The sequence below is a fragment of the Medicago truncatula genome, chromosome 4 (genome assembly GCF_003473485.1).
Source record: "Medicago truncatula cultivar Jemalong A17 chromosome 4, MtrunA17r5.0-ANR, whole genome shotgun sequence".
NCBI lineage: Eukaryota > Viridiplantae > Streptophyta > Magnoliopsida > Fabales > Fabaceae > Medicago > Medicago truncatula.
The window spans coordinates 45818124-45890212 of record NC_053045.1 but is presented as its reverse complement, the minus strand read 5'-3'; the positions used below and the strand labels follow the sequence as shown (position 1 = coordinate 45890212).

The 72089-nt window shown below is 32.7% G+C and overlaps 6 protein-coding genes across 12 annotated transcripts; 1 reads left to right on the top strand and 5 right to left on the bottom strand.

Moving 5' to 3' along the window:
* Positions 1-3051: 3051 nt before the first annotated feature.
* On the top strand, positions 3052-8710 carry LOC25493338 (cell division control protein 2 homolog 2). Its single transcript, XM_013601820.3, has 9 exons — positions 3052-3209; positions 3298-3341; positions 3439-3623; positions 4566-4686; positions 5304-5477; positions 6423-6586; positions 7288-7375; positions 7456-7509; positions 8226-8710. Exons 2-9 carry the CDS (start codon positions 3333-3335, stop codon positions 8313-8315), a joined length of 885 nt encoding a protein of 294 aa, XP_013457274.1. The 5' UTR covers positions 3052-3209; positions 3298-3332; the 3' UTR covers positions 8316-8710.
* Positions 8711-12043: 3333 nt separating this feature from the next.
* LOC25493337 (protein LIGHT-DEPENDENT SHORT HYPOCOTYLS 4) lies at positions 12044-13596 on the bottom strand. The gene has a single exon (XM_013601819.3). The coding sequence runs from the start codon at positions 13092-13094 to the stop codon at positions 12390-12392; it is 705 nt and encodes a 234-aa protein (XP_013457273.1). The 5' UTR covers positions 13095-13596; the 3' UTR covers positions 12044-12389.
* A 7926-nt stretch (positions 13597-21522) lies between these two features.
* Positions 21523-26347, bottom strand: LOC25493335 (uncharacterized). The gene is made up of 3 exons (XM_013601817.3): positions 26142-26347; positions 25505-25560; positions 21523-23060 (listed from the first exon to the last, which is right to left on the bottom strand). Exon 3 carries the CDS (start codon positions 23037-23039, stop codon positions 21912-21914), a length of 1128 nt encoding a protein of 375 aa, XP_013457271.1. The 5' UTR covers positions 23040-23060; positions 25505-25560; positions 26142-26347; the 3' UTR covers positions 21523-21911.
* Positions 26348-32596: 6249 nt separating this feature from the next.
* Positions 32597-35380, bottom strand: LOC25493334 (berberine bridge enzyme-like 18). Of its 2 annotated transcripts, XM_024781123.2 has the most exons (2): positions 34506-35380; positions 32597-34264 (listed from the first exon to the last, which is right to left on the bottom strand). In XM_024781123.2, exon 2 carries the CDS (start codon positions 34026-34028, stop codon positions 32625-32627), a length of 1404 nt encoding a protein of 467 aa, XP_024636891.1. In that variant the 5' UTR covers positions 34029-34264; positions 34506-35380; the 3' UTR covers positions 32597-32624. The 2 variants fall into 2 exon arrangements, with proteins under 2 accessions (XP_024636891.1, XP_039689197.1); XM_039833263.1 differs by having other exon boundaries at positions 32597-35380.
* A 169-nt stretch (positions 35381-35549) lies between these two features.
* Positions 35550-40824, bottom strand: LOC25493333 (mitogen-activated protein kinase kinase kinase 1). Its single transcript, XM_024781124.2, has 8 exons — positions 40091-40824; positions 38985-39072; positions 38817-38879; positions 38149-38306; positions 37498-37570; positions 37331-37390; positions 37126-37236; positions 35550-36899 (listed from the first exon to the last, which is right to left on the bottom strand). The coding sequence occupies exons 1-8, from the start codon at positions 40636-40638 to the stop codon at positions 36696-36698; spliced, it is 1305 nt and encodes a 434-aa protein (XP_024636892.1). The 5' UTR covers positions 40639-40824; the 3' UTR covers positions 35550-36695.
* A 4402-nt stretch (positions 40825-45226) lies between these two features.
* LOC25493332 (probable WRKY transcription factor 9) lies at positions 45227-50113 on the bottom strand. Of its 6 annotated transcripts, XR_003011577.2 has the most exons (7): positions 49853-50113; positions 49340-49483; positions 48843-49211; positions 48627-48740; positions 47755-48412; positions 45706-45784; positions 45227-45593 (listed from the first exon to the last, which is right to left on the bottom strand). XR_003011577.2 is itself a non-coding variant. In XM_039833951.1 (6 exons), exons 1-5 carry the CDS (start codon positions 50060-50062, stop codon positions 47786-47788), a joined length of 1464 nt encoding a protein of 487 aa, XP_039689885.1. In that variant the 5' UTR covers positions 50063-50113; the 3' UTR covers positions 46890-47395; positions 47755-47785. The 6 variants fall into 6 exon arrangements, 3 of the variants coding, with proteins under 3 accessions (XP_039689885.1, XP_039689886.1, XP_013457266.2); XR_003011574.2 differs by lacking the exons at positions 45227-45593; positions 45706-45784 and adding an exon at positions 46890-47219 and having other exon boundaries at positions 47301-48412; XR_003011575.2 differs by lacking the exons at positions 45227-45593; positions 45706-45784 and adding an exon at positions 46890-47086 and having other exon boundaries at positions 47301-48412.
* Positions 50114-72089: the final 21976 nt, after the last annotated feature.

Below are 72089 nucleotides of genomic sequence, written 5' to 3'. Positions count from 1 at the left end.
AGATGAGAGATGGGAAAAAATGGGGTTTACATTCGCTATGGTAACATGTAACTTTGTTAGCCGGTAAGACTTGTTAGTTTCACAAGTTTGTAAGACTTATTAATTTGTTAATATAATTGATTTTTTTTTTATTTTTCTTTAAATATTGTGTGGTGCATAAAAAAATATTGCCAAAATTTTGTTATTAAAAAATTATTTAATTTAGGTAAAAGTATTATTTGTAAAATGGAAGAAAAAAAAAAGTACACTATAATATTGGTAAAACAACATTTAATTTAATGTTGCATTGAACTTTAAAAATGACGGTTAAATAGGAACAAAATTTTTCTTCAAAAATAACACTTAGAAAGAAACGGAGGGAATATTTGTAACTGGCGGTTGCTATAGCTCTGAAATTTTGTCCACGGCCTAAAATTACCGTTGGTATAAGCTATTGGGACAGTAATTTTCCGTTGGTATACAAAATTTCAATAGAAAGGAAACGAAGTTGGACAGTGTGGGGATGAGGATAATAGCTTGCGTTACTTAATAGAAAGGAAACGAGGGAAGTAACTTTTTATTGTCAAACATTTGATGGTTATAGTCAACTGACACGCTATTATGGTATAACGTTCAGTGGCGGATCTTCTAAGGGGCAGGCAGGTGCCATGGCATCCCCCAGATTTCCCTTATATATTAGATTAGATGTATAATCTCATTAACAATTTAGTTGTTGCAGTGGTAAGGGGTGCCATGAATTGGGAAAGGTTGCAGGTTCAATACTGTCTAGTCTTCTTTTTACATCTTTTACTTTTAAAAATTGTATTTAAAAAACAATTCTGATGGGATTCAAACCCACAATCTCTTGATGCTTTCAAAGGATTTATGCCGCTAGATTAGTTATCATTTATTGTTAGTTTTTAAAACTGTTTAATATATATTCCATGGAAGTTTGGCACCCCCAAAAAATTTACTCAAGATCCGTCACTGACAATGTTAATGCCATTCTGAACATTATTAATGGAGATGTGGGGATGTAGATATGCTTGTTGGATTCAATAGAACCACAAAAAGTATTACTAAACAACATGTTAATACTTCTTAAACAACCAATATGCCAATAAATACTTTGAACTTTGTATTAAGGCTATATTTTATTATTTTTTGGAACTATTTTATTACCATTATTATGCATGTGTGCATATGTATATAGGCCAGAGCTAGTTTAATTACATGGCACATGTAAGATTTTTCAAGTCTATTTAAACAAATAGATTGTTTATAGAGTATGAACATAACCTTTTTACGAAATGAGTTAGATCGAACTAAATTTTAAGTAAGTCAGATCATAGGTTCTATCAGACTCTATGAATCAATCTTGAGATTGAAAGTGAGAAAAATACAAGAAGGAGAGGGGTTGAATTGTGTTAGTTTTTTCTTCGTTTTCTCCTAAACTGAAAACACTGATCATAAGCAAATAGAGTTCTTATTCTGAAGTAATTTCCAGAACTAAATAGCAGTGGATAAAACAGAGAGAGAAATAAGAAAGACACAAAACAATTATACAGGTTCCTTCCACAAACCGGAAGTAGTCCTGTCCCCCTTGCACTTTATAAGGAGAGTTCACTAAAATGTAATATCCGATTACAATTGATCACTGCTAAAACTAGCAAGAGACTTCAAATGCTCAAGCACAACTGCAAGAGATTTCGTATGCTCCTGAACACAATAAAGAGACTTCTAATGCTCAAGTACAACTGCAAGAGACTTCTAAATTCAAACAGAATTGCATAGAAAATTGTTTGAGGTTGAACACTTGATATACAATCAGTGGTGTTCACAATACAAATCAGATACAGACTCTTAAGACTCTAGAATTTCTAAGATATGAACTTTGATAAGAAATTCTAAGTGAACATTTGATGCAGAACAATTTCAATAGAGTTTTGGCGCTTGTAAATTGTTGTAGAGTCTTGCCATTCTCTAAGTTTTCACTCCTTTATATAGAGGTGTGAAAGAGACGTTGTGAATTGCCAGCACATCAAAATAGAGTCGTTTGAAGCTTTGATCAATCACCAATGATCTTTTGCCTGATATAGTTATTGTCCTATGAAGGATCAATTTCAAATCCATTCCCAGTATGTAGGAACATTGTTGCAGGCAGAGTTGTTATCCTTGTCCTGTAGCAGAGACACAAACTGAGTAGTGGAGATAGTGGTTGTACACTTCGTACAATTGTACTATGTCAACGCTCTTCAAAGAACAAGCATCCAATGCCTTCAAATCCTTTCAAAATAGTTGTTGCTTCACTTTTTCAGTCTTCTGCGATGCTTAGATGAGATTAAATCCATTGAACAACCTTTGAAGCTTTAAGTCTTGCATCTCATGATGAATTCACTACACTTCTCGTACATTTGAACAAATATTAACATATCCAATTGATAATTTTAATACCTTGTTATCATCAAAACTCTCAAAGGGTAATGTTAAACACATTTTGTTCCAACAAAGATTATTTTATTCAAACTAATAATTGTTACCAGAAGGAGATGAGATTATGAGAATACATTTGATGCACCAAATGGGTGGTGGCCGAACAAACAATTGGTACGTGAAACACACTTATCTTATTTAGTAATACTTAAATTTATATTTACGATGTTTATTTCATGATAATAAGTTTGAACTTGACTTATTATATGTCAAATGTTTTATTTTAAGTCCGATATGATCTAATCTTTTTAAAAGTTTGACATAATCGATTAACTTGTTTAAAAGCTTATTTCGTGTTAAGATCTTCAGAAAAACATCCAACCTACTTCTTAACCGACTAACATGTCAATTAATACTCTAAATTTTGCTGTAAGACTTTATTATTTATATATACATAATATTATGTCCTAACAAATCTAATAAATTTTCTGGAAGCCTAAGTGTGGAGTATTTAAACACATTTTTTTCTTCTTTCAAAAGAGCATGATTTTAGCTATTCTATTAAACGAGCTGGGCCGAACAAAACTTTAAGTAAGTCAGATCATAGACATGAATTATGCGGATCAATAGAGGGAGTTTTACTCAAGATAATTTAAAAAATGGATTAAAAATAAAAAAAACAAAATTATTTATCAATAAATAGAGGGTGAGAAATGAAATGAGAAAGACTTGACACAGAAAAGAGGCGGAGACTGTATGAGACCACACGGCGCGCTGTCTGTGTAACCGTTTCTCTGGTAACTGCTCAGATCTTCTTCTTCAATTTTCCTGAATTCTCTCTAATTTCACTCCCTGATTTTCTTATCTCTCTTTGTTGTTACTTAGAATTTCAACATCGCTTTGAACTTTAAGCGCTTCGGATGGAACAGGTCAGTGAAAACTTAAAAGCACTTCTAGTTTTAAGTTACAAAATTATTATATCATCCGATTATTGATTTATTTAATTGGTTTTGTGAATATTTACAGTACGAGAAAGTTGAGAAGATAGGTGAAGGTACATACGGTGTGGTTTACAAGGCTCGTGACCGTGCTACCAATGAGACGATCGCTTTGAAGAAGATTCGTCTTGAGCAGGAAGATGAGGGAGTTCCGAGTACCGCGATTCGAGAGATTTCTCTCTTGAAAGAAATGCAGCACAGGAACATTGTTAGGTATTGTGATTAGTAATGAAATTGATGCACTAAGCAATAGTATTATGCTTGAAATTTGGAAGATTAATGTTTAATGCATGGTTTAGCGTGTGACATGGTGTTTATCTTGTGATATTTTTTGCACATTGATGTTATGGTTATAGATCTGCATAAAACACCAATTTTTGGCATTTAAATTATGACAAGTTGGTTTGATTACTCTCATATGTTTCTGTGTGATTATTTGTCACTGCAATGCTACTTATATTATCGTGTGATCTGTGTTCTTTATGATTCTGTCGCTGTCTTGTGGCAAATGTGATACTCTAAAGCTATTTATGCTGTTGAGATTAGGATTGGTTGGAACAGGAAAACCTGTTGACTTAAGCCCCGATGGATATGTTGTTTTTAATTAGTTCATAGTTCATGCATTGTTGTTCTAATGTTATTCTGCCTAGTGTTGAAACACAGAGTTTATCTTGTGTTATTTTTGGTGCATTGATGTTATAGGTATAGATCTGCATATAAACCAATTTTTGGCATTTGAATCATGACAGCATATGACAAAAAGATTGTTCGGTTACTCTCATATGTCTATGCGTGATTATTTTGAGATGGCTAAACTAGTGTATGATGATGTTTCTGATAGTTTATGGCTTTGCGAATTGAAAATATATTTGTATTATTCTGGTTGTGTCAATGCTGCATATGTGGCACTGCAATGCTACCTACATAATTGTCTGATCCGTGTTCTTTACGATTCTACATCTGTCTTGTGGAAAATGTGATACTCTAGTTCCATTTATACCGTTAAAATTAGGATTGGGTGGAACAGGAAAACCTGTTGCTTAATTCCCGTTTGATATGCTGTTTCGATTAGTTCATACGTTGTTGTCCACATTTTATTCTGGTTCTTTAACTATTTGCTTATTGAGTTAAGTTTGGTGGTTATGTGGATGACAGGTTGCAGGATGTGGTGCACAGTGAGAAGCGATTGTATCTGGTTTTTGAGTACCTTGACTTAGATCTAAAGAAGTTTATGGATTCATCTCCAGAATTTGCAAAAGATCAACGGCAAATAAAGGTCTGTGATTATTTATGAAGTCGAGTGATGGGTTGGTTAAGTTTGTTCTTTAGTGTGTTGATTGGGGCTGTTAAGTGCTTAAAGCTGTGCTTGCTGAAACTGAAGTAGGATTACCTGTTCTTGACAAAAAAATAAACCGGCCTTTAGTATACTGAAACTGAATGTGCTTGCTGCTTAAAAGGAGTTCTCTATTTCTGAGAAAAAAATAAACTAATCATATCATATTTATTTTCAATTTGGCAGCATATTCCAATATTAGGTACAATAGTTACTAGTTGATCAGAAGGAACTCTTCTTTTCTGCTGCAGAGCATTACATGACAATAAAAATGTCGTATTAATTTGCATCCTTTTTATTTTATTAGATTTTGGTTCCCCTTTTTATTGCCTGCCTCAACGTTCAAGTATCTGAGCTTGAGCATATTTGTATTACTTTCCTGTTAACTTTCCCTTCCCGTTTTATTGTGCATTTTTTTTTATCATGACTGAATATTTCTACCTTATCACGCATCATTAACATGAATGTATTTTATCACGGTTTGAAAAGGTGATGATCTAATAATGGCAAAGTGGAACAATTAATTTGGAATTTGAATTGCTTAATGATGCTTTCTGCAGATGTTCCTTTATCAAATTCTCTGTGGCATTGCTTACTGTCATTCTCATAGAGTTCTTCATAGAGACTTGAAACCACAGAATCTGTTGATTGATCGCAGCTCTAATGCGCTAAAGCTTGCAGATTTTGGATTGGCCAGGGCATTTGGAATTCCTGTTAGGACATTTACACATGAGGTTTGTGTACCATATATTGGCTTTTGGAATTTGGACATCTACGGAGATTATAAAAATTTGAAATGAATGGGCATATGTTCAAGAATTAATTAAGTACTCATGCCTAACTTTAATGTTTGAATAATTTTGAACTTCAAACTTTAGTCGAAAACCTTACTGGTTTATAATGCTAAAGCGATGCAATTGATCTTGAAAACAAGATTTGTCAGTTTATCATTTCTTCTCCCTGACTATAATTTGTTGGATCCTCCTAGTAGGCCACTGACTAGTGAGAAATTCAATCAAATTATGGAGGATAGTTTGATTAAAAGTGGTAAAGAGAAACCTAAGAAGGCTTTAGTAGAAGAGACCGGTATTATGACCTTTCTCTAGATGATTTTGCTGAAATGGTTACTGACACAGCCCTATGCCATTTATTTGCTCATTTTGTCAACTCACTTACTGGGTGAAGGCTCGATGGTTTCTGTTGTTCATTATTTGTCTTTCCCCCTAATGGATTGCTGCTAATTTTAACATTCATTTACATAGGATAAACTGAATTTAACTCCCAAATTAACTTAAGGGAATTGCCTCATGGGAACTCTGAAATCTTATGGCCTGTTTTGTTATCCATCTAACTAATTTTGAGACTGTTGCCATTCTTATAAATTTGAAAATTTAATTAAATACATGAATACAAGTTAGTGAGTTCTACAAGTAAACATAGGAAGCAAAAATCCTTCGTCCATTGTTCTTTTTGGCTTTGTTATGATTTTGTGTCAGGTATTTTGTAGTCTTTATTTCTTTCAAGTACAAATGATTGAAATTATTAAATTAAAAGATTTATAGTAGATTCTGTAAGAACATAGAGATATTGTGAATAAGTATAATGGTAGAGGGGCTTTTAAAGTATAATATTTGTTCCTATTTCTTCATTGTGGTTTTACTTTTGGTGATTGTTTTTAGGTGGTGACACTCTGGTACAGAGCTCCAGAAATATTGCTTGGGTCTCGTCATTATTCTACCCCGGTTGATGTCTGGTCAGTGGGATGCATATTTGCAGAGATGATAAACCAACGGCCACTTTTCCCAGGGGACTCTGAGATTGATGAATTGTTTAAAATATTCAGGTACATAGCTTTTTTGCCATAAGTTTTACAGTTCATTAGAAATCATAGTAAAATTTTTCTGATAAGAATTTGGCACAGAATGCCTCCTAAACTCATTAAAAGTCTCTGCACTTCAATTGTAATTATGGCTCAGATGTGTACTGGGATTTTCTATCTGTTGATTAATCTTAATGATTAGGAGGTTACCAATTTTTTCAGTTTTTAATAGTTCAAATAGTCTTGATAGAGATTCTGATGGAAGATTCTGAGTACTGTATGCAGTACTTTGATAGAAGGATGCAAATAATATGTAGGTTATATGAACTCTCTGATGCCTGTATTTTACATCAAAATTTCTCAGAGCTTTGAGACCATTTGGATTTGGTTGGTAGTTATGAGGATAAAGCTGGATTTCGGGCAATGTTTTGTAATCTAGTTTAGGGCTTTGTGACAAAAAGTGGAGGAACTGAAGAGATCCATTTAGAGATTTATAACATATTTTACCAGGGTTTTTCGTCATTTCAAAATATAGGCCAGGGACCATTATACTCCTGGTATTGCGATCTATATAATGCAAACAAAATCAATATATTTTGCTTCCAAACAGGCATGTAACAAACAAATAAACAGTATATTATGCATGCTTATAATTCCTTGCATGCTTATAATTCCTCTAAAAAAAATGTATGCTTATAATTTTTCACATTGTTCATTGTATGAAGAATCACGGGTACACCGAATGAGGAAACATGGCCTGGAGTGACTTCATTGCCTGATTTTAAATCAGCCTTTCCCAAGTGGCCAGCTAAGGTAATTAAACGAATCTTTAACTTACATTAATTAATGTTAGGATTCTATTGCCCATTTTAACCTTACTTTGTATTTTGTAGGACCTGGCAACTCAAGTCCCAAATCTGGAGCCAGCTGGTCTTGATCTTCTATCTGTAAGTTACAACATCAAATATGATATTTTTCAAATAATGTAGGAAATAAATATTTCTCTATTATGGCGATAAATAGAAATGAAACACTATATGTATTTTGTTATCAATGAAGAGGAAGTAATATCTGTTACTTTAGAACTGTGATCAAACTAAAGATCTACATTAATTCACTTGGGTTGGCCTGGTGATGTTGGCTTGGGACCTTGGAGTGTGCTCCTCTCAAGGTCTCAGGTTCGATTCTCCCCAGTGTCAATTTCAGCGGGCTAGTTTGGCTTCTTTGGAAGAAGAAAAAAACAAACTAAAGATCCACATTTCGGAGTAATTAGAAAAACACATGTATTAGTTGGAAATGTTTCTCATAAGGTTTTAGATGAACGCTGCATTTATTTGGCAAATAACGACTGATTGTAGCTAAACTTTCACTATTCGGACATGGAAATATTAACCATGCAAAACGGTGATACTAGGTCACAAGTATTTCCTTTTAGTCAATTATAATGAACTTCATCAGTCATGATTTTACCAATTAGTAATGTTCAAATCGAGCAAGGTTTGAACTGAAAGGATAGGGAGAGGGAAAGTGATTGTCCTCTGTTTTATGTCCTTCGCTTCAAATCTACTAACATGCATGTTTTATATCCTTCCTTAAAATTCTTTTCATTGATTTTCTCTGGTTCTTACTTTGGTTTGTGGATGTGTTGTGTATTGTATTCCAGAATATGCTTTGCTTGGATCCCACCAGAAGAATTACCGCCAGGGGCGCTCTTGAGCATGAATACTTCAAAGACATTAAGTTTGTCCCATGAGTTCTTGGCTTCACGGAAGAGGTGTCTATATTATTGTGTGTATCATTTATGGGTTTTGACTCAGAAATGGGTGCTATCCTTGGTATTTTCTTCAATGCTTGGACTGAGTAATATTTAATTTATTGGTTCTTACAGATTTTTTTAGATTCAGCTTGAGTGTGATCATACTGCCTATTACCTTTTTTAAATGTCTTAGTCCCAGTACAATGCAACCAGCAAATTTCCTGTTTGGTTGATGTATAATATTAATAGACATTGTTGAATGGTGGTTGTAGAACAAATGTTACTCCTACTGGCATGGAGCATGTAAATTTGACTTCCGTTCATGTCTGTAAGTTGTTTTTATCTGCTTTCTCGAATTGGCATTAGATTCGTTCAATGAAACAATTCAAATATCCTGAAAGTATTTTTTTTAAATAAAATAGAAACTGATGCAAGTTTGCATGCTTTCTCAAATTAGCATTAGATTAATTCCAATGTAACAACATACAATCAGTGTCGGATCTCTATAGGGACATAGGAATGACATTCCCAAAGTCTCAAAATTTTCATTTATATTAGGTATACAGATGCATTTTAGCTAATTATATACTATGTTAGACTTTGCATTTATATCACAAGTGAATGATGCGGACACAAGTTGTGTTCCATGAGTTCGAGTCCTGCAATTTCTCTTGTGGTGCAGTTCGGATTATAGAATCCGAATGGTATAAATACCCTATAAAACTCCAATAGGGTGGTGACATGTGTTTAAACCATCGATATAATTAATTTGTGGTGACTGCTAATATGTGAGTTTAAAAGATTGGACAATCACAGTGAAGTTAAAAAATAACCATTGATCTAATAATAAAATAATACAATGGTCAATGGTTATATTTTTTGAAACGGCGCCATTGTACTAGACTATTCATATTAAATCTTGACCATTTTATTTATTTAGTCAATGTTTATATTTTAACTTCACTATGATGATCCAATCTTTTAGCTTCACTTTGCTAACTGTCACTTTAATTTGCTTAGACGTATAGTGCACTACTTAATTGAAAAATTTGGAAGGCTGCTTTAATTTGTTTATAGATGTTTTGTGCACTTAAGTTTGGAAGGTTGAAACATTAAAGTTGTGTTGTTGCAAACCACACTCCAAAAAAACAGATCGAAGGAGAAAGCGTGATGCATATCACCCACTTCACCATCTTCTCCATGAAGCAGTGGAAGCTTTTCTTTAGTGCGGGTCATTCAAACTTTTGATTCTGCTGAATAAATACCGTAAATTAATGGGAAAAACAGTAAAGACAGATATACCCCCCACCATTCAAGAGATGGGATGGATTGATTCTCAACACCGCAAACTTAGAGCATCTACAATGGTGAAGTCTTCACCATTTAAGACTTAGTACCTAATAGGTACTTCCATTGTGGGAAAATTTTTTGGAGGTCTTCTAAGACTTGGGGTCTAACTTAAACCCTCATCTTTAAGTGGTTCCCACACACTTTTTTTATTAAAATAATATGTTAGTGGTGGAATTTAAATGATTAAGAGTTATTGATGGGACCCATTTAGACTTTTTGTTAGAATATCTTCATTGGAGTGACTTAGAGCACCTCCAATGGTGAACTCTCACAATTATTATTTTGTAAGTCCCGTAATGTCACATCATTTTGAAGCAACTCACTTATTTTGCACTTCAACGTGAATTTTAAAAGAACTCATATCAGGTTCCACGTTTTTACCTCAAATATTAATGTTTTATCTATATTTAATTTTATCACAACTCATTGGGTCCCAATATTTTAGAAAGGTGATAATTCTATTGTTATTTTAATCAAAGTAACCAAGATAAAAGTTGCCTCAGAAAGCAACGGTTCCTCCAAGCTGGAGTACTCCAATAGCAAATTTTGTAAAAAAACCACAATTTGAGTTGCTCCATGCTGGCGGACAAAGGAAAATGTGAGCCATTGGAGTTGCTCTTAGTACTTATTAGGTACTGTTATTATAAAATAATAAAAAAGTAATGTGTACAAGTGAGATTCGTTTAAGACCTTCAATTTGAGGGTCTCCATTGTGGATGTTTTAAGAATTCCCTTGTAGTTAAATGTTATCCATTCAAGATATAATACAATAAGAAAACTTGAATATTTCTCTTCAACTTAAATATTTGTTTTATAATATTCTCATATGCTTCCAGCATGAAACTATAATATTTGTTTAATTGCTTGATTTGATAAGTGATTTGTACTATATTTGTAACTTGATTAGTTTCAAATTCTGTCTTTTTTTATAGAGCAATGATATTTGAACAACCATTTGGTACAACATTTTTGACAATTTTTTCTTTCTCTCTTTTCATTAGTAAAAAATAATGGAGAGAGAAAAAGGAAGAGAAAGTAAAGATATAATGTGAGTATGAAAGAAAAAGTTATCCGTTGTTAGAAAATGATTGTGTAAATATCATTTCTTTTTTTATACAAGGTCTTTAATTGGTTTGTATTTGTCTAAACTATTCCTAGTTTTAGTTTGCCATGCGGTACAAAGAAAAGGGTGGAAGGGTTTGACTTTTGATTTGACACTCAGCCATATAAGTGATTTGGATGGTAAGGAATGAGAAGAATATGGCTTAGCTTTTTATACGTGTTAAGTTGCGTCGTGGAGATGATTTTTGACAAACAAAAAAGCTTAGTCTATTCTATAAGTTTAGTCATTTCCTTCTTAATTATTCCTCATATTTTAATGTGGGTTTGTAATTGGGTTGAGTAACCCCTTAATTATGCTCTTTTATATTTAAATGCTTTCCTGTTGAAAAAAACAAACCTGATTTGTTCAAGTTTGAAACAACCACTTGTAAATCTTTTGTAATTAATTTAACAACCATACTTTTCTATTAAGTAACTATCCACTCATTTATATCAGATGCACACTCATTGAAACAAATAATCACCAATTTACCAAAAGTATTTGCCTTATTTTCCCCAACAAAAGAATTTTTTTAATAATTCTTAGGCTTAAATATGTATTTCATCATGGCAATTAGGGGTCGTTTAAAAATTGATCCCTGTAATCGCTAATTCTGACAATTTATCATTGCATTGTTTAATCATTTAAAATTTCGTCACTCTCCCCACTTAATCACTGCCATGTCACTAATTTGATGACGTGACAATCACAGTCATACATGAAATTCCAATTTTACCCCTGGGTTTCCAATTCTTTCTTCAATATTTTGTCCTCTTCTTAAGGGCAAAATTGGAATTTCATATGTGGTAGTGATTGCCACGTCATCGAATTAGTGACGTGGCAATGATTAAGTTGGTCAAAGGACGAAATTTTAAATGATTAATGATTGCAAGACTAGTTTGCAAAGATTAGCGAATACAGGAACCAGTTTTTAAACGACCTCTAATTGCAAGGATGAAATACATATTTAAAGCATAATTCTTAAAATATACTTGACAGTGTCCTACAAAAAATAAGTTTGTTTAATATAGACCTTTCAAGAAGGGACTAAAGGTGGAAATTCATCATTTAAAAAAAAAAGAATAATAAAAAAAAAGGGAAAGACACAAATATTTTATTAAAATTTACTAAAAACAGTAAGAGAGGTTCACTTTGGACTCTGTTTGGGTGGTCCATATATCAAATCCTTATGCCTTTTTTCCATGTATATTTTGTACTATAAAAATCGAGCTGAAAAGATATATATACTCGAAGGATGGATGTATGACAAACATTTCTAACTGAATTATATAAGAGAATATCATTAATCAAATTCACAACAGTCCTTATACTTTTCCGTTATCCTAAAAACCAAAGCATATAATAGAACGAAGTTTCGGTATTAATTAGAACACTACAGAACACTGATAAGCTATCAATAATGACCACACCCTTATTACATATGTGAGCCCTACCACATTAATCATAGAACCTGACGATCATGATTTTAGAGTTCCTAATCCTACCAACACATGCATGAAATATTAGGTATTATATCTGATAATTAAAGTATACATATATATATATATATATATATATATATATATATATATATATATATATATCTTATCTTAAACAAACTATAATGAGAAATAAGAAACTGCGGCATCATTTCTAGAAGTTGTCCCATTTAAATTTGAGTACTGATCGACAAAACCACCACCATGACCATAACCTGAATTCACTACATCATCATGATGATGCACATGATCATTTTGCACCATAGTCATCGACCCATTTTGTTGATTTTGATTCAGTTTCTTCCTTTTCTTCTTCTCATAACCAATCCCTCTAGCTTTAGCTTGAGCATCTCTAACTTCCCTAAGATACAACCTAACAGCACGTGCTCCAAAAGGGTTCATCTCTTGTGAACCACCGTTCTCTTCAAAAGCAGCACGTAACCTACCAATAAGAGCATCAAGACTTCCCCAAGCTTGTTTCAAAGGACAAGGACATGGACCTGGTGGGTGTGAGTTTCCAAAATAAGCACAGTTTTCAGAATGAACCTTGGTTTTTCCAAACTGATCCAAGTAACGAAGAAACTCAAGAACATGTGCACCACTACAACGTGAGAGTGTTAATGGTGGACGATGGTTTTTTAGGTATTGACCAAAAGTGTTCCAATCACGTCTCTTTTGTGACTCGTACCTGCTTAGTGGTGGAGCAACAGAAACTTGCATTGTTTGTGAAGTTAACAACTCATCACTATGGTTGCTGCTGCTTGAGGAGGAGTTGTTGTAGCTGGATATAGCGGCGGAAGCGGCGGCAGCCACGGCAGCTGACATGTCAATGTTCTCAAAGTTCTGAGCTAGGATATGTGTGTGTTAATGAGCTTGAGCACAAGATGTTTTTGTTATATTCCTGTATTTGGTGGGATACATATATATGTATATGTATATATATAGGTTGTATTGTGGTTTGAGATAGTTGTTCTTTAAAAAGGTACTGTTTTTCAGGTGGGTTTGGTTGGGATTTGTCTAAAGCTAACTAGCTGGCTAAAAGAAGGAAAAATTCGGTGATTTTGAAAAAAATTACTAAGATTAGAATTGATGACATGTGATTGTGGTCAAAAGGAAAGAGATAGAAGTTTGGTATGATTTTGGTAACATGGATGATGGATGGATTCATGTACAGATCCAGTGATGAAGGTTGAAATTCTTGGTCTAGCTAGTTAACCAGGGTTATACTCAATCTTGTGGAGTGATTCTAATTTGTGAGAGGTGATGAGGAATTTATAAAGTTTAAGCAATAAGAATGTGAGGATGATTTGAGGGTGAGGATGAGGTATAGGGTATAGGGGGTAGCAAATTTCATAGCTATAGGGAGACAAAAGAGGGGTCCATGCATTAGAGACTAAGTGATGGCAGTTTGAATATCACTTCACAATAAGTCTATCTCAATCATTGATTGTTAATTTCCTCTATATTATGCTTTTGAAATGGAGGAAAAAACAAAGTTGGGGGAACTTGATTTGGCCTACCTCTTTAAGTAAAGTAAATACAAATACAATTTATACCATTAATTGGAGTGGACATGAAATTGTCAATTTGCACTTGAGATTAAACGGTTCATGGTGCCTTGCCAACTGTTTTCTGTCTAGCATGTTGGCACGAATTAAGTTCATTTATAAGTCATTTTTTCCAATCTGAAACTCAATAACTATAGTACAGTGCACTTTGAATTGTACTTTACAAACTCCAATTATAGGGTGGAATGTATAAGTTACATTGTATTTGCATCTATGCATAAACAATAGGCTTAGTTGCACTTTTGGACTCCTATCTTTCCAAAAGTTGCGGTTATGAACCCCTAACTAATTTAAATATAAAACAACCCCCTATGTTTTGATTCTTTGACAGTTTTGGACCCCCAAGGCAAAAAAAAAAAAAAAATTGACACGTGGCACCTCACTTAGGGTGCCACGTCAGCGTTGACCGAGTCAACAATGGACTGGGGGTCCAAAACTGCCAAAGAATCAAAACATATGGGGCTGTTTTGTATTTAAATTAGTTAGGGGTCTATAACCGCAACTTTTAGAAAGATAGGGGTCCAAAAGTGCAATTAAACCTAAACAATAAACAATGCATCTATGCATCTATGTATAAGTTACATTGTACTTTATTTAATATGAATTTAAACATAATTTTAAATTTCAAGCATGATTTAACAGTTGAGAAACACTTGGGTGGTCACAACCATAAATATAAACCATTTAGGCACATTCACACAACTTGAAAAATGTAAAAAAGAAAAAAAAAATTATATATATATATATATATATATATATATATATATATGAAAATAAAAAAGTATTGATATGTGTGTGCCTAAAATATTTTTATTTTGTAAACAAAAAAAGATTTTTATTTAGGCTTGTAGGAAAGTAAATGCACCGATGATTTCTGAAGGTTTGGATTTCAAGTCTCATTGATGCATTTATAGAAAAATAAATGTAAGTCCATTTGTGATTATTTTGGATTGTGGCACCATCCTCTTATTAAAAAGAAACATTAAGAAAGTGCAAATTACGATCTCCTCATGATCTCATCGACAAGATTCAAATTGATGCTATGAGAACTTGCTTCCTAAGAGCTTGATTTTATTTTCTTTTTTCTGTTTTATTCTTAGCTTTGTAACCAAAAAAAATTACGATCTCCTTCGTTGGAGAAGCAGTAATCTTTATGTAACACTCCCTCCGTCTCTATCTTTTAAGACCTCTCACCACTTTATACTCACTAAGAAAAATTTATAGTGTAATTAACGAGTCCTGGAGATGACAAACTCTATTTCACTCAATTACATAAATGGATTTCCCTTGGAATTGATTGTATTATTCAATATGTGACTACACTATATATTGTTTGTTAATGGGATCACGCAACTCATGAACTCACACGGCCCTAATACACTTCATGATTAATTACACTATACAAAATAGATTTAATTACTTCTAATATTCCCCTTTAATTCAATCTCACACACATACAAGAGTAAGCCTTTCTCCTGGCCTTTTAAATCTGTCAAACTTCAGAGGTTTGGTAAACACGTCTTCAAATTTACCTTTTCTAACTTGATCTCTCAAGAAATTAAATTTCGTCAATACGTTTGCATCTCCCATGTGAATATGGATTCCTTGTAAAGATAATTGTTGATTGTGGTGGATGGCAGCCTCTTGAGTTAGAGAGTGCAAACGTTTCTAGCCTAAAAAATTTCAAACTTTTTTGCATATAAAAACGTCGCACATTTTAGTCTTCCAAAATATCTTAGTTTATACAAATGGTTGTTGTTATGCCAATGTTATTTCAACCTTTAAATTTTTAAATGTTTTTTTATACATTTGAAAAAAGACAAGACCAATTTCGTGAGTTTGTTAAAATACGATGATCAAAAGTGCAATTAAATCTATTATATAAATAACATCATCAATATGGTGTAGCGGTTTAAAAAACTATAAATAGACAATGGTCATAGTTTGTCTTTTAAGAGAGAAAAAAAGGTATAAAAAACAAACTAAATATTATTAATTACTAGCATCAAGACCGACACTATCGTGTCCGTCTTTCTGCTTTTATTATATAAAAACAATAAAATAGTAAAAAAAAATTGGAAGGGTAAAATTGGAAGAAAAATATTCATAGAAAAACACAATGTTTTTATATATTAGGTCAAAATAAGATAATTCATATTGTCCAATGTTGTTCCTTTTTTTTTTGAACAAACTAAAATGAGATATGATATTAACAATGTGGTTTATCCCGCACAAGGCGTGCAAAAGACAGACCACCCAAGAGTAATACAAGAACAAGGTGCCTAACAAAGCAGCACCTCCCAAAAAAAACAAAACAGAGAAACACTAATACAAGTGGACACCCATACAAAAGAAAGGATGATTCCACCAGTCATGATAATTGTAACTAAATAGTCTCTGTTTTGATTTCAACCATAAGTAAGAGTTTACTTTAAATAAAAATGGATTCTGACTGGTATTTTTAATTGATAATTTAAATAAAAATGATAAAATAGTTTAAATAAATAGGTAAAATTGGAAAGATAAAATTGTACTCCTATAAAAACTTGTTTAGACATTTCAAAGCAAAATGTTCGTATTAATATATTAGAAAAGGAAAGAGTAATAAAACATCTAAAAATTTGCACAAGGTCTTATGTTTAGAGACAAACAAATGTTTTAAAAGAGACTTATAATTTTTTTTAAAATATGCAAGGTTCGAGGTTCGAATCCCAACCACTACCAAAAAATATTAACAAGTGTCATTTAAAATAGGGGAATAAGCGTTTTGTAGATTTTATCCCTCAAACGAGCCATCTATGTGATCTAACTTTATTCCAATTAGTCATGACTCATGGTGCTAAGATCTCATGAAGTTTCTTTAAGACATCAATAGTTATATTTTGGTTCTTGATTATTTGTCATTTTAAAGTTTTTGAGCTAATATGAATTATACTATGGCTTTGTTTGGTAAAAATAGCGGATAGCTGATAAGTTAGTTGATAGCTTTTAGCTGATAGCTGATAGCTGATAAGCTAACTGAAGTGTTTGGTAAAATTAGCGGTTCAACTAACTTATAAACGTAAAATGACATAAAAGGGTATTTCTAATTCATTATAAAATTTGTATCAATTGATATTTAAAATATTTAAAATTTCATAGTTTAAATATATTAATCTAATATGTCTTTCATATGTTATTTTTAAATTCATAAATTGGTTAATGTTTTATTTAAAATTGATTTTATTTCAGTTTTTAGACTTTATAAAAAAATTAAACAAAACCTTTAAAAAAAATTAATTGCTACCCACTAAAACAAAATTAAACGTATTGACCCAAAATCAAACAAAATTTTGTTTTTAGACTTAAAAACAAAATTAAACATAACATAATATGATTTATTTAGGCAAACGTAACATATATTTTTTTAAGAAAAAATGTAGTTTTTGTTTTTGTAAACATTAGCATATATTTTGTAAAAATAAATAAAAGCGTGAGCATATATATTTAGTTAAAGTGAAATCTGGGATTAAAAGTGCTATGTTTTTCTTCAACGTAGTTATTTATTACAAAGGGTAGATATGAATTTTTGTTAAATTGATAAGGGTAAAAATGAGACAAAAAATGAGAAGCTATAAGCTATAAGCTCAAACGCTACTTGGAATAGCTTCTGAAAAATAGCTTATAAGCTCATGAAATAAGCTATAAGCTCATGGTCAAAAAGTGTTACCAAACAGAGTTTTTTTGTGAAACGAACTTATAAGCTATAAGCTAAGAGCTAAAAGCTCATTTTTTTGGTTTACCAAACAGACCCATATGTTGATCTTTCTGTCATCGTGAACTTAATTCAGTTGGTATAAAAAATGTATAATATATGTAAAGTCGGGGGTTCGAACCCCACCACCAAAAAAAAAAATGTTGTTCTTTCTATTTTAATCACAATTTTATGATTATTTAGATTATGTTCTATTCAAATCTTAATCACAATTTTGCATCTCTTATTTTCACTTGTTCACAAAATTGATCTTTCTATTTTAAAATCACTCAATATCAATCTCTCCCTTAGATTTCTAGATTCAAAATAATACATAAATTGTATCTTGAAGAACTGAGGTAAATGTGTTATAAAAAAAGGAAACAGCGGTAATGGAATTAAAAAGTTCGTGATAAAAGAGTTCATAAGTTTTTAAGGTTTTGTTTGCGAGTTTGGAGTGGAGGGGTTTGGGAAAAAAGGAAAGAGCAACGGGAAAAAAAATATGACATTGAGAGGGGAAGACTTTGGAGTTTCATTGTATTGGAGGAGAGTTTTTGGGATTTACAAGAATTATTAAAATTTAATCTAAGTAGTTATAATATTCTTAACATTAAAATTTTATTAATCATAAGCATTAATTTATCATTATCTAAAAAATTAATTTTTAAAAAATGTGAAAGATTTATCATTTTCCCATATATTTTCAACCCTCTAAAGTCTTTCCTTCCCCTCCCCTCCAAACTTCCAAACAAAGCCTGAGTAAAGCGATGTTTTTAACTCCATATCCGATTTAAGAACTGATTAATCCATATCAGATGAAACAGTTCTTTCTTTTCCCTGCCAATTTACACACCTTGGAATTATTATCTGCAAATAACATAGTTGTTGAATCAAACGTCATGCAAATCTATATCGGTGGATTACGCTACGTATATAAAGTGCTCTAAAGAAGCATAGTCAGATGCAGCCATACCAATATCACAAATTCACAGTATGATTATGCCAAAAGCAAAATATAAAAAGACAAATCATATCTAGTCTAGTTTTCAAGATTCTAGAATAACAACATAAAATATCATAGGTCATAACTATCATTTTAGATGAATGATTGATAGTTAAGACATAAAGGCCTGTTCGTAAGTAGATCTTAATCTATTGCTCAAACATCAAATAGTAGCAAAATTGTTAAATGTAATCGAATATTTGGGATTTTTTTTTTATTTTATTTTAAAGATTATAGTGGTGCAGGTTTGAAGTTGTGCCTACAGCATATCGAATGTCCCTACGACCTTTTATCAGTTGAGTTGTATTTACGAGACTTCAGTAATAGAGAGTGTACCTTTGATATTTTTGTTCTGGACAAATGCCCCATTTAGATTGGTTTATTTTGAGCTTATGTGGGCTTATCTACTCCCATAAGTTTTTTTAAAGGTGTTTGGGTAAATAAATAAAAATAGCTTATCATAGTTTCATAAGCTGCTTATGCCATATTTCAATAAGCCTAAATTTTCAGCTTACCCTCCAGCTTAACAAGGAGCTTATGAATTTATGTGACCTCCTTCGATTCTCTCTAGATCCACTTTTTCAAAACATATATTTTAATTATAATTATCTTTGACGGTGCATAAGTAACAAAATTTTTATATACTTATCTTACTAAAGTAACACACGTAACTAAGATCTTTATTATTATTTTTTTGAAGGAAGACTTTTATTATTTTTTGTTACGTAACAAAATCAAACTTAATAAAAAAAAATAAACTTAGCTTGATATTTTTTTAAGGACAAATATTGATTATGCTATATATATAATTATAATTAATATATTATAATATTATTTTTTACATCTTGATTAATTTTATCAAAAAAAATCTTGATAATTGTGGTTCAATTCTCTGATTTTTTTGTTAAATTAAAAATATTTAAAATTTCGATAATTGCTTATGTAATGTCACTTCCAAACATTTCAATTTATGAAAGTACTTTTTAGTGTACATATCCAAACATAAATTGTTTATCAAGTATAAGAGCTTATGATGTAAGCTCTAATGCTATAAGCCCTACGGGCCAAAGTATCCTTTGTTAAAATATATGTACAGTAGTAATCTAAAAGTTTATGACAAAAAAAAACATGATATAAATTTGAAGTTTACAGAATAAAAAAATGAAAATGTGAGTGTGTAAAGAAAACTAAGAAAAATATTTTTATCAAAACACATGTGAAGTGGACGAATACAAATACGACCAAAATCATAAACAGGTTAACTTGCCTACTAGCATAAGAAATGGTTTCTCTGGCTAGAGAATGAGCAGTCATATTTGTTTATCTCCTAATAAACTTTACCTCAAAGTTGCAATTTAAAGCTAGCTTACATCTAACATAAGCAACCAGAATACAATTCAGAAACACCTCCTCTGCTAGCATGAATGGCACCAGCTAAAACTTGTAAATCAGTATGGAAAGTCACTCTATGAATTCCCATCTCTTGTATCGATCGCATAGCATTCAACAATGCAGCAGTTACACCCTTCCTGTACTTGCATTACAGATGGATACCAACCCGTGGGCGCCTTGACAAATTGGCCTGCTCTATTTCGTAAACAGCACCCGTATCCTGCCATGCCCCTATTACGATAAAAACTAGCATCAATGTCATATTGATTTTCTGTCTGCAATGTAATATGTCCAGCAGAACCGATGCTTTCCCCAGACATAACATTTCCAGCATAATTTTTCACAACAACTGAGAGCCCTTTCATGATTCTATGGGTGGTACTACCATCCACCGTGGTAGTGCATGGCCGTTCTTAGTTGGTGGAGCGATTTGTGTGGTTAATTCCGTTAACGAACGAGACCTCAGCTTGCTAAATAACTATGTGGAGGTAACCCTCCACAGCCAGCTTCTTAGAGGGACTATGGCCGCTTAGGCCACGGAAGTTTGAGGCAATAACATCTGCCAACATAATCTGCGTCGAACTCAATCTGGGCAGAAGAAAGACATTTCTGATTCCACACAGTCCATTTCGGTTCTGCCATATGCCCGATATCATCATCAAAACACAAGTAATAATCACTTCATGATCATGGGTACACACATCCATCAATACAGCACCAACCTAGTCAAAATGCTTCAGACGGGGCTGCAAAATGTGCGACAAACCCGCAGTACTCCAGTATTCAGTACTGGTATCACATTGGAAAAATAAGTGCCAATCATGCCCCCCCCCCCCCCCCCCCTACAGGAAACATTTAGTAACACGGCGGTTTATAAAATCTTCAGGAAACATTCCAATAGAAATAGAAATGTGATCTTGTTCTTATGCGGTCTTTTTTCTGATAGAATTTGTTATACTCAGAATTTTGAATGTCTGTTACCGTGATATTGTCCACCTATAGTACTAAAGTGTGTTTGGAATATGTGACAGCGTCGATGCTAAACAAGAGAGAAAACACTCTAAGCTCTTGAACAAGGACCAACTGCCAATCCATCGAAAGGATAAAGCAGAACTAATCCACCAGAATCCACCCCATTTCTGACATTGAAATCACTTATCACTATGACTTGCTTTGAAGTGAAGGTTACATGTAAATGATAAAGTTGCAGTTGGTTGAAAATAGACTATTAGCATGTAATAAAGTAGTAGTTGGTGCTGTAGAATTGCAATGGCAATGTCAGTGAAGAGATTGAAACATCATTAATCTAGATCATAAGCAATTCGTAATGAGCCAAAACATTAGGAAACAATTTTTGAGGGCCTCTTCCCCCCCCCCCCCCCCCCCCCACGATTCTTAAATACACATCCGGATCCACTATGCTCAGATTTATCGGCCCAGATACGAGAAGAAAAAAAGACGTGTTTTTCCCCATCCAGATTGGTAAATCCAAAGGATGTGATTTTTAATAAATTAGTGCAAGATAATTTAGTGGTAGAGGCAATGATTATGACACAATTTGCAACCCAGAATTCCTGGTTTATTAATATAGCTGAAATAGCCAATTTGCAACTGTTCAATCATGGGAGGAATCAATTTGCCCCTTACATGGCGATCAAATTCTTGCCGAAGATTTTCATACAATCAAATGTTTACATAAGTTAATTCACAATTGTAATGTGCAAAAGCAATAAAGACTATAGGAGGAAGGTAGGAATGTACATGTACAAGGAAGACAATACAACAAGATAAACAAATAAAAATGCCCATCTTTTGATTTTTCTTGTTGGGAAAGAAAAACCCTTCAAATGTTATTAAAGCAACCACTAAATGGTGCTAAATTTTCTGATCTAATATATACCTAAGAAACTTGCCCCTTTCCAACCTCCTGCGTCAAGTATGATCAATCACCCACTTCCTCCCATCGTTGCATGTGTTTCTCTACGCCTACGCCTCCTGCTGGAACGATTCAACAGAACTCTGCCACCACCCTGCCGCCGAAGTCGGCTAACCAGGGACACACCATCATCATTGCCTTCATTGTAACTTCCATCATCATCATCATCATCATTGTCGCCATCCGAGACATCCATTATGACACCCATCTCAGCATCCTCATTCTGATCCTCATTCTGATCGGCTAACATATCGGGATCCATCTCAGGCCTCATCCGTCTACTAAAGCTGCTGAGATCATTCCCCTGCCGAACCGCATGTAACAGGAGGAAGAAATTCATAGCCTCCATACCCATCTCAAATCTCCCATTTCTTTCTGCATTGCCTGCTTCATGAGCACCCTCCTCATCATCCGTATCGAAGTCATTATTATGGCGACCTTCTATAACATAATCTCCAAAAACCACTGCCCCCGGTATGGCTGATGTCACTGTGCTGATAACATCTTCTCGTTCACGCTCCCACTCAAGCCATCTCCATTTCTGCTCATGATCAGGATCTACTGTCCTTGGACGTGCTGAAGGATGCTCTGCCCGCACATGCTTCTTCAACTCCTTATAGTTACCGACAAACGAGCAGTTATCCTGCATGCAACTTCTTTTCTTTTCGTTGAGAAAGTCTCGCACAGGTTCCACAACAGTCCAACCTTTAACCTGACCCCTACATAGGGGGCAAGCAAGTTCGGTAACTTCATTCTTCTCATGAGGTGAGTTCGAATCATGGAACATGAATGGATTATCAATAGAACCTTCCACAGGCTGTCCATTACGTGCTGAAACTACTTTAGTGTAAGCTTTCTTGTACTGATCAAGGCAGTTGGAATGCCGTAGGCTGGTTCCACACATATAGGGACGGCAACCCTTGTCATGAGAAGAACAAAGAAGAAGAACAGCATTGTGCGGATACTCCATGCACACAGAACATGTTACATCTTCACACTCTTTCTTATCCAGTACTTTAGAGCATTTCTTGTGACACATATCCTCACAAGTATCCCTTTTGCAACGAGCCAGTGGGTATGGAGCCAGTCTGTACTGACGAGAAGCAACCCTGTATCGTCCCCTGCTTCCTTTTGCCATTTTTCAAAATACCAACAGAACCTGGAATTTAAACCACAAAGCTGTTAAAAGAATACTCTGATTTCAGGGATCTAAATATCATATTGTGGAACTACCATCACATTTACATATATGATTTATGCTAACTGGGAGAGTTCAGACACGAGACTGACAAATCACTTTTAAAAAATAACAAAAAGCCATTCGCAAAAGTTGCACAGATATTTTTTTAAAAATCTCACGATGCGAGTGTGATGAGAAACTTAATTTACTTAAGAAACTAGAGGTTAAATGTTGACCGATTAAAAATCCATCCTCCACAAAAAATAAAAGATGAACACAAAATAGGAATTCAATTTTTAACAAAGCAAAACAATGATGAACAGAAAACATCATTTTATACACATTCTACAGACATACATTTATCCATTTTTCTGCAGTGAAACGGGCCAACCTTTTGGAACATCAAGTCAAATGCCTTCAACTTTTTAAAAAGAAAAAATATATTATATTAGAGAGAGCAAAAGAGATATTCACTTATTTTAGCAGTATCCTGATAAAGCTTCTGAAAAAGAGAAAAATAAACAACTATGTGCAGAAATAATCGGCTCCCAAAAATGTACCTAAATTCGTCACTCCAAAGATGTCACTTAGTTATCTCTCAAAAAATCAATTCCTTACAAAGAGTGAACTGACCCTCAGTCAGTCTCATAGATCAATTGTCTAAACTACTCATAACCAATTTTACTTCAAAAGTTTACTATACCAGTGCACTCTAATAGTTCTACAAATATACTGACAAAACAATTTAATCAGTGCCTATGAACAACCGAAGAAGAAAAAAATCAGTCAGCCTATTCCTACTATAAGTATAGTCGGGTACATGGATTGTATCTAAATAAAGGACATTTAAATCCAACTCCTTCTCAACAGTTTGGCTTATAACTTCCTTTAATGTAATTGTAACCTCATTCCTAATGCGGCTGACTGACTATCTTCTCCAAACATGTTCATGTTCAAGCTACCAAAGACGAGACTCCAATTGTTTCCACATAGGTGTAGCTCCAACTATCTCTCTAATCTTACGTTCCTAATTTTATCTAGTTGTGTGACCACTCATCTGCTGTAACGTACTCATCTTTGACAACAAACAAACACTAAATAATATCAAATTTTCAGACCTCATCAAAAGGTATTACTTCAATTATGATATGAAAAGAAACCCAACACTGAGAGTCAAACTAAAGAACCTAAAAGGGCGACTTCTTGCTTGGGTTTCAACTGTTTTCCTCTCATTTAAGTATGCCAGAACTTGCAGGAAGGTGCCCTGGTCTCACCATATACTTTGAACCTTCCATCAAACAATTTCAAAATAGTAGCCAAAATTCCAGTTTACCCAGTAATTATACAATGACGAAAGAACAGATTGATACATAAACATAGGTACTTGTTCATATGATTGTCAATCTATATACACCAATCTAAAATGCATCCCTCAAACTCCTCCACTTAGCCATCTTTAATGACTATATTAAAAAGTGCTAATTATAAATGGATAGATGCATTACACATAGGGCATACTATGGAAAAAAGCACGTCGCTAAAAAGGTCAAGGCTTCTATCATCACATTCGCAACATTGAAACCCACATGTTAAAAATTGTCATTGTTAAAATTGTCCTGTTCTTCGTATCAAAAAGGCACTACACAGATGAGACAGACTCTCCATCACAAAAAGAATAAAGAAATAGCAGATGTGGAATCCTTTTAGAAGAAGACAGTGAAAATTACATATGTCTAATCACTTTAAATCACAGATGCAATCATAATATAAAACCATGTTTCATTTGCCTATTGTAGAAGTATTGATACACTTCGAAAACAACTCAGAGGTTCATGAGTGCATGAAAACACAGGTTATAACTGCCACGATAGTAATCCACATAAGAGCATATACCAAATACTCTTACAGTAAACTCAGATCTACTAAACAGGTGCAATGTAATATTACAAAATTCATTTAAGCAAAGTTTCTCTTACCACAAAATTATTTCAGAACATCTAATCTGTTAAAATCATAAATGGGAATATAACAAGTTATATATGAGAAGGGAAAGACACAAACTAGTTGAGTATCAAACCAACACAATAATGTGGTAAACTTTACAAAATAAAAACATTCGTTTTGCTCGTAATTGAACTTACAAAAACCACATTACTATTTTGTTTGTATAACTCTCATACCGGTCACGAAATTAAAACAGGCCAATACTAATACTAACCAGTGGACATACAGACGACGAAGAGTACACACACTACACAATTGACTTAGTATTCAATGTAATGCAAACAATAAAGCAAAAGGAATTGCTCGAAATAGCGCCATTCTGCTAACAAAAGAGTCTCATTTTCTTGACTGATGTAAACAAATCATACTAATGCATCAAAACATTACAATTACAATTAAAAGGATAAGGTAAAACTCACCAGCTAGCAATTAGAGTTATCAATCCAACAATTTAGCTGTAAAGATCAGAGTGTATCTGGCAATAAATAAACAGAACAACAAGGTAGAAAATATTAGTTTAAGATTCATATAAGTCGGTCAAAGGAAGCAACGTGGCTAGATGCAAAAGGAGCAACAACAAGCAAAGACAACTAACAAAGTAAGATTCACAGATTAATAATTCATATTATAATATTAACCATAACATGAAGCTAAGATTACAAACACATGTTATCATCATAAAGAAACATAACAAGCACATGTTATTAAGCTTCATCCATAAATATTAGATCCAATCAACAACCTAATATTATATTATATATAAATTATAAATTAAAACAATTTCCAAATTAAAAAATTATCTAAATTAAACAGAAACAAATGTGGACAAAACAAACATGCCCATCTGTTTAAACCCCGATTAAACAATATAAAGTTTCAATTTTTAAGTTAATTCTACAATTTACCTCAACTGGGTATCGATTTTTACTCGAATTTTAGTGAAAAAAATTGGGGAAAAATGAAGGGTTATCAAAATTTAAGAATGTTATTGTGTTGCACATAGAAAAATTGAAAATTGAAAAGCGATAGAATGAATTAGAGATGTAATGATCGTACCAGGTGATTGGTAGAGGGAATTGAGAAAATGGAAGAAATGAAAGGAATTTAAAAAAGAGAGAAAGAGAAGAATAAGGTTCTGTTGTTGCAAAAGGATCGAAAGTAAAGGCGAAGGAATCGAGAGGGAAATTGGTAGAGGAAGAGTGGTGGGTGTTAGAGAGAGATCATGTTCCAGTCATTTCTACGCTACACCCTTCACTTGACCTAGATTCTCTATGTAGCAAATTCACACAATTTGAGGAAATAGTTCAAATCATCCGTTGATTTAAAATCAGACGATCCACTTTATTTCTCACAAAACGGTGTAGACCATAGATTTTATATAGAACGATTTGATTTAGCTTAAAATATGGTTTTAAAAAAAATTGTTTTTGACTCCTGCAAAATTTTTTGTTTTTTAAAATAGTCTTTGATTCCATTTTTATGATGATTTGCATACGTGACATATGATGACTGAAACTATTTATTTTTTCACATTTATGTATTTAGTATAATCGTTGCTTTGCATCGAAGTTGGATGGTCCAAAATATGAATAATCTGATCTTAATCTGACGAACATGATTAAACTGAATGCTCAAGTGCTCAAATAAATGACTACATACAATCATGGGCTCTTTGTTACCCCACCCATGATGTCAACATAGTATACTGGTCATTGCTACGCGCTCATATAGCGAGTTTGTAACACGCTCTGTTATGTTGTAACCTACGCAGCGTGAACTTGAATGAATGAATGATGACGTGGCACGTAGTGCGCCTTCACGTGCTTCGTTTCCCAAAACCTACGTATCCATCAAAGCATATTCTATCGTGCAGTTTATAAACTCCTTTATTTTCAAATTTCAAATAAATAAAAAACATCACAAAATTGATTAAATTATTATTTATTTATATTTTTGAGGGAGATTAAATTATTAATGAAATGCAAATTTAAGAATATAGGTAGTCGTCAATTGTTTTCCTTCAAAAAAAAAGGTAGTCGTCAATTTTTATTCAAAAAAAAGTAGTCATCAATTTTTATTCAAAAAAAAAAAAAGAAGTCATCAATTTTTTATTTTTTTTAATAAAAGTCATCAACTTATTTATTTTATGAAATATACTTTGATGATTATAAATAAATACTTTAAAAATTAGTATGATGATATATTCATGAAGACGAAATTTCAACGGATTTTGTAAATAAATAATTGTGAGAATGGCATGACTTTACGCATGTTAGGTTTTGATTAATACACTATCTAACCAAAGATTATAATAAAACAAAAATGAGAGCACTCAATATTCAAAGCTGTATACACAAATTTGTGAAACAAATTCTCGTGGCTCTATTAATTAATTAATAATAATGAATAATCATATCATAAATTCAATACTCCTACCGCAGTGAAATCCAAAGGATGTGATTTTTAATAAACTAGTGCAAGATAATGGCATGATTTTTAATACTCCCAGCGTATGAATTCAGCAACTTTAATGTGAAATTTTGGTATACCACTACCAAATACCAATCCTGTAAAAGAAGAGCACCTCACGGAACTACCGCAGTGTTGTCATCGTGGTGTTTAATGGACTCATGATGAGACACATCAATTCATAACCTCTATCTTTCCTTCACTACCAAAGAGTTTTCTTGCCTCATAGAAAAAGGAAATAAATTTCTTTTGTGTTATGTCAAGAAAACATAGGCGAATGTAGAAATAGTTTTTTTGGCATGACTAATATAATAGTATGAAAAACGTGTTGAATGAAATTAAAGATGATGAGTAATAAAAAAGAAAATTAAAGATGATGTAATATTTCATCCAAAATCACATCGTTAATATTCTCACTTTATGAAGGGTTGTTACCGATCAAGTAAAGAAATTTGAATAGGCATCTTAAAAAAAAAAAAAAAAAATTGTTGTTGACACATTACATAAGGCTGAGGCACACGAGTAAAATACGTTTTTACCCCCTCGGCAGTTAACTGTTGAGGAATTTAATAACCAGCTGCAGTTAACTGCCGAGGAAAACATCGGTAGTTAACTGCCGAAAATTGGTTATAAGAACATAATAGACATGGGAGTTTCCAAAACTCCATTGTTGCGGTTTTCATTCTCTTAGGTGCGATTTTCTGCCATTCCAAGCCAATTTCAATCACAAAAACAAGTAAGTTTTTTGAATCCTGTTGCATTGTTGTATTGTTGTCGAATTGTTTGTTTTTTTTTGTTAAATTTCGATTATATAGGCTCGATATATAGGTTTTATTGATTTTATGATTTTATGATATGTTAGGATAGTTTAGGTTAGAATTGTTAGAGAACTTTTATTGAATTGTTAGGTTTAGGTTTTGATGAATCGTTGTAGAATTGTTTAGATTTAGGTGTAGGTTTTGATGATAGTTTAGGTTTAGGTTTAGTTTTTGATTTTACGATTTTATGGCATTGTTGTTTAGTTAGGTTTTGATCGCGGTTTTTTTTTTTTAAATGTAGATATGTCTCAGAATCAAAATCAGGGTAACATTCAAGGTGATGAGAAGAACAAAGAAAAATCGCCTATGACATGACACATAATTGTTTGTGATGGTTCCGGCAAGCATGCATGCCATGATATCAAAAATACATCCCATCTTAAAAATTCTTCAAGTCCCGACAAATGGAAATTCTCCAAATATGAATAAAATCCAAACAAATAAATCTAGGAAATCTAACAGACACCTAGATCAGAGCCATCCTAGACTCAACTAAACCGATACCGGAGATAGCTCCCGGTATCCACCAAGCATCAACCAACTCACCGGAGCAACTAATCCTGAACAGCGTCTACCCATCCATACAGATAGGTAGGCGGTCAAAACCACCGGAGGTAAGTATTACATCATCATAATCCACATAGCAGATAGACATGAATAGAACAATTCAAATTCCAAATAATTGCCATGAATAATCAACCTCAATAATAATACATAATGGTAATTCCAAATATCACAACCAATCACTCGCAACCACAAGTATGTCAATCATTTCACATTTAGGACTCATGCAACAAAATGTTATGTCCCTAAACATGACGCATAAATGCATGTGGTACCGAATCACCTCAAGGTCATCACCTTCGATGCAACAAAAACATCGTATGTAAGATTTCACACCCGTCTTACATAATCTCTGAAGTAAAAGAGCTCAACCCTTTTACAACTACAAGACTCAACATGACTATGATGCATGGACATACAAGTAAGGACTCAACAATGCAATCACCTCCAACTTTCACAACAATACAAAGGACAACTTCCAAATATATTGATCATCTCTACAACATTTGCATTATCAAGAAATTACGTCCATACAACATTCCGGTCATAAAACAAATAAGAGTCAACATCGCATTATCACCTTGATCATCAACAATCATTAACATCATTCAACATCACATGATAAATATCATTTCATTCATATCATAACCCATTCACACGTATTCAAGTAATTATGTAAAACTGTCACAAAAGGGCATAAGGTATTTCACTTAAAAGACTCATTTCCGATGAGCCGTATCAAGTGGCAACGACTAACATTGATAACTCCCACGACAAAGCAACATAGACAAGTTGAAAGCCCTCAACCATCTTAATCATTTATGTAGTCATGAGCTTAAGCCACTTACAGACTATTAGGCATTAGTCCGAAGAATAGCTTAAGTTCTTATGAGAAAACCCAAATTCACATTTTCCACATCCCACCTGAAATATCACATTTGACATGATTAAGATGTTTTGACCAACCTTACAAGTCTTACCTAAGTCTATATGAGTTGTAGGCTCAACTTGTAATCTCAAATAGTTTGCAAAAGTTTATTTCGACAAAATCGGAATTTCCCCAAAAATGTACAAGTTATAATCCAAAACGGAAAATTTCAAGTTTAGGTAAGCTAAGCATGTTCCAGTAGGTTTAGGGGTTCAAACGGTAGTTAAACAAGTTGAAAGAATCATTTTACAAAGCTCGGATTGGCCCCCTAAGACCCGGAACCAAAAATTAAAGTGGTTGAAACTGGGCTTGCTCGCTTAAGCGACCACCAGGTTCGCTTAAGCGAACGAGTTCCAGTAGCCTCCTGAAGGGTACGCTTACTGGTCGCTCATCAGCTCGCTTAAGCGACCACATGGTTCGCTTAAGTGAACGAGTTCCAGTAGCTACCAGTAAGGCACACTTACCGGTCGCTTAAGCGACTTGTACCCAGAATGCACTATGAAGGTTCGCTTACCAGTTTGCTTAAGCGACCTCTTAAGCGAACATTCATAGTTCTGCAGAAAATGTTACGAGTTTCAACCTCTTTTTACCCAAAATCCCCAATTTTGTTCCCCCATTGCCCAAATGTGTTTCCAGAGGTTGTTTTCAGGTCAATATAGCTAAAATGATCCACAAAGACACAACAAAGATGAAAACAATTGACATTTGAACCAAGTCAACCCATTTTACAAAGTCACCAACAACAACTCATTTATCATCAACAAATCATGAATTATGCACACCCAAGCCGTGAATTATCAATAACAACATCACTTAGCAGCAACCACATCAATTGAACATGAATCTCAGCATAATTCAACATCAACATATTCCAAATTGACATTTAGAGCATAATATGACATATATCATTTTCATATACTTTGATCATTCAATTTCACCAACAACTAATCAATTACCACCAATTTCTTACATACAAACATAACATCATAATAGGAGCACGAATTCCAACAATCATGAACAATTAATCAATTACTCAATTAAACAATTATTCATACAACAATTGAAAATTTACACTAAAAATGATTATGATGAATTCTAACCCCCTTACCTTAGTTAGATCAATTCCCTAGCCCAAGCTTCACTTTAGCTCCTAGGTTCTCTCCTCTTCTTGGATCTTCAAGCCTCTCTTTCTCTAACCCTTTTTCCCCTTTGCTCCCACTCTCTCTCTCTCTCTCTCTCTCTCTCTCTCTCTCTCAAAATATCTATGTAAATGAAAATTGTGATAATTTCTCTTAAGACAACCCTTATATAGTCTATTCTCTTAATGAGCTTAACCCTAAACCTTAGTGGACTTAACCCACTCCAACTCCATTCTAAAATGTTTCTACACACTCAACGGTAATTTACTAATAACGGTCACTTAACGGTAAATACTAATTATTACCCTAGTAACTTAGCAAAATAATGGTTCTCACTAAACACTAAAAATAATTCTCACCAATTTACTCTTACACCCAAAATGACCAAACTACCCTTGAGTCCAAAATGACTAAATTACCCCTCTAACACGGAAACCCATGAAAATGTACCCCATGATGAATGATCACACACAAGCACATATAAACACGTATTAAAACAATTAAAAATAAATCTAGCAAAAATTGGGCTGTTACAACTCTCCCCCCTAAAAAGAATTTTCGTCCTCGAAAATTAACTGAAGGAAACAACTCCGGATACGAAACCTTCATCTTACTCTCTGATTCCCAAGTGACACTTTCACCAGTCGGTCCAACCCAAATCACTTTGACCAAAACAATTTCCTTGCCACGCAAACGCTTCACTTCGCGATCCTCAATCCTAACCGGCCAAGTCTCAACGGTCAAATTATCTCTTACTTCCATATCATCCACTTGAATCACATGGGACGCATCATACACATACTTCCTCAATTGAGACACATAAAACACATCATGAAGATTCGACAAAGACGGTGGTAACGCAATCCGATACGCTACAACCCAACCTTCTCAACAACATCGATTTATGTATTGAATGTTAAGTCTGTTTTTGTTATTTTTTTAGGGAATAAAGTGTATTATGTATTGAATGTTTATGTATGTTGTTGTACTTCATAAAACTCAAATTTTCTAAACAATATTCATATATTTATGGTACAAATTTATTTTGGAGGTCCCTCAATAAGATTTTATATTTCAAATAACCTAAACTATAACTTCATATTAAAACAACAAAGTTAATATTGATGTTTTTTTTAAAACAATAATATTAGTAGTTTTTTATGTTTATTTATGATAACATTATTATTATTATTATTAAAACTACTTTGAGTCTAAATTATTTATTTATTTTAAAAAAACTCATATTTATGTTTCTTTCGAGATTTAGAACATAAAGGTTGACCGGTAAATTCAAAATTGAAATTTTGTGGAGGCTTATAAAAAAAAACCAATGACCTCTGATTTTAGTGTGAGGGTATATAAAAATGAGAAGTTCTTTTCCCTCTCTCCATCCTTTTCGCTTTCTTCTGAAAATGACATGATTTTTGAATTTTAGAATCCACATTGTGTTATCAGACTTAGTTTCCAAATGATTTATACATCAAAACTTTATATTTTACTTCTTACAACACCTTTTTTTCTAACTTAAAATTGTAAAATGAGGTTGACATCAAGATTAACTTCATAAATTTCTCAAATTAGATACATATATAATAAAAGAGAAATCAGAAAGCAACTTATTTTATATAATGACATGTAGAGCATCAGGGAACTCTAATAATTGCATCCCTTCTTCACAAGGCAATGTATTATGCCTTATTGTTATGTTATCAAAACGAGACAGAGAAGGTATACTCTGTTCACTTCTGAAGAAGTTTAGAGGATCAACTTTGGTCTTCACTTTTGCCAATCTTTTGAAGTTATTCTTGAAGTACTTAACACCCCATATGCTAGCTTTCTTATAGCTTGTGTATCCATTGTTATTATTCACCCCAATGTCAAGGTCTCTATAATTCACATATGCACCTCTTGGAGACTTTGAAACAAAAGGTTCCATATAAATATAAAGTTTTCTAATCCAATTTATGTGCCTTTTTTCTACCTTATCACCTTCCTCTTTCCAAAAAACTAAGTGCTGAATTTGGTAAATGTTTCCAGCTCTGTGTGGGAATGGAATTTCAGACTCCGAAATCTCGTCCATTATTCCACCATAAGGAGTGAATATCAACACCGCGGATTTAGCCTCGTCTTCATAAAACATTGGCCACAACCCTTCTAACCCAATATCAGGAATAGGATCTCTCACATAATCAGATTTTGCCTTGAAAAACAACACACCACTATGAGTTCTATTCAACAAAACTTCAAGGGGTTGATCACTTGTAAAATCACTTGTAAAACCACCATGGTAGATAACTGATTCAATCCAACTCATCTCAGTACAATCTTCTCTAACCAAACCAAGCTCTGGAAACTCCTCTTCCATCAAGGGGATAAGTCCATCTACACCTCCAAGAAACAAGGATTCAAATGTGGCTTTTATTGTCAGTTTCCTTGTTTGAGTACTTGTATTCACCCTCTCCAAAATGACCCTAATGTTTAAGTCCTCATCAAGCTTATTTGCTACTAACTGCCACTTCTGAATAAGCTTGGTTGCGTTATGTTCCAGTGTCCTAGAAACTCTGAATATTGTCACAGTTGATGGAACATGAACTAGTTTTACCTTCCATGCTATGATAACTCCAAAGCTTGCTCCTCCACCTCCTCTAATAGCCCAAAACAGATCCTCACCCATCGATTCTCTGTCAAGAACCCTACCATTCACATCAATTATGTGAGCGTCAAGTATATTATCAGCTGAAAGACCATATTTACGCATCAAGAATCCATAGCCGCCACCACTGATAAGTCCGCTAACACCTACGGTAGGGCAAATACCTGCAGGGAAGCCAAGAGTTTTGCTTTTTTGGCTAATTTTGTACAAAAGTTCGCCAGCAGTTGCCCCTCCTTGAACCCATGCACTTCTCTTTTCTACATCTACTTGGACTTCTCGAAGGTTTATAAGATCAATGACAACAAATGGAACTTCAGAAACATAGGACAGACCTTCGTAGTCGTGGCCACCACTTCGGATTCGAATCTGCATGTCATGGCGTCGGGAACAAATTACAGTGGCTTGAATTTCTGGTACTTCAAGAGGTATCACAATGACAAGGGGTTTTGCAGTTGTGTTGGATGTGAATCTAAGGTTTTGAACAGAAAACCGGAGTATAGATGAGTATGAGGAGTGTGTTTGGGTGTACACAAACTTTGAGACTGAAGTGGAATTATGATTAGAATAACTTTCAAGGCATTGAATGAAGCTTTCATGATTATTATCAGCTGCATAAGATGTAATAAAAGAAAATAACAAAGCAATAATAGCAACAGCAGTTAAATACGAGGTTAGAAGCATATTATGACAGTGTTGTGTGTATGTATGAGAGGTTGCAAATTGAAAAAAAAAACGAGTCTCTAATTTGCAGTAGTCAGAGTTCAACTTATTTGATCCAAAAGTTGGGGTTTTTTTAAACTTGCACTTAAAAAAGTTTAAGATACAACAGATCTTTAAAACAAGACAAACCTTGAATTCATTAAGCTGACTCTTGGATTAACTATTATCAGGTCTTCAAGCCTAAAGCTGCATATTGTTTAGGGTGAAAAATCATCATTTGTTCAAGCTAAATCTTTTAAGAAAATGAAATCTTCTGTGATAATGATGTCTGTAGTATGATCTTAACTATAGTTCTGATAATCTGAATTTGGTGTTTCATGCAGAAAAGTAGTCATCTAAAAGTTAATGTGGTAAGTATTCCAAAACCTGAAAGTTAATGTGGTTGGTGAAGAGGTATGTGTCTTATTGCAAAGGTCAAATTCAGTATTCACCTGCTAACAATTGGAGTAATGTATCCAATAATTTAGTTCAACTGTTCAAGAAACCAGAAGCACATGTGCATCCAGCAATAAATAAATAAAATAACAAGTGGAAGAAATAGAATAAGATTGCAAAAGGAGAAACAGCCAGCAAAGACCACCAACAAAGTTAAATTAACAGATTAATATAATACTGACCATAATATGAAGCTAAGCACAAGTCACTGAGCTTCACCTATACATTATAGATAAGCTTGCATAAGAAAAATAAAATAGCACCCTGCCCAATTTTAGCAATAAAGCCAGAGTATAAATTCACCGTTTATTCAACCTGCATCTTATAAGAAAATGAAAATGAAAATGAAAACTTCTGTTTTATTCAACCTGAGTCTTCTAAGAGAATGAAAATGAAAACCTGTGTGATAGTGATGTCTGTGGTATCATCTTAACTACAGATACAGTAATCTGAATTTGGTATTTCATGCAGAAAAGTGTGGTCATTTAAAAATTCATGGGGTTGGTGGTGAGATTCGATGTCTTATTCCAACATTTAGTTTGAGAGACCATAGTTCATCTAGCAATAAATAAATAGAATAACAAGTGGAAAATATAGTATAAGATTCATGTAAGTCGTCAGAAGGAAACAACGTGGTAAGATACAAAAGGAGCAACAACAAGCAAATACAACTAACAGTAAGATTCATAGATTAATATAATATTGACTATAACATGAAGCTATGATTACAAGCACATGTCACTAAGCTTCAACAATCCATTACATATAAGCTTGCAAAAGACAAATATAACATGCTCCCCATTTTTAACAATAAAGCCAAAACGTACAATTTCACTTACATTTGAGTAAAAAAAATTATTCTAAAGATACAAGAATCAATTCACAAACTAGATAAAATTATTGTAGTTTCCTAGGAAAAAAAGGTGCATTAATTATATACAGTTTAATTGCACCAAAATAATCATGCAAAACATGATGCTTTAATAGCATAGATAACACAACACTTGTACAGTAGCAGCAGCACCTTTCATGACCAAGTACCAGCAACCACCTTGCAATACCAGTGAATGTAGGATTTGCATGCAATTTAATGAATATGAGCCGCTGATAGAATCATGTGAGCATATAGGAAGATAATGCAACAACCATTGCTTTAGAATTAGAACCATAACTTTTAAAAGCAACCGTAGAAGCAATATGACCGAAATATTCGACAACTCTGCACCAAATGACCAACTGGGCACGGCTGCTCGCCCATTGCAAATTATCAATCTCTGCAGACTGCCCTATACAGGAATGATCACTTGCTTGGAATTGAAGAGCCCATCTCCTCCTTAATTCTCCAATTCCCCTTCCAATCATAAGAACATCCGGACAATGCTCATCTAAAGTGAGCAACTCGCTTTAGAGAGTAAAGTGAGTAATATCAACTGTTGATAAACAAATCACTGGTTGATAATATATGCATGTCACATCATGGGCGATTACAATATCGACCATCAGTTTTCTCACTTTACTAACTACTCACATTAGAGGAGACAAATTCAAAAGATCCATACTGTAAGATAAGGAGCCATTGCTTCTTCTCATTTGGCATGAAGGTTAAAATTTAGCTTCGTGGAACTCTTGCCAATGCAGTCTCGCCTTTTGGTGAATTTATCATCTTCAGCATGGGATCAACATGGTGGGCCAATACCGGATGTGATAGGGATAAACAAACTGGTGAGAGTTGTGAGGTCCAATTCCAATGCATATTATGCAAACCCACACTACTTTTCATGGATATTCCACTGGTCTAAACCCCAAGATGTGTATGGAATAACTTGAGAAATAGAGGATAAATTTGACCTTCTCAGTGCCAATGTAGGAAGTGATCAGGAGCATTTAAGGCCGAACATTGTTATTAATACGTGGAGAAGCTGAGCTTAATCTTCTCCTTAGAAATGGGTGATCCGATAGCTGAGCTGCAGTTGGGCGTTTACTTGGGTTAACTTGTAAACATTTAAGAATGAAATCTTTGGCATCTGCAGACAGAGATTCAGGAATCGGTGGAGGTTCACCCCTGCCAATCCGAAATATTGCTTGCATCTGTAGTGACAGAAAAATATATATGTGCATATTATCACCCATTATCCAACTGGAAAAGCAAGTACAGTAAGTATATCTAACTTAATGATTCTAGACATAGCAGCCAACTCAACTAAATTCCGAATATTAAATATTCATAAGGTGATTTGAAGGAGTGGAAAAGCAAAAACAGCAACGGTATTAGGAAAGTAACAAACTTAAGAAGATTACAATAAGCGTTACATACTCCTTCTAAATCAAAGTAAGGTGGCTGCCTCGTCAACATCTCCAAAACTGTACACCCTAAGCTCCATATATCAGCTGCTAGCCCGTAACCTTGGTTTCTTAAGTTAACAACCTAATGTCAAAAAATTCAAAGTTCTATCAGTTAAAATTTAAAAGCTTACTTGAAGGTATTATTTCAAAAAGATTATACATGGGCAGAGGCAAACCTCAGGAGCCATCCAGTATGGAGAGCCTTTGCTTGATTTAACATCATTAAATTTTGTTGCCTGGGAAGGTAAAAGAATTATTAATTATATGATTTCGAGCAGCCAGCATAAGGACTGTGTATTGGTAAGACGACGGAAAAGAGAAATTCAGTTTTGTAGAAGATTACCTTTGCCAACCCAAAATCTGCAAGCTTGACCGAACCGTTTACATCAACCAGTATATTAGCACACTTGATATCCCTTTAAAATTAAATATTTGGATTAAAAAGATTAGAGTGCAGTAAATCAATGTGAATTAAAGATAAATTAGAAATCAATTACCAAGCACTGCAACCAAATTTCATATTTTTGCAGTGGTATTCAATGTTGTGCATTTTTCATATCGAAAAAAAAAAAATCATTGCAAAAAGATTATTAGAAGCAAATTATTGGGTAAAAAGATTTACTGTTGTTGTAGTTATAAATTAAAATTGAAGTGCAAGACCAAAATCTCGACACCTAAATATACTTTGAAAATCATAAACAACACTAAGCTTAATAAGTTCCAAATAAATTAGAGGCTGGGTTTCTAAAAGTTAATCATAACCCTGTAGGATATCCCCTGACATCCACTTTCTACCAGGAACGAGATTCTAGTTTTATGCACACACAGACACACTTGTGAAGAACCTCCTTTATTATCGAAAACATTCAAGAATATATTTCCCTATAACATTAAAAACCAGCTAGATTCCTTGTGGAATTCTGAGAAAAGAAATCACTATTGTTGTAGACCCAGCTATTGAATTGCATCATGATAACAAATTCACTCATGTTACCTGTGGACCACATCACGTTCATGAAGATACTTCAAGCCATTTAAAATTTGTCTTGTATATGCAGAAACTTGAGAATCATTTAGGTGATAGCTTCGATAAAGACTGGCCAACGACCCTTTTGTCACAAGTTCAAGGAATATAAACAGCGTGCTTTCATTCTGAGAAATCCAAAACATAAATATATAAATAGCTAAGAGAAGGAGGTAAAAACAATAGAAATGCAATTGCTGTTTAGGGAACAGAAATGGATTAAAATATTGGGTAAATCCTTAATTTGGTCCTAAAAAACATTAGGATATCAATTTGGTGTACAAAAGATACGTGACATCAAATTGGCCCTAAAATGAATTTTGATCATTGCACGACATCTCAAAACCATAACTTCTGAGCTATTTCAAAGTCAAAATTATGATTTGAGAACTAAAATCGGAATTTACTCTAAATTTAAAGAGTGGATAACTGAACAAAGACTTATGTACTCATCAATAAGCACAATCTACAAATGCGCAAAAACATGTAATTAGGCATTGTAGAGTAAGTCAACCATCATTAAAAGGAAATCAAAGTCCAATGAACTTGCAAAATGCTCATTTGAAATGCCCCAGTCATAAAAATACAATAATATTCTAGCAGAATAAAAGAGGAATGCACACTAGATAAGAACATACCTTGTCTGAGCCATAATATCGAACTATGTTATCATGTTGAAACTGACTCAAAAGAGATATTTCCTGAAAGGAAGTTCAGAAAGATTAGACATAAAAATACTAGCATATAAGAAATAAGATGGAATGAAAAAATTCATAAAATTCAATTGGAAGACTAAGTCCTCCCACCTGCTGAAGTTGGTAAATGCTCTGCTTTCCCTGGCTACTACCATCATCCAACAACGACACCTCCTTCACCGCAAAAAAGAATCCATCACTGCAAAAAAATAAAATGCATATTTCATCTGTCAAAATAGGCAAACTATAAAGCTTAAAAAGATATGACTTAATGATCATTAAAACAAGATTGATATAAAACAACGAGATGTTGTGTTTTACCAGCTATCAGCTATGGATACAGAGAGAATATTCCCACTACTATACAACAACAACAACAACCGAGCCTTACTCCACTAATTAGGGGTCGGCTACATGGACCAAACGACACAAACTCGTTAATTCCTAGGCCTTTCTTAATAGTATGGCTTACAGTTTTTCTAGGTCTTCATCTGCCTCTAGCAATCTGACTACCCTCTATCTGATCTACTCTCCTAGTCTCCTTCCTAAATAATCTATAGGTGTTCCACTACCATGGCTGTCAATAATCAAAGCCAACCAACGGCCAATATAAATCAACTTCCTAATGATATATGCTAAATGATCCCCTCTTATGCCAACTATCGAAGGTCACATTGGAAGAATATTTCCTGCTCTAAGCAACATAATGGGATAAACCACAAGCAGACCAATCGATATCAAGTTATTCAAAACTTCAAAGTAATAATAATAGCTAAGATGAACAAAAAATGTGTTTTAGTGATTAATTACTATACATCCGATACAATATTCTTGCACCGTTGCACATGACAATTACTCTATTTTTTATTTAGAAAGTCTCCAAATCCACTCTTATAGAGCACAGATGCCTTACACACACACACACACACACACACACACACACGATTTTCACAGATTCTACAGATCAAACTAAACAACTCTAAAACCATCCCTATTCAGATTCACCAAATTGGCAACTTTTTCTAAGCACTTGAGTTTTGCACATGGTAAACTAGAGTGACTTGGATGTTTATTTGTGTGCATTAATTACCTAACTAGTAGCATTCAATGCAAATAAATTTAATACTACAATACAATCAGAACAAATTTAAATCACATACAAACAAAAATCAACAACTTAAATCATCAAGCAACTAGTTAAATTAAATAATACTCACTCAGTGAAGCATTCATAAACAGTTCCAAAAGAACCCTTTCCAAGAACACAACCCTTTTGCCACGAAGAAAAAGCAGGTTTAAACATCCCATAATGAAACAAACTCCTCTCACCACCACCATCACTATCACAATCATGTGAAGTAGTAAAAGAACCAGAATCAGTAAAAAGCATACTCCTTTCACCATTCCTAACCGGATCAACAACATCTCTAACATCAACTTCACCCGAAGAAGAAGGAGAATCCCTCAAAATAACAACAGATGGTGCATCATCAAGGTTAACAGAACGAATCTTTCGAGCTTCCCAATCATGGGTCGGAATAGAAAAATCTTCCGGTCCAGAAAGACCCAAGCTTTGAAAAATACGGTCGAATTCACCGTCGATGCCTAATACACGAAGACTGGTTTCTTGATCGGAAGGTGGAGTTGGAGAAGGGACTGTGGTGGTGGTGGGGAGTTGGTAGTTGATGTTCTTTTTGGCGTTGGATCGTTGCAACCGTGGCGGCGGTGGTTTCTTCTTGGTTTTGGTTTTTCGCATCCACTCCATTGTTGTTTCGTGGATGTTTCTTGTTTTGTCACTGTTCTTGTATGGCTGCTACTGAAATAATGGAAGGAAGGAAACTGGGGAGAAATTATTGGATTACTTTATCTCTGCGTTTGTTTTACAGTTGGTTTGTCTCAATTGTTGCCATTTGGATTAATGGCTGCTTTTTTCATTTTTTATTTACTTGCTATTTGTGGTAATGGACATGATTCATGATTGGAATTGTAAATAGCAGTACAAAATAAAATTAATTATTTATTGAATGAAATTTATGTGTGTCTTATCATTTGGAAAAATAAGCTCCAAAGAGAACGATGAAATATACATGTGAATGAATGTTGTTAAGACTACTTTAAAATTTATTATACCGATTTGATTCAATTTTAAAAAAGTAATATGAAATTCAATATGAGCAATTTTCATATTAAGAGATTAAAAAATTTCAATAATATTTTGGTTTTGAACATTCTTCAATTTTTTTATATCAGTTTCCAATTTTGATTAGATATGTTGCCATTATGAAATTTTATGTTTGATTTGAACTCAAACATGGTTCCTACGTCGTCGTCGTCGTTTCGAAGTTTCATATGGGTGAACAAAACGCTTCCATTTGAGTTGATCCACAAACGATGTTACTTAACATTGACCATCCTTCTTGTGTCTTCTTGGTTGAGACGAACATTAATTTCATCCAGTTGATTCTTAAAGTCACACAATATATCATCATCACGGGCCTTGAACATATTGGGTTTCACCATGTTGTAGTAAACTGCAACTAGGTTAAGGTTGATTTCTACTTGATAAGTGTTCATGATTCTGCACTATAGAATGCAAATGAACCAAACAAACTAATTTATAAAAGTTTCAGTACATTTATAGACCATATAAACTGTCAGTGCATTGTGGACCACATAAATATATAATATTTGACTGGTTTAGATTATTGAATCTGAAATTTGTCAAACCCCCATCTCCAAATTTTTACCCAATTTGATATTAGTATATTGACAAGTTGCAAATAATATAAATCGAACGGGTAAAATATTGTTCGATTTATATAATTTGAACAAAAAAAAATGTACATGATTTTACAAAACTCTTGAACTTGTGTCCATCTTTTCTAAACATAATATAATATGACAAAGTAGAACACAATATAACATATAATATTATTGTTAAAAACTTAATTCAAATAATATAATCTGAATGAGGTAAAATATTGAAATTGTGTATCTTATATATTTGCACCCCCTTTTTGTTTATGAATTTGACGTTTTATGATTCATTTGATTTGATAAAGTTTGACTTATTACTTTTACTAGCTAAAATAAAAAGTAACAAAGTAGTTCGTAATTTATTTACATAACATTTTATAAACCTGACCAATAAGAAATACTTTTTTTCGACAAAGAAATACCTTTTTTTACGGCCTCAAATATGATCATTTATATAGGCTCTACAGAACCCATGAGAATAAAAAATAAAGTGAAGATGTTCAGGTTATAAATAAAATCATGTATAACTTTTGAACGATAAAATTACTCGACATTATATAAAAACGTCTTATTAGTATAAGGAAATTTTGAAAAAGTTGTTAACATATAGATACAAAATAAAGAAAGAGAGATAACAAGAACGACAGCTAGAGTTTCATTAAAATATCAATTGATTAACATTACAAAAGGTTATAAGAGAATATATAATAAAATTTAATGGACTCTAACTTACTAATATAAAGGTCCGATACTTTATTATCTAACAAAAATAACATAATATTATTTTAAACTAAATTTAAGTCATTCTATGAAGACTGTAAAAAAAAGTCATTCTAAGAAGGCTGGTAACTCAAGTAATATTAAATGATTTTTTAAAAATACACCAAAAAAAAAAGGATTTTTGAAAAAAATCAAATTAACCATATAGAGAGATACATAAGACCAAATAATTATGTCTTCTAATCTTAGAGTACGACCCAGTACCTATGAGCATACTCAATTAGTAAAGACATTGCGATCTATATAGGGGCCGAAGTTCAAACCTTAGATTCCTCATTTGTTTTTTAAAGCTCTGAATCTTTGGACGTCTCTGATGCAATTTCACAAAAGACTATAAGTTCTATATGTGTAATTTCATTGTTGGTGTAAAGTTATTTCACATACATCCAATGATTTACAGACAAACTCAATGCATACAAATAAATCATTTGACAAACTCAATTCATGTTTTAAATTCCTCTTCAAACTCTATTTTTATATGATGGAGTTTACACCGATCTAACCTAGATAGGTTGGAGTTTCCTATGGTGAACGAGACTCAAAATCTTGAACTCACAGAGAACTTTTTGGAGGAAGAAATGGAAGAATTGGTTACTTTAGTTAATGGGAACAAGACGCTGGAACAATATGGTTATAATTTTGCTTTCCTTAAGTCATTTTGGGAGTGAAAGTAAAGTTCAACCAATTTCACCATAATATATGCTCGCCTATTGAAAAATATTTTCTTTTATTTTATCACAGCTATCTCAAAGGTCCTTGATCTACAATCTCTGAAGAAATTTTATGCTATTTCCCTTCTTAGGAGTCTCTATAAGTTTGTTGTCAAGATTTTAGTGAGTCGATTAACACTGATGATGGATTCTTTAATTTCATCATAACAATGTGCTTTTATTAAAGGGAGATATCTAATGGATGGAGGGTTGGTTCTATATGAAGTTGTGGATTTGGCAAAGAGATCAAAGAAGGAATGCTTAATTTTCATGGTTGATTTAGAAAAGGTGTACGACTCGGTTAAATGGAGCTTCCTAGATTACACATTGACGAAGTTTGGATTTTGTAAAAAATGGCGAAATTAGATGAAAGTTGTGTGTTTTAGGGTAATCTATAAGTTCTTTATGAATGGGCTCCTATAGATCAAGTGGACATATAAAAAGGTCTCAAACAAGGGTATTCATTGACACTATTCTATTTCGTTTGGAGACGTAGTGGCTGGGGTCTCTTATGAAAAAAGTGATCTCAAGGATATTTAAAGGTTTCAAGGTGGGAAACTCGGATGTGGTGATTTCAAACCTCCAAGATGCGCATGATACATTATTTATCAGAGAGGCGTGTGTTGAAAACTTGTGGTGGATGAATTCAATCTTAAGATGGTTTTAATTGATTTTCGACCTAAAGGCGAACTTTTTCAAGAGTAAGTTGTTTAGTGTGAATGTTGACCCTTGTTTCATCGATACAACGACAAGGTTTTTAAGTTTAAGGTGGGTTCCAATTCGACGAGGTTCTCAATGTGGAAATTGGTGCCGGAGTTTTAAAAAAAAAGACTTAGTAGTTGGATGAAAAAGTTTGTTAATCTTGAATGATGAGTGGTTCTCATTAATTTGGTTTTTACTTCCATTCCTATACTCTATCTTTCTTATTTGAAAATGTAAAGAAAAGGTGTGGAAGACATTGATTAAATGCAAAGGTGGTTTTTTTGGGATGGATAAACTACAACAAGAAAAATGTTATGGTTTATAAGTGGAAGGATATTTGCAAACCTAAAGCAGAAGGGTGGCGATTGTAAAGACTTGAAAATCTTCAATTTGACACTACTTGCAAAATGGCGGCGGTGATTGAAAAGTAACAATTTTTCACTTATTTTCCAAATGTAGTTTCACAAGATCGGTTTGGTACCAAATTTTCAAATGGATTGGAATGATGACAACTTTGTCAGTAATCTTCTTACCTTTCTTGAATGTTTCACAATATCTCCTTGGAACAAGAAGTATCACGGAAAGGTCTTATTCTTATTTTTCACACAATCGTCTGTAAAATTTTAGAGGCCAGAAATGGTGTTATTTTTTCTTCAAAAGAGCCAGTGGTAGAGGAGATTGTTGAAGCTATTATACTTGTCTCTTGCAAATGTTTTCTTGCTAAAAAGGGTGGCCTTTGTAATCTTTATGAGGTTGTCAAACTCTCTAGATTGTTTAATTCGCTAGGTTCTTTTATCTTATTGTTTTGTGTGGCTCAAGCAAGGTCAATCCAACATGTTTAGAGGCCTAAAATAACTTCTATTGTGAGACCTTTTAAAATAAATAAAAATTACATGACGTTTTCTTATTTTTTTGTGTGGCTCGAACAAGATCGATCCAACATATTTAGAGGCCTAAAATAACTTCTATGGTGAGACCTTTTAAAATAAATAAAAATTACACGAGGTTTTCTGAAAATAAAATTAAGAATCTAAATTAAGTTTTGCTAAGGCCAACGGTTTCACTACTACAAAATGCCCCCTTTAATAGCACTCAATTTGGCTCTTAATAGCGCTTCCCAAGCGCTAAGAAAGCCCCCGCTATAATAGGTCAGGATCCTATAATAGCGTTTTCCAAACGCTATTAAAGAGAAATACGTCAATAGCGCTTTTAGAAAAGCGCTAATATAGCCTTATTCTAGTGCTATTAAAATAGCTTTTCTAACAGCTTTTTCTTAACACTTTCTGAGAAGCGCTATGTTACTCATACAGGGGATTCTTAGCGTTTTATTGAAAGCGCTAATAAAAGTAGCGTTTTTTTTTTTTTTTTTGTAAATCTGTAACCAAAACTGCTACAATAAGATACTGAAATATGAATATAGCAAATTACATTCATGATAATCTCAATACAAATTGATCATAAAAAAAATTAAATCCTGCATTCAAAATTTCAATACTGTAGCAAATTAGCAAATCAGTCAAACATCTCATTGCATCCATTGATAAAAAATAAACACTAGTAATATGTTCATCGAAAACTTGGTTACAAAATAAATCTCATATATTTATCAATCCTAGAGATGGACATCTAATTTACAAAACTAATAAAATTGTAAGGCCAGTGCACATATAGCAAAAGTAGTCGAAACGAAAAAAAAACACCCAACTGCAAAGATACTCATGACAAGTGATCCAACGTCTAGTGGTTAAAGCTACCTCTAACAAATGATTTCCTGTGTCATATGGAAGGAAATTTTAATTATATATCGTTTGATTTCCAGCACAGAACCCATATGCCCAAGATTTTATCTCTCTACCTTAATAAAAATGACAGAGTGAACTAACCTGATTCATGAGAGATGAGGATAGTCAACGCAAATGCTCAGTGCAGAATCGACAGAAAAAATCGGAAGCACGAGATATTCTACAAGCACAAGTAAACCAACAAAAAAAATAAAAACATGAACTCAGTTTAGATTTATCAAAGTTAAGGATAAATAAAAAAAACCAGTAAGTTGTGCTTAACTTTTCTTTATAATACACAAAGGAACTACAAATAATGTTGAAAGAGGACTAATTTACCTTTTCAAGTTTCCGTTGAGTGACAAGTTGAACCTACTGTCCTTTTGAAATTTTTATTTTGCGGAGAGTTGTGCTTAAATTTTTATTTTGCGGAGAATAAGAATAATCGATTGAGAGAAGAAACATCCACTCGATTGAGAAGAAGATGCATGATTGAGAGGTTGATGAAGGAGGAGAAAGGACAATATGAAAGAACGATACAGATTGGTGATGAAGCAAGAGCGATTGAGTTCTATGATTTTTTTTGGGACTGATAGCACAACTTACTGGGGGAGCTTTTGTGATGGAGGAGCTTTTGTGTTTGTGAACTGTGGATTAAGCTTTGTGAACTAAAATGAAAAAAATTGGCCCTTTTTTATTTTCACAAAACCCAAACAATAGTGTTTGTGAGAAACGCTATCGATACCCCCTTTAACAATAGCGTTTCTTGAAAAGCGCTATCTAACCCAGCTTTTAACATGTTTTTCTTAGCTCTTTCTGTAAAGTGCTATAACAGGTTTATGAGTTGCATTTTTAATAGCATTTATCCAGAAACGCTATTAAAATTATGCTATTAAAAGCCAAAATTGTGATAGTGTTTGGACAAGGAGGGTTTGAGGCTTTCACCTTTGTACACTCAACTAAGGTAACATATGTGCAACTAAATTGTCACTTATACACTTACAACCAAATTAAACTTTTTTGGCCAAAACATTTCATCAAAAACTCTATAGCTTGGGTTGGCCCTAGAGTCGAGTATCTCTTGTACTTTTCTCCGGTTGGTGGTTTAATACTCATCACACTTCTCTCATTTTCATATAATAAAAATTGATTTTGCTCTTAGAAAAATGAGATCTAGATATATTTCTTCCTTTCTATATATACAAAAAAGATATATTTCTTCCTTGCATGATTATCAACTTAGTCTACTTGAGTACACTAGATCGTCCACCCGTGTGGCATATATATTTAACACGTAATATTGATCCAATATTATATAAATATTTTGGTGTACAAAAATTCGTTTTTTCATCGTATCGGTGCATTAATTAATACACATTTCAAAAAACTTCTCTGTATACTACGTTGGAAGTCGTAGTCATGCAATCACCATTTTCATCTATTAAAAGAATCTTCAATCCCTTCCTTAATATAACCCTTGATACTGCAACATATAGTTGATCATGAAAAAACACCGACTATGGTAAGTATAAGCCAACTTCACTAAGTGATTGTCCTTAACTTTTGTTTATAGTCAGGAGATTGTCTACGTTGAAAGTTTGATATTTCAATTTAAGCTGGTGCAAAGTTAATAAAACAAATATAAAGATATTGTAAAAAATAAAAATAAAAAAAAAAAAAAAGGTCTAAGTTCATACCTATTTTACTTATCGTTGTTGTTAACATTGTTTCTTTACACAACTTTTTTTGGACATGTTACAACCTCATTGGTTAACATGATGGTTCCCTACAACTAAGAATGACACAAACCAGATAAGAAAGGCTTTCTAATATATACTTAAATAAGTAATATGTTATAAATCCTTTGTATCTAATTCAGCTAATGACACAAACTTCTCTTCACAACAGTAAACAAGAAAAGCCAGATTACAAGTGAAACAGAATTTGCTAGTAGCCGCCTTATGTATAGGAATATAATTGTTTATATATGAAAATCTAATACTTAACTCACTTAGTTAACCAATAACCACTATTGTAATATATTGCTACATAATAACATTCACTTTCTTCTTTGTTTGTCTTCAAAACAAACTTATTATTACTATTATTAACTTCTTTGTAGCGAAAAAAAAAATCATATAGTGGGCTTACCATTCCCAAAAAGAGATTGATGATCAATGACTCAATTGTTGCTACCATGAGTAGTGGTGTTGTTGCTTTCTTTATTCATGAGTGATGAAATTGCAGCTGCAACAGCAAGCCTAAACTTAGGATCTGATGCAATTGCAGACACATTGTTGTTATTATTTTCTTCTGATCCTTTCCAAACCCTATCATGAATATCCATTACTCTAGGGTTATGAAAATTGTTCATTGTAATATTAGCATTGCTAGTATTACTCTGCTGTTGGTATTTGTTTTGCATCCAAGAAAAACGAGGTTGATCAGTTGAAATATTGGAGCTGGAGCTACCTGCAGTAGAAAATCGTCGCTGTTCGTTGAGTTCATTATTATTGTTATTGGTGAGGTCAAAAACAATTCCTTGGGATGGATCATTGGGGTTGATGCTTCTAATATTTGGAGATTGGTTTAATGGGTGGTGAAAACTATTATTAGTGTAAGGATTAAAGGATTGTTGGGTTGTGAAACCATAATCTGAAATATTAGGATTGCTTGAATCTAGTAACATAAATGAAGCTGCTGCTGAAGCTGTTGAAGCCATTGCAGTTGCACCAACAGGTAGTGGATGGTTATGTGTTCCTTCATATGTTGTAATTAGTATAGACATGTCATCTATACATCTTTGCACCTATATATTAACAAAAATTCGAAAATATATTAATTCTTAAGATCCTGTTAATTAATAAAGAAAATAAGATCTTTTGCGTAACGACTGCATATGTGTTAGGTCAGGATGCAAGATCTTGCATCCTGATCCAACGACTTTGCAACCAATACATGGTGCCGCCGCCGTAGAAGATTCAAATAAAATTAATAATAGTTGAGAATGAATAAATACATACTTGTTTTCTAACTGGACAGCCTGGAGCAACAGTACAGCGATAGTAGGCACGTGGACATGGATTTCCTTTTGCTATTTTTTGTCCATATTTTCTCCATTGGCACCCATCATTCATCTTTAAAAAAAAAAAAATGAGAATAATTAGTTTCATCTTAAATTAAAAAATCTTAATCAAATCATATAGTAAAAAAATCTCAATAAAGAACTTTGAACTCACTGTGGCAGTTTCACATCTTGCTCTAACAGAAACCCTAGCCTTTCTATTAGGAGGGGAATAAGCAGCATGAGTAGTAGTAACACTAGGCACCTCATGTACCCTTTGCATTTTATTCTGCACTGATTCAAAACTTCCCAACTGTTCTTTTTTGCCTTCAGTATCTCTCTGACACGTGCTTATTGTCTGCATCCTCAATGACAAACCCAAATCACTCTCACTTATACTATCATCTTCACTAATATTGTTTGGTGGTAATGGAGATGAAGTTCTTTGAATTTTTTGACTAAAGATCTCATGAAATGATCTTGATGGTCCTTCACCACTTGTGGCTGCATTATTGTCTTGTAGTGAGAGAGAAAGTTGACGATCCTGCTAAGTGAGATCTCTATCAATTATTATTATTATTTATTATATTAAACAAAATAGGGATGATATATAGATAGTCAATGAAGACTATATATATAAAGAAAATTAATTAACATTCAGATTTAATTTACCTTTCTTTTATTATTATTATTTTCTTGGATGACTGAAAATTTGGTTTGCAGATCATAGTAGTCTTTCATTGTTTGTTCCACCACTTTCCTCAAGGCTTTGTTTTCTTCTTTCATACTTTCCATCTCCATTTCTAAAGCACTTAACTGTATAGTATACATATATATCATTTTTCACAGACAATTAAAACTATCTAGATGCCTATTTTTCAAGAGTTATACATTACATGCATATATACATACACTATAGAAAATATGATCAAGAAGATTGTTCAAGAAAATAATACAAACAATGTTTTCTTTGAACAAACAAAGAAATAAATATTAATTATGGATGAAGAGTGTAATTAAGGGGGTACTCTATCAAAATATAGATACTATTAGAGAAAAAAATGGCGAGAAGTAGAGATGTGAAAATTTGTCATTAAAGGAATACTCATTTTTTTAGAATAGATAAGCAACAATATCAATATTGGTAATTATGCTTTTGGAACTAATGAAAAATTATATATATACCTGTTTTATTTTCGTGTCATCTTGCAAAGATAGTTGTATAACTGAAGCATCATCATCTTCTATTTCACCAGCTGTAGCTTCATGTACTTCTTCCTTCTCATCATCCTCTTTAACAAGCTCACGATCTACTTCTTCTTCTTGCTCATCATCACTATCTATCTTCAAAGAGAGATCAATTTCCATCTTTTTGGATTCTTCTTCTCTACCCATTGTGAACAAGAAAAATCTATTGCTTTGTCTTCTCTTAAGATATATATAAATATAAATAAAAGTATGCTACTTTTAAGGCACCAAAGTCAATGCAATCGTCCTAAACCTAAAGACGTTTTCTTATCTTTGGACACACTTGGACGCATCTAAGTTTTGACTTTATTTAGCTTCTTAATGAACTCCTAATTAAATTAATTAGAGTCTACAAGTATCTATTTTAAAATTAACAAGTGTAGGGAGGGCAGTGGGCACCCTATACTATATTTGATTATTTTGGCCCTATAGTCACGGAAAAAGACAAAAATGACCATTAGTACAAGTCAACTTCATCATGGGTGATTGACCCTTTTAATTGCCCTTTGTGTAATTAACAAACAAATCAAGGTCTTAAAAAGAAGTGAGCATCGCATCTTCAATTTCAATTGTTTGAAATATGCATAGTAAAGTTGCTACACATTTGGGTCCATCAAGAGATTAATCTCAGCCGTTACGTGCAGAGAATACTCGATTGTCACACATAAAAAGCAAGACCTCATCATAGGTTGAGTCTATTGAAAGAGGTTGAACTTTCATAACTTAATGAACTAATATTTGAATTCTATTTGAGAGAGATATAAATATTGGTGAACTCAACACAATGATGTCTATATGAAGTTTGGTTGGATATGTACCATCATCAAATCATCTAATGTTATATATGTTATAATTTTATATTAATTTATTTTAAAATAAATTCAAATGTAAAACAAATATTGCTTACAGAATACTGATACCCCACCAAACTCTAAATTTACCATAAATATTTACTGTCCAACAATGCTTTAAATATGCTTATCTTTAATTAATGGAGTGAGTAGAGAAAAAAATTGGTGGACCTCCAAAGTCCTTTGGCATCTTGAGGGAGAGAAAGAGATAAAGAGAGTAATGTGATATGTTGTTAATGTGATAAGAAGATAGAAATAAAGATAAAATAAAATGTTAAATAAATTGTAAGAAAATTAGAGATGTACATGTATTATTGTTGATAACATTTTTTAGGCTTTTTCATCCTCTTAGAGTACGTAATTACACTAATTAGGCCGTCTAACAACTTTGTTTAATGCATAGTTCCCACACACTTGTGAGATAATAATGCAAAGTTGCAACTTGCAAACTGTTTATTGTTGCACTTTGGTTCATAGGCCCTAGCATATATAAAACGCATGCATGCTTCTCGTTTCTTTCCTCTCTTTATAAGTGGAATGAGTAATATTGTCTTTTTGCTTAGAAAGAGAACACTTTTGTTGTTGAAAATTGAATGAGGCACTCGTGCTACATGTGCCTACTAATGGAGAATAATTCGAAAAGATTCATTTGAGTTTTTATATAAAGTGTGTAAAGAGGTAGGAAATAATCCAAGAAGGCTATAACATGCATAAGGGATTATAATAATATCTTAGTTATTATTTTTTATGTAACAGATAATGTGACATCATGTATTACCATGGAATATGAACCCCGTACGAAATCCCATATGAAGGAGAGAATACCTCGGGATCAGATCTTGAATATGTCAACTGCAAGACCACAAAAGCCCACGCATCTCTCAACTCCTAGTTTATATTTCATACATTTACTATTTCTATACTACCTCTCACGTTACAGTTTAATATTCAATGACAACGAAAATAACATAAATAAACAACTATTCTGTAATAACAAACTCTTTCACACAGAAAAATTAATATATTTATATATTGAGCTTAAATTACCTCTCCCATTTTCTTGTAAATATAATCAGCCTTATAGGTGAATTAGCGGATAGTTGATATCCGATAAGTAAACTGATTGGATATATAATATTACATTTGGTAAAATTATAGTTAAATTATCTTATAAATATGAAATGATATATTTTTTTTTTGTCAAGTAGCCTAGTGGCTAGAGCTCACACAATTAAATTGTGGAGAAGTGTTGTGTCTGGAGTTCGAACCCCAGCCCCTGCATATAATATGCAATATCCCTACCAACTGAGCTAAGCTCACGGGGATCGACAAAAAAAAAAATTTAATATATCCATAAATGAAACAAAATATTATAAATTTTTTCAAATTACACAATACTGCCTCACAACTGTCTATAATATATATAGGTTAGTGTTTCATTTTCGAAATATGACGTATTTTGAATCATCGTATCATTGTATGTGTTTAGTGTGGAAAATTAGAGAAAGAAATGATATAAAATTATGCAACAACTACTTGTGTCAAAATAAAAATTATTGAACATTTTTTAAGGTATTTGTTTTTCTTTGTGGGGGAAACAACCCCAATTCCACTCTACATGCATCCGCACATAAGTCCCTTAACGAATTCTCCTAATAGGAGGCACATAAGTAAGGGGCTTAGTAAGTAGTAGAATTTTGAGATGAGGGGTTTTGTTTTTAATAGCAAATAACATGTTTTATTGAATAAGATGTGATAAATATAAGTGTGGTACAAGATCCATACAATATGATATGATGAAGTACAAATAGTTCTCATCCCTCCCAAAAGAATAATCTAACTAAGACATGACACCCAAAAATGATCAAGTTATCTAAGCAGAAATGATATATTAGAAACTTGAACCATTCACAATAGAAACTCACATAATTTTTGAAATTACTGAAATTTATTTAAATTATTGATTTTTTTAAATAATTTTTTTCTGCTATGATCCCATTTAATTGAAGTCTCCCAGATACATAAAATTTATTTAATTGTCATTACCACCTTTGAGGGGGCATAACTCTCCCACAATTTGTTGAAAAATATTAATCATTAAATGAACTCCAGCAATTCGTGTATATTATTCATAAATTCTGACCGAAAACATGCCTAAGAAAACAATTTCTGACAGAGAGCAATGCTATATATCAAAAAAGATTTTATCAAAAAAATGTCAAGAATGACATGGTAGAATACTCACCCTTAGATTTTATCAAGAAATTATCCTGAAATTAATGTTAACCAATAAAATCTCAGTCTGGTCGGAAATTATGGGATGGTGGTTGTTATGTATTTTTTTTTATGAAAGGTTAATAAATGAGATTGAAATCTAAGGGTGATTATTGTGTCATATCATTATTGAATCTTTCTTAATAAAATCAGTCATAATATCTAACATTTTCCTCTGACAAAACACTCTGGATTCGCATTAGAAAAGAAATGCAAGATTTTTTTTTATGTCAGGAAAATATATGTAGAATAATCATATATTCTAAGTGTCCCCATTTATTTGATCGATTTATATACGAACGAGAAGCTATATGATTCATGAATGAATAATGCAAAACTTGAGAAATGGCTGCGGCGCCGCTTGCTGCCTATAAGTCCACGCATGCACGAGCTTGTGAGCTGTGGTGATCAACTATGATAAATGCCTCACATGTAGTTCTAAACCTGCTTACAAAAATAATTATGGTGATCAACTATATATACCCTTGCTTCACATGTAGTTTTAAAATAAATTCAAATGCTAAACAAATTTTAACTATATGGTAACGTTATCCAACCAAACTTTAAATAAGAATTTACCGATAATAATTTAATCCATCACTTTCTATTTTTCCGTGGACACTTTTCTAAAATTGGATTCATGCAAGAGGGAATTTCACGCATGGTCAAAGTTGGAATATCTTTGGTTTGATCACACGGTTAAAAAAATATCGATATTAATTTTTTTTTATAATTTAGGTTTAATTACAATTTCGGCCTCTAGTTTCACTATTTTATGGATTTAGTCTCATATTTTAGAGTACAATTTTGGTTTCTCAATCATATTTTGTACTGAAAAATTGATAAAATTCCCTTTAAAATATGACATATCACCATAATTTAAACCAAATATTTGATAGAGATCAAACAGGTCAAATTAAAATAAGGAAACCAATCATGCAAAATAATGAATATAGGCGACCTAAACTGCAATCAAGCTTATAAATTAAAATATCAAGCTTTAATTAAAACTTGATTAAACACTCACCAACGTTCCAAAAGTTGAATGTCTGAAGGCATGACTCCAAGTAGAAGTAAGAATAGTCCAAGCTGATTGACAAGGGACTATGGTTTAACCAACTTCATGTAATATGACGTTTGTAGTCATGCATTTCAATCACAAATACCACCACCTACTATACATGCACAAACCAATTATATATCTTGCAAAAAAATACATATTTTTCCCATTTTTCATATATGAAATACAACTCTTTGAGTCATGCATGTCATGTGAGAACAAATATTATATATTATATATATATATATATATATATATATGTGTGTGTGTGTGTGAGAAAAAATACGTAAATTTTAACCCCTATTACATTTATGTATTATCTATTTTCTATCAAATAACTAATTTTTTTATAAGTAATTACATTAGACTTTGTAATGTTCTCTTATTTTATGGAAAAATTATAAATTCAATCATTTATCAATTTAAAATTAGATGAAAAACATCGACAATATTAATTATTTATTTAGTCTCTCATTTGTTTTCATATATTCTTTTGTATTTTCTTTATTTTGCAAAAATACAAAAGAAAATACTCTTTAACGAACACACAATTCTTTTGCACAAATGCAAAAATGCATAAAATTTAGTGCCCCTAACGCACAATTCTTTTGCACAAATATGTTTGTCCTACTTCAAGCTTATACAATTAGAGAGGCACCAATCTTTCTCTCTTTTTTTTGGTAGTGACCAATCTTTCTCTCTAAATATCACTAGTAAATTTCATTCTAGACACACTAAATCTACTAAAATAAATTATTTTACCCGCATTTTACCTATATTTTCGGCCTTTAATTTTTTTTCGTGTTTTTCTTAGATTTTAGTTTTAAAAATCTTTCGTCACACAAACATTCTTTGAAATAGTTAGAAAATTCATAGCCAAGGAACATAATTCCTTTAATATTCAAGTTCGACAACGGAATAAAAATAACATTATTTTGCTTTGTCCTTTATCTTATGACAAAATGAAGATTTTAAAGCAACTTTGAACAGTCTAATTTGAAATTTTGACTCTTGAGCAAGTATTTTCATCTTCTTGTAACACCAATTTTTCAGTTAAAGAAACACAAATAAATGCATGTTTATTCTCACCATCACTTTCATATTCCAAATCCTGCAATATAGTATTGAATTTTAATAGTTCTTTCATCTAAAAAAACCTAAAAATAAAAATAATTCTTTCATCCAAATAAAAATATAATTTACATCCACCACATCCCTAAGTATTTAATAAGTCAAGGGGCAATGCAATCCTTAATTGATGCACAATTTGGAGGATATTGGATCATAGCTGCAATTTTGTGTGATACTGCATGACAAAATAATCAAATAAATTCATAGAACTTAAGGAAAAATTATTCAAAAAATTAAATTAAATATAAACATCACATGAAATAATTACGTAAAAAAGAAGCAATTCCAAACCTTCTCATAGAAGTCTAATATCTCCTGCAAAGTAAGGCCTTCATAATTATCATCATTAAATTCACTATTTCCCTCCCACCCAAGTGAACGCATAAACGTAATCTCTTCCTCTTCTGAATGAAGATTTGAGCTACGATAAGTCAAAGACTTCATATCTGAAGCATAGCTTGATTTTGGAGTAAAACAACTAGTCGTGTACCTCAAGTTGGATTCAAATTTCTCCAAAGCCCAAGACATGTCTTTTTCAGGCTAAAAATATATCGAAACAATTATTCTAAAGTTAGTTTATAATGTACAATATTTTCCCATCATAATTTATTTAAAGCAACGGCTATGTATTTTTAGTTTTACAAGTTTATTAAGAACTAAAAAAATTTAACATCTTAAATTTATGGGCTATATCGTGCACAAAAACTCATATTTTTGTCCCTCACCAAACCACAACACAACTTTTTGTCCTACATACAAGTTGTTTAAAATGTCAAAATAGCATTTCGTCCCCCAAAAATTGTATAAAACGAAAAATTATTCAATGCCATAAAAAGTTGTCTTGTGCTGTTCTGCCTTGTATTATGTTATTATGTCTTGTACTGTTATGTCCAGTACTTACTGTTTTGCAAACCAAACACAGTCATAATGTATATAATTTGTTTAAAAGTTAGCATGATTTACTTCCAACTTGGTTAAAAGTTAATTGATTTACTTCCAAGTAATATGGGTATCAGTACACCAAACACCAAACATAACAGAGATTTGAATTTGAACATAAAATAGATAAAAAGATAGTGTGCGAAAAATGGGTCCTCAATCAACCATAAACATTAGAGGAATTTAGTGTCTATAGTTTGATGATCATGCACACCAGAACAAGTCAAATAAATTGGGCAAAAAATTAATATAATTCAACTAAGAAAATATAATGGAATTTGTTAAAGCATAAAATTATATGCACAAAGAAAAGATAAGGTTGAAAAGTACATGGTAATTCATGGAAATTGCACACAAGACATCCTAGCCCAGAAAAGATATATTATATAGTTACGGGAGATCACATGCTTTACTCAACAAATCAAGTGATCGCAACCATATCCAAAATCAAACTCTTTGATTATAGGGATAAGAACAACAAAATATAATTCAAACTCAAATCATATGCAATATCTTAACAATATTCAGAGGGAAACTCTTTAGGTTTCTTATTAGTATGGCAATCTGTTGCATGTCATTGTGAAGATTCTATAATGCTCGCATCTTTTTGGGACATGAGACGTCTATACTCCAGTTAATGGATATTGATAAATTCACCTCTTGGAATCAATTTTGTGTTGGCACCAATAGTGGCATGTGGTGGATTTGTCTAGGGGTTAGTAGTTGGTTGTAGGGTTCTGCTCCTAGCCTTCCTGTTCGGATGGGGTTGGTGTTTATGGCTGGGGTTGGTGTTTATGTCATGCCAAAATATAATATAGAACTCAACCTGTATACACTCTCAAATGGGAGATAAGACCATCAAGTACCGTCTCGTAGCTTAACTCAATTGGTAGGTACAATGCATAATATATGCAAGGTCTGAGGTTCAAACCCCGACCACCACAAAAAAAAAAGACCATCAAGTACTCTCATTATGCAGGACAACACATAATTTCAACTATGATACAACACATAATAAAGTAATACTAATCAAGAATGAATGGCTTTCATGACCACAATACATTAAAATAAGCAGAAATAAATAATGAAACACAAATACCATATGACTATTGAAGACATTTTATCAAATTCATAACTTACAAAGTAACAGAATGCAATGTAATCAAACTCACTTGTGAAGCTATTCTTGCAGAATCATTATCTTGATGCATCATTACAGCCATACCATTGCTTCCAACTGTCACAGGAACCTCGAGTGATGCCGAGGTAAGTCCATTACTGACAGTCACACTCACAGCTGAAGTATTTGAGCTAGAAGATAACACTCTTTCCGATTCACAATTGTTGAGTTTATCATCAGCTCCAAGTAAGTGAAATTCTTCATCAAGCACAAGCACAGTTTTATGCATTATGCCAACACCACCATTAACCTTGCCACTACTATTAGTCTTTCCATTGATTATTTGTGGATTGCTTAAATCAAACCAATTCTCCCTCAATCTTTCATAATCCATAGAGTTTGAACACTTTGATAGTGCATTTTCAAACCTATTGGACACTATGTTGTCTACATATTCAAAATTGTCATTGTTGCACTCATTATTACTTAGACATACATTCTTATTCTTGTGAAACAAGTTTATCATTACCTTTCTTCCAATCTCTACGAAATAATCACAACACGTCATAGTGATTTTCCAACAAACCTAAAAATTGAAATAAACTATTTATCATCCATTTAATTAAAAAGTAAAAACATGAAATATGTATGATTTAGTGACATAAAAATTAAACAAATGTACCTTAGAGACCAAACAAACCAACGTGGTTGCGAAGAATGATTGGAGAAAACGGTCAATCGTGAGAAGTGAAAGGGGACAACATAGAAGAGGAGCTGAGAATGATTTTCGCGATTGTGTATCGAAAAAAATCTAGGAACTTTTTGTTTTTTAATGAGTTGTTTGACAAAAATTCTTTAAATTGGTTTTTTTTTTTTAAATATTCACCTCTCGGAGAAAGAATTGTTTTTCCTAAAGATAATTTATAATATTTTTTGTAGAATTAATTAATGTGTAATTTTATTTTAAATTATTTTACCAAAAAATAAATTTATTTCATTTTAACTTCTTTTTTTTTTTGAAATAATTTTAACATATTTTTTTTGTTGGATAGAAATGGAATTAATTACCGATAAGCAAGAGGATTACAAGAAGTCTTGCAATCAGAAAAAGGAAAGAGTCTAGCAAAGGACTCGAATGCCCTAAATACATAATATAAACAAAGTTTTTTTTTTTTAAGGATAAACAAAGTTTTATGGCCTAAAGAAGCTTTTTACTATATTTTGAATTCTATTTATTTTTATTTGACATGAGTATCTCAACAAAATACATATATTATTTAATCCTATCCAACAAAAAAAAATCCCATCCACTCAATATTAAATTGAATTTTTAATTGATTACTAATTGTTTTCAAGTAGATTAATTAATGTCTAAATTAAATTAACACAATTTGTTCTATACACACGCTAGTATATTTACCTCACTTTGTTCGAGTTAGACATATATAATAAGCAACAGTAAACAGGGATGACAAAAAATTTGTACACATGATATCCATGAATAAATTTCACCAAAGATTGGATAAGAGAGAATAGTTTAACAGGTACGCACGAATAAAATAAATTGATATTTAAGTATACGTACATTAATAGATATTGAGGCAGAGGTAATAATATTTGTGTACTCATCTAAATTCTTGCTCGTAAGTAGAGATATCTTAATATCATATTTCTTAAATATAAATCTTCGCTGCATGAAATAAACTCTAATCAAATGTTCACCCAAAAAAAAAAAAACTCTAATCAAATTTCATAATATATTATTTTTGTTTGATTGATAACTGTTAATGTGAAAGTGTATGGTATTACTACCTCTGTTCATTTGTCGTTAATATCATATATTATTAGTCTCGTATTGTTTGGATTTTCAGGTTGTCGAGTGTATAAATATATTTGAGTATTCTCATATTAATCTAATTTTTGGGATGAGATCCAACCACATTTATATTAAGAGTTTGTTATGATCCGCCTTGAATCATTTGTCGTTTCCGCTCTTGAATTCCCAAAAATTTGGGATTATGTGTGATTGTTGTTTGAAAGAAATCAATTGAAGAAAGATCTGTTCAAATTTGGGAACTCATTTGATTGTTGCTCTTCATTGGTTATGCTTTTCTTTGTATTAGATAACAAAGAGACTAACAAAGACCGAAACCAAAGAATCGTGCAAACCGAACTCAAAAGTAAAAAAACCTTCAATCTTGCAATCAAGGAATAACAAAAACAATAAATGGCACACTTGCAGGAGGAACAATACAGAGACAGCCTACAAGTGCCATATCCAATACTTCACCAATTCAACAAGTATCCAAAATTAAAGTGTGTGCGCCTTTAATGGTTAACCCACGAAACTTGACTTCACTTAACAAACAGAAAATTTTGAACCGTAAACTATTCCCAAATTCGAACTTGATCTTTCTTCAATTGATTTCTTTCAAACAACAATCACACATCAATCCCAAATTTTTGGGAACTCAACGGCGAAAGCGACAAATGATTCTAGGCGGATCAAAACAAGCTCTCGATACCATGTTATGTGGTTGGTTCTCATCCCAAAAACTAGTTCAAAGTACGATGGTACTCAAGCATACTTATCCACTTAATGAACAATGTGGGCAGCGGCGAAGCTAGCAATATTTTGATCAGGTGACCACATATAACAATGACGGTTGTACCAAAAAAATCAACAACAAAATAGAGAACTGTACCTAAAAAGTAACTTGATAGCTAGTGGTTATTTATGAAAGTCGAACTTAGCGACCCTTCAAAGACTCAAGTAAATCGAAATTCGGCTGAAAAGTAACCAAAGTCAGACAAAAATTTATTTCACCTAGTCAAATATATATTATTATGGGTAGCTAAATATAAAAATATACATACTCATATATATATATATTTTTCTTCTTTTGAGGTAGCCATAGCTACCCCTTTGATGAACAAACATTGATCACCCTGAACATGAGACTAATAACAAACTACAAACAACTTCAAAACTAACTTCAACAGAGATATGCAGGCATGATCTCCATGGATTATCTGGACTAAAGTGGGGCATCACTTCACTTTGTAAGGGTTATTTTGAAAAAAATTTCATCATTAAAAGATGTTAGGAAGGTTAGATTAGATCTATCAATTCATGGAATTTAAACCTTGGTTTTTTGAAACTTTTCACTTGGAGGAAAGGTTTTAACCCTAGCATATGCTAAAACAAACCTCTGCACAAGTTTGGATTCAAATTTATGGGTTATCACAGGAATATTGATGTCTAAAGATGCTTGCAATTACAAGTAGTATAGGAGCACTTTGTGCACTGATGTAGCTGCCAACAAGCTTAATTTTGATCGTCCTTTTGGCCATTTCGTGAGGGTTCTTGTTGATATGGACCTCACCAATGATCTAAGATACAAGGTCCTAGTTGAGTGAAAAGGTTTTTCCCTTTTTGTGGAGATTGATTACGAGAATTTACTTGATTATTTCACTTTTTGCAAATGCACTGCCCGTTACTATGAAATTTGTAAAATAAAAACTCAACCTGAACCTAAACAGAAAGCCAAGGAGGAAAGTGTAAAAAGAAACCTATGCACGATCCGAAGAAAGACTTTGTGAAAGTTACAGACAACAAATATAAAGGGAAAGATAAAGAAGTAGTTTAATTTATGAATTTGGCTCATGAGAAGATTTTACATCAACATCATAAAGGGTAGACAAGTGGAGTCAAAGATTTGAGAAAAAGTGTACACAATGACACTTTGTTGGATGAGACAAGAATTGAAGAAGAGGATAATTATAGTATTTATCAAAATGAAGATATTTGACTGCTCAAATTAGTCAGAATTTGTAGATGATATATACACAAGCATGTGAGGACAACGAAGGTAAAACTTGTCTCTAGAAGGTAAACGGCCAAAAATATCCTTTACTAAAAGTCTAATTTTGCCCCAACAGCCTACATGAAAGAACTTGGTGGAGATATCAAATTTATTGGGCAAAATTATCCTTATCATCCTTTAATTTAATTTTAAACAATGATTTTAAAACATGGGTACCAGACAAGTAACAGGGATATAAGTACCCGGTCTGAACCCATACCCAAACTCATCCTGAATGTAGTAAATTAATTTATTATCCCTTTCATATCAATTGAAACTCAAACTTTAAATCATTTAACTCACACAGTTAAAGTCTCAGTCTTTGATGACAGTCACTTATCATAGTTCTCTATTTTCTCCTTCCATATCTCACACTCTCGACCTCTTTCTTCTGCTTCATCATAGTCATCAATCGCCAAAATCTCTTTGCTAGATAATGCATTACAACATTGCGCTCAGGACTAAAAAATACTTTTATTTATTTTAAAAAAATTATCCACTGCGAGGATGAGGATGGGTCGGGGATACCCGAACCCGTCGGAAACGAGGATGATATTCGATTTCTCATCCCTACTGGATATGGGTAAGGTAACAGATAAGTATATGAGAGTAAGATATAAGGACAAGGAAGGTAATACCCAGACCCATTGTCATGCATAGAAAAGATACACACTAAAGTGTTTTATGTGGTGTTTTCTTTGTTTTTCTAGTTTTTTATCGCTCCATAGGTGTTCATCCTTTTGTAACGTTCCATAGGTGTTTATCTTTTTGTAGGCGTGAATGTAGTCACTTTTTTAGGTTCTATTTTTTCTTTTTACCTCAACAGGATCACGCGTTTTTCTTCATTTGAGAGTTTCTCATTTTGTTACCTTTCTGGAATAGGCGAACCTCTTTGGTATTTTGTTTGGACCAGCTTCACTTTACACGTTGTACTCGACAAGTCTAATCTTTTGGTTAGACCATTTCAGAAAACTTCTATTTGTAAAAAAAATAAACCCAAAATACAACAAATTTAATATTCCACTCATCAAAAAGAAAATTTAAAACTAAAACTTCCGCATTGATATCTCTTTTTTATAATATATGAGCTAGAAATTCGTTTATGAAAAAAGAAAAAGAAAAATTGAAGGACACAAATCTAACATAGTAGAAGAAAAAGACAAGAATTTTTTTATTCCTATGCTTTTACATATAGTATTTCTCTATTAATGCGTTGTTCCAAGAACTAACAATACTCATGTCAGAAAATGTATCATCTTGTTCATCAAAGATGAGAATATTGGGTACAATTGATCCACCAGAACTGCACTAACAATCTTCCATAGCTAGCCTCCTTGCTAAGGATCAAGAATAATGACTCCTTCGCTATCAATAGACGAAGAAGAAAGCCCTGTTGAAGGAATAGAAGTATCTTGTTGTTTTTGCACAATCTTAGCTCTATGGGAATTCACTTGATCAACATTAGTTAAGTTTTCAAGTGGGTACACCCTTTAAATTCAACTCAATAACAGCTTTCAAAGAAGCGTTAGAACCTCCTGTTTTACCTTTCGCTCTAGCTTGTTGCTTCATAGATTTTTTGCGTGGTGCAAGTTGAGAATTCTTCACTTCCATAGAATTTCTAACTCTGGGTAAAACTAAATGGTTAGGGCTAGAGGTCTTAATAATATTATCATTTTCAATATATTGATAGTTAGTGGTCTCAATGATATTCTCATTTTCAATATATTGATCCAACCCTCCATCCATATATTGAGGATAGTCATACCCTACAGAGATGTGTGTAGGGGAAAATAGAGGCATGTTCCTCCACATCTCTATCACATCCACTTCTTTCTCTTCAACTTTTTTAATTCCAAGAAAATCATGAAGGTCACTCAATATATCAACTTCTGATGCTAATCTCGCTTGATAAACATGTGCTTTTCCAGCAGTGCCTAAAATATAAAGGTTAGAAATATTATATATGAATTCCAATAATGAACCAGAGTGCAAAATATATCAAAGTGCAAAACATTGTTAAGCTGATAATGTTGATACGAAAGTGCAAAATATTGATATTGTACGTTTTTAAACTTCTACAGATGGTAGGTTATAGATGATATAAACTATCACAAAATATTGGTAAACTTCTTAAAACTTGCATATATATACCTGATTCGGACAAGTCATAAAATACGAGATCATTGGAGTTTACTTCACTGGTCACATTGATCTTCTCATCAGTATCCTTGCCAGCAACAGTATCTACAAGCATACAAGTTTGAAAATAATGAACTAATTAATATCCTATCCTATAAAAATAAAATCAGATAAGAACTAAGATAAAAATTCAATAAATAAAATGGCATTGCTCAAGCCACAGCTTTGGATATACCTGAATCTTCCTTTGGAACACCATTAGCACTGTCTGGATCCAAATCTATCATTTCTCTATTGTTTCCCTGTATGCATATATAATTAAACCATACAAGAAAATAATTAACTTTTATTGTCAAGAATATTTTATACTCCCAAAAACAAAATGTAACAACAAATATATTCTCTTTACAAAAAGCTATGAACAGTCCTTAGAATTATAAACTCTAGAAACGTTTAGTCCCTGACAAAATGTAAACAATAAAAATAGTCTACTTTAGTCCAAGAAAAAATGTAACAACTAACTTATCTTCTTAAAAAAAAATCTATAAATAGGTATTAGAATTACCAACGCAGGACACATTAGTCCTTAACAAGAATTAAACGATGAAATACTCAAGATAAAAAATTAGTAATTATTAGGGGAAAAATTTATGAGTTAATAACAATCAATTTATCACTAATGAATATCACAACATCCCCACTATAATGAATATCACTTTTTTATATTTAAAAATATCAGCGTTGAAAAATGATTTTTAAAAGAAGCTACTCAAAGTAACTTCATATTTTAACTTGTTTTTAGAACTTTTCTTCGGATTCTCATCTTTTAAAAATTTATAATAAACGGATAAAACTTCTAAAAGAAATAACTTTTTAAGTAAAGAACTTTTTTAAAAAATATTTGTAACAAATGAACCCTTAATCTTTTTTTTATGTTTTAAACAAATGAAGCCTTTATTAATTATTAATTTACATAAAAAAGAGAGAAAAACACATAAAAATAAGATAATTGGCCTATCATTTTCTAGTTCCCCAATACATAGTAGAGTAGGTGGTTATTGTTAGTAAGAGTTATATGATGCCACATACATTTTTTTGTTCCGTTTCAATCATTTATCACAAGTCACAACAATAAGCATTTTCTTATGTAACAAGTATTTCATTAGGGGAAAAATATGCTTTTTGCCAAAAAGTAAAACTTAATTTGCCACTATTATTCTTGTTACGTTAATCAAAGAACTAAATGAACAGAATAAAAATAAAAATATTTTACATGAGGAAGAAGGGTGTAATAATAAGAACCTTATAAATGGTGGAAAGGAATTGTATCATTTTTTCCTTAGTCCAATAAGTTGCTTTGATGCCATGATTCTGGCATAGACTCTGTAGTTTCTTCATGTCCATTGCATGAAAGTCCATCTTCTTCTAACTGCGATGTTAGAAACAACTGCAAATGTCATATGCAAATATCGTAGGAAGAGTTTTAGAGAAAATTAAATTAAATACTATATTATGTTATATTAATGATTGTACAATAAATAAACACTAATCTTAAAACCAAAAAAAATATGATCACAGCGAAAAATTAACACAACCAAAAAAAAAAATAACACATTAACATTTGTTATTCAAAAAAATATTATGGTCATGTGGAAAAAAATCATATAAAAAGTGTATGATTGGTAATATAGTGCTAACATAAATTGGGTTTACAATAATGGATAAAAATAGGAGAATAATTTGAGTGGATTGAAGCCCTAGTCAAAATAAGGACCAGTTAGAACAACCAAAAAAATTGAAAAAACTAAGGCTTGGTTTTTGTTTAAGTTGTTAAGTGTATCTACCACCCTGCTACTGCAGTGGGTCTGTATTAATCGTCCCAAATCCAGTTACGACTTGTGGGTTTGGGGATTTATCAATAGTTTTGGCGGTTCAAAAAATAAGTGATAATATAATCAGTTTTTTTTTACGAATAATGGTATAACTAATTAACAAAATAAAAAAATCAGACCCCAAAAAAAAAAAAGGGAGGGCTGATATCAAAAGAAGACAAACATGATGAGGAATTCCGAGAAGTGGAAAACATGCCTCTAGAATGAGCGAGAAGAAGACTAAAAAAGATCCCAAAAAACAAAGAGGAAAAAAAGAAAAACATATTAGGGTTCAAATAATATTTGGTTCATGGATTCATATTTTTTCTTCTTTTAAAATTCAATATTCTGTCTAAAGACCGGCTAATACAAATAATTCAATCTCATCGTTTACTTATAAGAAGGGTTTTAAACCAACACTAACCATACCAAATCAAGTAAACTATATTAAACTTTCATATAAACACAAAAAAGAAGAAATAATAAGTATGCATGATGTAAGAATCAATGGAAAACTTACTTAACTGCCGTGCTTTGAACTTTTTCTCTAGGGTTTGATATACTTTTTGTAGAATTAGGATTTCGTTGTAGAGCTACCCTGAAAGAAAAGGAAAAGAAATTGTAATATCGCTATTTATTGTAGGTGGGGAGAAAAAAAGAATAAAATCGATCGTAAAATCAACTACCATTAATTTGATCAATAATATTTTTTTAATGTATTATTTTATTACCTTTTTATCAATTATTTCCTTTTTTTTTTCACATCCAACTAGATTTAGGATTTCAATTTTGTTTATAAAACACGTGGCTCGAGTCCTAAACTATTGGTATTCACGGTGCAGTTTTGATGGGTTATGGACAAAAAAGAAGTCAGTTCAAAAAATTTAAATATTTGCGGTTTGATTTGGATGACTTAAAAAAATCGATATAATTTTTTTTAATTTTATGAGGTTTAGTTTTTTTTTGTGGTAGCCGGGGTTTGAATCCCGGACCTTGCATATATTATGCATTGTCCTTACTAACTGAGCTAAACTCAGGAGGATTTATGAGGTTTAGTTTAGATTGGTGTTTGGATATCCAAATTATAATTTTGTGAAAAATCTATTAAAATTGATATTATAAAGACATGATTTTTTTTTTTTGTGCAAGTAAAAAAAATCATAGGTTTGATGGAAAATATAACATATAATATGCTAAAAATTAACAATGAATTAAATTTAACTAATAAATATTATTAAATATCTTGTCAAAAAAAAAAGGTTTATTAAATAAATCCTTAAAAAAAGTATTATTAAATAAATAAAAACCAACAAATAATAGATTATGCAATATATTATTTTCCTCTAGCAGAAAATAATATTTATGCATGCTGGTTTATTTTGATAATGCCTAGATATCACTCTAGTGGGGTTCTAAATAAGATAACAAGAAGATTTAGTCCATCTTTAACTGCGATGTTAGAAACAACTGAAAAATTTCATATGCAAATTTCGTCGGAAGAGTTTTAGTGAAAATTAAATATTATATTCTGTTATATTAATGATCGTACAATATATTTAAAAACATAAAAACAAAACAAAAAAATTGATCACAGGGATAGTTAAATAGTGGAGGGCTAAGGAGGTTGTGGGTTCATTCCCCATCCACAAAACAAAAACCTAATATTTAATTCCCGTGAGGTTAGCTCAGTTGGTTGGGATATTGCATTTTATATATAGGGGCTAAGGTTCAAACCTCCGAACACGTACTCCACAATTAAATTGTGTGAACTCTAGCAACTAGACTACTTGACAAAAAAAAAAAAAAAAACTTGATTCCAAAAAAGAAAAACAAAAGGAGGGCCGCCTATAGAGTGATATAAGTGTAAAAAAAAAAAGCCAAAAAATAAAATAAAAAGGAAGGGTTGATATCAAAAGAAGAAAAACGTTATTTTTGAGAATTAAAAAACATGTTGAGGTATTCAGAGAAGTGGAAAACATGCCTCCAGAATGAGTGAGAAGAAGACTAAAAAAAATCCCTAAAAAAAAGGACTAAGGAAAAAAACATATTAGGGTTCAAATAATATTCATTGGTGAATTCATTCATATTCTTTCTTCTTCACGGTATTCTTTATTGTTTCTATTTTGAAAATTTTGTTGATTATTCTCTATTTATTATAGTTGATTTAGTTTCCTTTTTTGCTTTCCTGAGATATTCTCTCTTGTATATAAGCTTGCATACATCATTGTAAATCACTAAAATCATTAATTCTAAATTATTCAAGTTGGTACCAGAGCTCTCTAGTTAGGTACCTTCTGCTGTTTTGTATTAGGGTTTCAGCCGCCGCGAGCGGTGACCCACTGTTGTTTTTAAACGCAGTTAGAGTGACTGCTGCTGCTATCGGAACCACCACCGGTGATACGGCCATACCACAGTGATTGGGACCCTCCGATCTTCCCTTGTCCGAAGTTTCTCCATCACCGGGTTTCAGACGCGCCGCCTCTGTCAGCTCCCCCAACCGATGCGTGTGTGTTAAGCACCACCCTCTGAACGCCTGTTTGCGGCGGTGCTTGTTCCAATAGATTCGTATTTTGTTTCTGGTTCTGTTGGGACACCTTCCAGTTTTTAGGGTCTCACGTTTGAGGTGTGTTTCGGTGATTTTTCACTTCAACTGTCTGGTTTTGAGGTTCTTTACCCGTTGCTGCAACTGTTGACCCGTTGAGAAGGTCTTTTGAGGTGTCCTTGTTGTTGGCTTCCTTTTTTTGGTGAATTATTGTTGTGTTTTGCATCCATTGTGCACATCTGCACATTTATCACTATTGTTTACAGTTTGCTTATTCCGTTGTGTGTATTTGATGGTTTCCCAAAAGGTTTCAACTTCGGTTACATTGTCTCATTTCAGTAATTCTACGGTTTGCTTATCTCACTCTATGGGATCATGGATTTTAGATTCGGGTGCTTCTGATCATGTAGTTGGTAATATGTCTCTTATTTATAATTTGTCACCTCCTAAAATACCTCACAGCATTACCCTTGCTAATGGTTCTAAGGCACAAGTTACCGGTATTGGTCAAGCGTCACCCTTGCCATCTCTACCTTTGGATTATGTGTTATTTGTGCCTGGTTGCCCCTTCAATTTGATTTCAATCAGTAAACTTACTAGTTCTCTCGATTGTTCCATAACATTTACTTTTGGTTCTTTCTTTATAAAAGACCAAAGTACAGGAAATAAAATTGGAGCAGGCTCTATACAACAAGGTCTCTACTACCTTAAACCACCTTCACCAACTGTATGCAATGTTTCTGCATCTCTAGATATCATTCAACATCGTTTGGGTCATCCAAGTTTAGATAAGTTGAAAGTGTTGGTTCCACAACTCTCACATTTAAAGTCTCTTGATTGTGAGTCGTGTCAGCTTGGCAAACATGTTCAGACATCTTTTCACAATAGTGTCAATAAAAGATCGAAGCATGCCTTCGATATTGTGCATTCTGATATTTGGGGTCGTAGCCGCGTTCTCTCTAATTTAGGATACAGGTATTATGTTACATTTATCGATGATTTCTCGCGATGTACTTGGATAACCTTATTGAAGGATTGTTCAGATTTTTTTGGTGCATTTAAGACTTTTTGTTTAGAGATAAAGACTCAATTTGGGAAAACAATCAAAGTTTTGAGAAGTCACAATGCCAAAGAATACTTTTTTGCATAATTCAACTCCTTTTTTATTTCTCATGGTATCATACATCAGTCTCGTTATCCGCGCACACCGCAACAAAATGGTGTAGCTGAGCAGAAACATCGTCATCTAGTTGATACAGCTCGAACCTTATTGATCAATGCTCATGCACCTTTAAAATTTTGGGGTGATGCGGTTCTGACAGCCTGTTATTTGATCAACCACATGCCATCATCAGTTTTGGATAATGAGATTCCACATTCTCTCTTGTTTCCTAAGGACCCCTTGTATTTTGTCCCACTTCGGGTTTTTGGCTCTACTTGTTTTATTCATGATCTTTCTCCTGGTCGTGATAAGTTGTCTCCATGGGCTGTCAAGTGCGTGTTTTTGGGGTACTCCAAAGTTCAAAAAGGGTATCGGTGTTATTGTCCATCTACACATCGTTTTTATGTCTCTGCAGATGTTACTTTCTTTGAGGATACACCTTTCTTTGCCACACCAACTACAACAGATTCTGCTTCTCAAGTGCTTCTGATTCCTCTATTTGAACCGTTTGTTCCTACTCAGAGACCTCCACAGTCACAGAGTCGTCCTGAGTTTCGTCGCTATGGAGCTACTTATGAACGTCGACATGTCACAGTTCCAGAAAGTGCTTCTATAGATTTTGACAATATTGTTCAAGAGACCACCCCTACTATTGTTCAAGAGACTACCCCTACTATTTCTAATGATTCAGGTTCTATTCAATCCTTTCTCCCATTGTTGACCCACCTGATCCTTCAATTGACTTACATATTGCTCTTCGTAAAGGTAACCGGTCTACTTCTAATCCTCATCTTATTTATAATTTCTTGAGTTATCATCGTCTGTTTCTACTGCATCATGTTTTTGTGTCTGTTGTATCAACTATCTCTATTCCTAAGACCGTCAAGGAAGCATTATCTCAACCAGGATGGAGACAAGCAATGATTGATGAAATGAATGCCTTGGAGTCTAGTAGTACATGGAAGCTTGTTCCACTTGCCCATGGAAAATCTAAAGTTGGTTGTCGATGGGTCTTTGCTATTAAAGTAGGCCCTGATGGACAAGTGGATCATTTGAAAGCCCGATTAGTAGCAAAAGGATACACTCAAATTTATGGGCTTGACTACAGTGATACTTTTTCTCCAGTTGCAAAAATGGCTTCTGTTCGTCTTTTCTTGTCAATGGCTGCTATGAACCATTGGCCTATGTATCAACTTGATATTAAAAATGCTTTCTTGCATGGTGACTTAGAAGAGGAGATTTATATGGAGCAACCACCTGGCTTTATTGCTCAAGGGGGGTATGGCCTTGTTTGCAAGTTACAAAAATCATTGTATGGTCTAAAACAATCACCTCAAGCTTGGTTTGGAAAATTCAGCAAGGTTATTAAACAGCTTGGAATGATTCGTAGTGAAACGGATCATTCTGTATTCTTTAAACATTCATCTTTGAACCAAGTCATTTATCTTGTAGTATATGTAGATGACATTGTTATTACTGGTAATGATCAGGAAGGCATTAAAGACCTAAAGCAGCATTTATTCAGCAACTTCCAAACAAAAGATTTAGGTCGATTGCGTTATATTATTGGGATTGAAGTAGCTCAGTTCCAAGAAGGCATTACTATTTCTCAGAGAAAATACGTTCTTGATATTTTGGAAGAGACAGTGATGCTTGATTGTAAATCAGTTGATACTCATATGGACCCCAATGTGAAGCTTTTACAGAATCAAGGAGATTTGTATCCTGACCCAAGCAGATACAGAAGGTTAGTTGGGAAACTGAATTATCTTACTATGACTAGACCAGATATTTCGTTTGCTGTTAGTGTTGTGAGTCAATTTTTGAACTCACCTTGTGATAGCCATTGGAATGTCGTGGTTCGGATCTTGAGGTATATTAAAGGGTCACCTGGAAAAGGACTTGTTTATTCAGACAGAAGACGTATCAATATTGTTGGATATTCAGATGCAGATTGGGCAGATGATGTGAATGATAGAAGATCTACTTCAGGTTATTGTGTTCTGATGGGAGGAAACTTAATTTCATGGAAAAGTAAAAAGCAAACTGTTGTTGCAAGGTCAAGTACTGAGGTGGAGTATCGTGTTATGGCACATGCTACTTGTGAACTTTTATGGTTGAAGCACTTGTTGGAAGAGTTGAAATTTTGTGAACTAGGTCCTATGGAACTTAAGGGGGGTGTATTGGATTAGGATTTTAAGAGACTATTTTAATAAAAAAAATAAAAAAAAAATCTTTAAGATTTTAAAAGACTGTGTGAGATTGTATTGTATTGATTTTGTGAGATTTTAAAAGACTTTTTTATGTAAAAGACTTTATACAGTCAAGATTTTAAAGGATTTATCACAATGACTTTTAAGGATTTCAAAGGATTTTATGTGATTTTAAAATTTCAAAGGATTCAATGAATTTTAAGGGAAAAAGAACAAACTTACAAGTGTGAATGATAAAAATAATGAACAAATAAATTCTAGCGTTTGAATAAAGAAAAATAAAACAAATAAAAAATTCTTTTACTGTTGATTTTCAAATTTTAAGAATTTTATGGATTTTATAAAATTTTAAGTGACTTAAAAACACTCTAACACATTATTCTCAATACACATTTTTTATTTGTTAAAAATGTTATTCCCACAAAATTCAATTGCACATATTTAAAATTATGTCAGCACTTACAAATCTTTCAAAATGAAATATTGTGTCAGCCATTACAAATCGGTCGAGTTTACACGAGTTTACTGAGTGTTAACTCAGTCAAACTCGTTAAACCTTCCGATTTTACCAGAAACCGAGTTAACACAATTTTTGTACATAAAAATGTAAACTCGATAATCTCGGAGAGTTAACACTCAATTTGCGGAACATTGATTACGACATACTCTCTATAATAATATTCTCAATACAATTTTTTATTTTTTATGAGATAGAGAGAGGGGGGATGAGAGATGAGAGAGAGAGAGAGAGAGAGAGAGAGAAACGAAGAGAGAAAGGAGAGAATAGGGAGGGGGAGAGAGAGAGAGAGATAGTAACTTTTAAAAGAAAAACAATCTCAATAAATCTTATCTTTTCATGAATGACTTTTTCTTGTTAAAAGTACACTACAAAATCCCACAAAATCCATCAAAATCCAATTTATTAAACAATCCTTCGAAATTTGAATGATTTTGAATACCACAAGACTTTTTTTAAGTGATGAAAAGTCTTGATTGAATACCTCAA

Bases quoted from the DNA above. Each gene is read 5' to 3' on its own strand.
- LOC25493338 (XM_013601820.3), top strand. The intron at 6,587-7,287 runs GTACATAGCTTT...CATTGTATGAAG, and splicing joins GAATTGTTTAAAATATTCAG to AATCACGGGTACACCGAATG. The intron at 7,510-8,225 runs GTAAGTTACAAC...ATTGTATTCCAG, and splicing joins CTGGTCTTGATCTTCTATCT to AATATGCTTTGCTTGGATCC.
- LOC25493334 (XM_039833263.1), bottom strand. From the start codon at position 34,337: ATGCTTCTAACCTCGTATTTAACTGCTGTTGCTATTATTGCTTTGTTA.
- LOC25493333 (XM_024781124.2), bottom strand. From the start codon at position 40,638: ATGGAGTGGATGCGAAAAACCAAAACCAAGAAGAAACCACCGCCGCCA. The intron at 39,073-40,090 runs GTGAGTATTATT...ATTTTTTTGCAG, and splicing joins GTTTATGAATGCTTCACTGA to TGATGGATTCTTTTTTGCGG. The intron at 36,900-37,125 runs GTATGTAACGCT...CTGTCACTACAG, and splicing joins CTTACTTTGATTTAGAAGGA to ATGCAAGCAATATTTCGGAT.
- LOC25493335 (XM_013601817.3), bottom strand. From the start codon at position 23,039: ATGGCAAAAGGAAGCAGGGGACGATACAGGGTTGCTTCTCGTCAGTAC.
- LOC25493337 (XM_013601819.3), bottom strand. From the start codon at position 13,094: ATGTCAGCTGCCGTGGCTGCCGCCGCTTCCGCCGCTATATCCAGCTAC.
- LOC25493332 (XM_039833951.1), bottom strand. From the start codon at position 50,062: ATGGGTAGAGAAGAAGAATCCAAAAAGATGGAAATTGATCTCTCTTTG. The intron at 49,212-49,339 runs GTAAATTAAATC...CTCACTTAGCAG, and splicing joins ATAATAATAATAAAAGAAAG to GATCGTCAACTTTCTCTCTC. The intron at 48,741-48,842 runs GTGAGTTCAAAG...TTTTTTTTAAAG, and splicing joins CAAGATGTGAAACTGCCACA to ATGAATGATGGGTGCCAATG.